Raw genomic sequence first — 71,939 nt, forward strand, 5'->3', positions numbered from 1 at the left:
GAAGACAAGAACCACCTGAGAGGTATGTGAAGCCCACACAAATGTTAACGAGAGGTCTGGGAGGCAATGAGACTGGTTTCACTAGATGCATTCAATTCCAGGAACACTAACCACAGCCAGGAATATTAATAAAAGATCATTTTAAAAAAAAGAGGACAGAAGAAAATTTTGTGTTCAGACACTTACAGAGGCATAAAAAGAGAAGGCTTATCTGTACCAGCCCACGTGTACCCACATGCACAGGCACTGCATTGCTTTTTTCAGTATTTAAAACCCAGGTCAGTCTGAACCAGACTTAAGAAGAAACTCTGCGAATCTGAATTGATTTCTAAAGATTTAGGAAGATAAGGAAAAGGTCTGACTAAGAAGCCAAATTTCCAATTGTATACATCTGACAGAGACTTAGACTGGAGTTTTTATTAATCAGAACGAGATTCCAACAAAATTCACTCCTAGAAGTAGTGGCAGGTGGTGGGAGAAAGGAAAAAAGAAGAATAAGAAAAGAAAAATAACAAAACCAAAGCCATCCAAACCTAAAAAACCCTACAGGACAAGACAGAGCCTATGGATAAATGCCTGCCACCACAATAGGATACACATGGCCTGTTCAAAAACACCTTTGCAGGAAGCCAGGCCACAAATAAAACAAGACACGTGATGTGGGGTTGAATTGGCTACTTTTTTATTAAATAAACAACTGATCTGCATCAAGTAACTCTAAATCATTTGGAGGTCTTTGTTGATCCTGACCAGAACTAATTTGTGCAGATAACCTGCACTTGGCATTATGCTTCTCATTCCCTGCACATCTACCACCCATCAGAAATCCCAATTCTGTGTATCTCAGAGGGGCAGGAGAGCAGAGGAGAGAGAAGGTAGGGAGGGACACAAAAAGAGGGAACAATCTCTTTTAATCATCCAAACATCTTCAGGACTGTCCAAGCCTGAAGAATTGCAAACCACAGAGGGGGACATATCAGTGTCATGGCATCCCCATTCCACACCCAACACTGTGTGCTTTGCCCAGCATCTTGTGCAAGGCTAAAATACCATGACTGCTCCTGGCATAATTCTTGGCAAAGCAAACAGAAGGTTAGAAAAATGTGAAGGGCTAAATTCATCCTGCCATCTCCTCATGGAAAGATTAAAAGCCAGATCTTTACCACAACTTAAGGACTTTAACGATGCAACAGAAATTGTAACACAACATAGAAAAATAGAAAGCACTTCATCACAGCATTGTCATAATCAACAAATACCACACTGACAAGACAGAAAGAATATTTTGGCCAAATGCCATGCAAAGATCTTGTGTTTGAGGAGGTTGAGATTCAGATTTAGCTGCTGTGAATACTCCAGGTACATTCCTGTGATTAATGTGTCTTCAGATAAATTGTCTTACTCCAATGTCCTTGTATGACTTTTATAAGTCAGAGATATTTTGAATGACATTTTTCCAAGCTGCTGTCAGCTGCTTGCTCCTCATTCTTTTTCAGGACCCAATATTTTAACCACCATTTGTTTAGAAGCCATGTTGTGTCACCACTCCATAGTCATCGCTCTCATGCATCCTTACAGAAATTGAAGCATTTTGGAAAATCCAATTTGACCCTGATGTAACTGAGATAACATCTGTGAGCTTCTACCATACTTTAGGCAAGGTTAGAGCCAAGGGGCAAAGATCAGGGTTCAGAAGAGTGAGAAGGTTTATGGTGACAATAAGGATTACAATTCAATAATTTTCTAGGAACAAGGAAAAAAATCGCTGTCACTCTCTAGGAGGTGTATTCTGCTTTTCAGCTGATGATCAATCACTGTCTATTTTGATTTTTCATCAAAATATGAAAAATTACTTCAGAGTAGTATTTTTCTGGAGGCTTGATCCTCAAAGACTAGATCCAGCCCTGAGGGCCCATGGGGATCTCAGCAGAGTTTCTGTGGCACCATTGGCATTCCAGTGCTCAGTCAACTTTCTGTTGAGAGGGCTTTTGTGTATTTACGCCCAAAATTATCCATGTCTGATATTTGTAGTGGGCTCATTTCCTATGGAGTAAAGGAAAGGAGAAAAATCATGCAGCACAACATATGCCATTATTAAAACAAAAATGATGATCAGGATAGAGCAGAGGGAGCAACTTTGCAATAAAAATAGATCCCAATCCAAATTTTGGGTTCACACCTCTCAAACAGCTTGTGGGAAAATAGTAATAGCGGCAACAATAAACACAGGAGCAACAAAAATGTGGAATCCCAATGCCTGTGCCCACAGTGAGAATAAAAAATGCAAAGCCTGGGCCACCTCGCCTTTAATTTCCTAACTGCTGTTTTGTAAGGCTGTGTCATGCTTCTCAGTTCAAACACGCTTTGGCTCTTTATTATTCATGGGCCTTTTTCTCAGTCAGTGGTGTTGAATAATAAAACAGCCCAGGATCAAATGGGCCAATTCTCCACGCCTGACACCAACTGCTACTGTTCGCTGGGCTCTGCCAAGCGTTGCCTCTGATAATGAGTGGGATTTGGTTAAACAGTAAATTAATGAATAATGAAATATCCAGGTTGATCAGTTAGAGAGCACGCTTGCTTTGCCCCCGGCCAAGCGCTCGGGGCAGAAATTACTCTCAAACGGCACTTGCCTGTGTGCTGGGCTGGATAACTATTTTACAGCCTATTGCTTGACAGGATGTTGGGAAGGGGGCGAGGGGAAGGGGGGAAATCGGGGAAGCAGAGCGGGCAGGGCAATCTCCTTATCACCCTGCGTGGAGGGGAGAAGGGGCCGCTTGGGGGTTGGGCAGACCCCCCTAGAAAGGGGAGAGGGTTGCAGGGTTGAAGGAGGTGGTGATGAGGTTGGGAAAAGGATCAGCTCCCTCTTAGTTCTTCCTCTTCTTCTGGCTTTTTTTATTATCTGTTGTAGCATTATTATTACTATTACTATTACTATTACTATTACTATTACTATTACTATTACTATTAATTACTATTACTATTACTATTTCCCAGTCTACCCATATCACTACCCATATCACTGAGGTTAACCCAAATTTCCCCCCTTCCCCATCACCGTTAATTCCCGCTTTCTACCAGCCCTGTTCGAGTGTGTTTCAGAGCGGGGCCATCCCTCCTGGCAGGGCTTGGAGCCCAGACTGCAGAAAGAGCCTCCCGGAGCCGTGTGTCAGTAGTTTTGGGCAAATAAAGGAGCCTGTGAAAGGTTCTGCCTGCACGGGATGGAGCACAGAAACAAAAAACATGGAAAAAGCAAGTGCGAAAGAAGAAAACAACCCTGAACCCTTCATTGTAATATCCCCGTACCCTTCATTTTCTGCATCGGGAGAAATAAGTATCTGTGGAATATTTCCCGCAGGTCAGTAACACAAGCACATGTATGTGCACAAACACACAGGCACAATTTTTACCCCTGGAGAAAGGGAAAAAGCCCTACTTGAGTTTGCACACTCAGGACTGTACCCCAGCCCAGGGTGTTTATTTGGGGTGCTGGTGTTAGTCCACATCAGAGAGAAAACCACTACAGTTGTCACCTTTTTTTCCAGACGGGAAACTCTCTGTAACCAACTTACTACATATATATATATATTTAAATTTTTTTAAATTGTTATTCTTTCTAAACTTTCCAAACAAGCCCAAACTTCTAAGCCGGAGCAAGGAAGGTGAGGAAAACCAATGCATACATATTAAAAATAAAAGAAGGGAGTAGAAAACCCATCTCTTTCCAAAAATGCGAGTTTTCAGGTCGGGGCTCAGCCAGTTTCCCTCGTCGCAAGTCACTCCTAAGTTAAAGTTTAGAGAAATCTGTGAAGCGTAAGGGGAAGGAGGTCCCTGCTCTGCCCCGGCCATCGCTCCCGTCCTCCCCCGGCAGCTGCCGGGCGCAAGGAAAAACCTCCAGGCTGCGGCTACCATGGCAAGGTCCCGGGAAATGAGGGCTGGAGGGGTTTAACCAGAGCCTCCTGCACTCTCTCAGTCCTCACTCATCCGGCTGCACGGCGTTGTGTGAGTGTGGCGATGACCAGGCGGCTCCGGGCCAGCTTGGAGCCAGCGTTTACTTCGTTTCTCGAGCAGAACCACCTCTCACATTCACCCTCGCATCTTAACGTCAAAATCCAGAACTTTTCGTTTTCAAGTATTTCGCTTCGTTCCTTCCTGCTCCGCAATTTAAAATGGATTTTTTTTTTTGCTCCAGACTATTTTCGTGAAAACCATTTACCCCCCCAAAAAATGTGTTCTAGCCCCGTTTGCAGCTCTTCCACCACCGTCCCCCACCCTCTTCCCATCATTACCGGTTATTATATTGTGATTTTCTACACAGAACTGGAATCAGGTTCCCTTTTTTCCCCAGACAAAACAGGTTCCACTCTGCACCGGAATAAAACGGAGTTTAGGGGTGACCGGGACTAATCTCACCCCAATCGTTGGTCACAGCTTTTTGAGAAAACTGCAGCTTTCTGTTAATTTACTGGGAGTTTCACACGAGCAAAAAAAAAAAAAAAAACCTGCCAGGTGATGCGTTGTGCACGAAGATAAGCTACTGTTAGTGCTGATTTCATGAGGCAAAAGAATCTTCCCTGGTACTTTGACGGATTTTTACAAGGAAAATAAATGTCCAAACTCATTTCATTCACATCGGTGTTTTAAACGAGTAAAAACTACTGATACAATTGCAATTGCAGAGAATGCTCTTAGTAAATTTCAATGTGCACTGATTTAACACCTGGAAGGACCCAAAGGTTTTTGTTTTAAAGGAAGTGTTCCTCTGGACCTGAGGAAAGCATCCTCCTCTCGCGCTGTCAGGAGATGCAGACGATTTCCCTGTGCACTTAACAGGACTAATAATGACTGCACGTCCCCACGCTGGGGAATCGTGCCGGTCCAGTAATTGCCTTTGTATTAAAAACACCTTGCAAATGTTAGATTTGGGTAGTTTGGAGGTTGTTTTGGTTGGGGAATTTTTTATACGTTTGCCCCATTCGTGGCCGGAGGGGTTGAAAGGATTCCAAAAATTCGGGTGAGAAATACATGTGCAAATACACAAACACACGCACTTCTACTTTTTTTTTTTTTTTTAATGTTGTTTGAGGAAGCTCCAAAGTAATTGCGGTTATTTCAGAATTGCGCGAGATTCTGGGATTTTTTTCTTCTTCATATGAAGCAGAGTATAGAGACACTCTTAAATCGTAAACCCACAGAGATTTATCCCTCCCTGCCCCAGGAAACGTCGTAGGTAGAGGGGGGATTTTGCTGGAAGGGTAATCGGGGCAGCCCTTCCTCTGCTGGGACACCGGGATGTGCGGGAAGCAGCAGAGCCCAGCCCTGAGGGGACAGCTCCGGGAAGGACCGGCCCCTTGCAGCGGCTGGACTCTCCTGCAAGGGTTAAATTCAGAAGGCAAATACAAGGCGCATTTTTGTTTTTCCCTTAACTCCTAAAAGCCAGTAGTAGAACCGACTCTGGAGCTACACGCAGTTGTGACACGAAATATAATACAAAGTCCTGGTCCAGCTGTGCACAGACACAGACACACTTCCAGCTACAGGGGGAAAATATGCGTGGATGCCTGTTTACGAGACAGACAGAGAAAAAGAAAGAATTCAGTGAATATGTTGGTCCTGGGGATTATTTAAGACATTTGACTAGATCCATCATAGGGACACCAGATGTTATTTATGAGGTCTCGGGTAAATGTGAGCCACACCATGCAGGTAGGGAGGAAAAAAGCAGGGGGAAAAAGAAAATAACAAAGGAAGGAAAGAAAGTTCACCCAAATGGATGAAAGACAAAACTGATGTTTATAGCTATATAAATCACGCTGAAGTTTTGTAATGGAAACTGGAACTACCTGAAGTTTAAAGAAAGAGAATGGAGCAAGGCAGGAGAGGCAGAGGGAGGGAAAGTCCCTGCTGGTCATGGCTGGGAAAGCAGATGGGGAAGGGAGTGGGGCTGAGCTGGGGTACGGCTGGGCTTGCTGGGGTTACTGCGGCTACTCCTGGGCTTATCCTCAGCTGGGGAAGATACGAGGAGGAAGATCAGGACATCGGTAGATAGGTAGGAAGCGAAAGAAAGAGAAAGAAAGCGAGAGAAAAAAAGAAAGAAAGAAAAAGAGAGAGAGGAGAGAGAAAAGAGAGAGAGAGAAAAGAGAGAGAGAGAAAGAAAGCGAGAGAAAAAAGAAAGAAAGAGAAAGAGAGAGAGGAGAGAGAAAAGAGAGAGAGGAGAGAAAAGAGAGAGAAAGAAAGAGAGAAAGAGAGAGAGAAAGAGAGAAAGAAAGAAAGAAAGAAAGAAAGAAAGAAAGAAAGAAAGAAAGAAAGAAAGAGAGAAAGAAAGAGAGAAAGAAAGAAAGAAAGAAAGAGAGAGAGAGAAAGAGAGAGAGAAAGAGAGAGAGAAAGAAAGAAAGAGAGAAAGAAAGAGAGAAAGAGAGAAAGAAAGAAAGAAAGAGAGAAAGAAAGAGAGAAAGAAAGAGAGAAAGAAAGGAAGAGAGAAAGAGAGAAAGAGAAAGAGAGAAAGAGAGAAAGAGCGAAAGAAAGAGCGAAAGAAAGAGCGAAAGAAAGAAAGAAAGAAAGAAAGAAAGAAAGAAAGAAAGAAAGAAAGAAAGAAAGAAAGAAAGAAAGAAAGAAAGAAAGAAAGAAAGAAAGAAAGAAAGAAAGAAAGAAAGACAATCTGATCTTGTCTTGTTGAAGATCTCTGGGAAAATGTAGTGGAGAAGAGATCAGCAGGAATATTCCTGCTCTCCTGGCACACCAGAGCCCGGTGTTCCAGTGTCCGAGCCGGCTGCACGGCCCGGGGGGGAGGCAGGACACACCACTGCCTCCCGAAGCAGCGAACTTCACTTTATTATAAACAGATTCATAGATGTGCTTTGAATCTGACACATTCGCCGAGAGCCTGGGAAACTCAGGGTGAGCCTTTCCTCGCTCCGTCGGGTCCCGTTTTAAAGGGGACTCGATTTCCCCAAGCGGGTGCTTCTACTGAGTTACAAGAGACTTTTCCCGGTGCATTTGTTTTTGTTTTGGTTTGGGATTTTGGTTTTTGTTGAGTTTTTTCGGGGGGGGGGGGGTGGTTTCTTTTTTTTTCTTTTTTTTCTTTTTTTTTTTTTAATCCCCTTTTTACATAACTGTTGCACAGTTCTTGAAAAACGGAAAAACTTCCTGACCCACCCCCTTCCAAACAACCTCCCCCAGACTCCGCTGGGAATGGCGAGCGCTGTTTTGGAAGGTTTCATGCAAAACATGTGCTCTACTAAAAATAATACCATCGGTGCTATTAAAACCAAAGCCAACAAAACAAACTCAAAAAGCGTGGCATGCAGCCTGGCTTTAGGGAATCAGCTCCAGTGCCGCAGGTACTCCCGACCCACAGGCATCCTTCCCCCCACACCTGCCCACAGCTGGGTCTGAGGACGGGAGGTTTGGAGGTCCCCGCTCCCTGCCCTAAAAAGTCCCGGTAAAAATTAGGAGAGGGAAAGCGGTGGGGATTCCCTTGGCTCTTTCTCCCCACCTCGTTTTCCCCGAGCTCGGACCCCGGGCTCTGTTCTCCCCGTCCCCCCCATCCGCCCACCCACCCGCCTCCTCCATCCCGGGCCCCACGAACTTGCTCCGGGCGTTTTTGCCATCACACCACGGAGACAAAGTAGGTCACGGCTGAGTCCAAGCCTGGCTGAAGCCGAGGCAGCCGAGCCTCGAAAGCTTTCCCATAGAACACACTTTGGGGTCGTCGTTTGCAATGTTGTTTGGTTTTGGTTTTTGTTTTTTTTTTTATTATTATGATGAAGATGATGATTTATTTTGGACACCGTGGGCGATCAGCTGAGCCGGATCCTGTAGTCCAAGCTGGAAGGAGAGGGAGAAGGGAGGTAGTTTGGGAGAGGGAGGTGGGGATGGATTTATTTTTTTGTTATTCCCCCATCCCCTCCGAGAGAAATATTAAGTTGCAAAAACCGATCCACCGCCTGTCAGGGCTGCTGCCCCTCTCCGTCTGCCCTCTCCAAACACCAACCGCTCTCTCTAAAAACCAACAGATCAACCCCAACCCAGACGAGCCTTCAGACCGGGTATTTAACTGGAATAGTTCACCGCAGTAAAAGAGAGGCTTTAAACCGGTTTTCCACCCTCAGGGCTCCGTTGGAGCACACGTGTGTGTTTGTTTTCAGGGTGACTGTGCGGAGGGTTAAATTGACAGTCCTTTCCAGGAAAAGCAAAAAAAAAAAAAAAAAAAAAAAAAAAAAAAAAAAAAAAAAAAGAGAAAGAAAGAAAGAAAGAAAGAAAGAAAAAGGTGTTTTCTATAATATCAGTAAAAAACAATTAATTTAAAAAATCCTGAGGCCCTAATGTGCTCGCCCTCCTCCTTTCCCCAGCCGCAGGGTGAACCCCGAGTCACTCCGGAGTGGCTCCGGCTTCGCCCCGGGGATCCGGATCTGCCCTCAGCTCTGCGATTACAAACCCAAATAAAGCCGGATTGGGAACGGAGGGGAACCGAAGGGGGAGGGGGGAGAAAGAAGGTTTGGTTCGAATATTTCCTTTTGCTAACTGCTGGTGATGCAAGTGTAGACCCAAAGGTAGAAAATAAACCCGCCCTGTGAATACGAACATCACTCCTGATCTCTACATGAGCATATATAAATACACATCTAGTTACAGACATCCAGGTATGCATAAGCGAAATGTACAGTCACAATAACATAGCGGGGGAGGGGAAAAGAGTTTGCTGAGTTGCAGGCTTGCATAAAATTTTCTTTTAACGGCTCATACTTTAGAAATAAAAATATTTACTCCTAATTCATCTGGTTAAAGCAAAATGAAACAAAAGCTCACATTAACATGACATGAGGTTTATTATAGGTCTGCTTAGAATGAAGAGGTAAGAGTGGGAAAAAAAATATGGACACTTTTGAGTCAGACAGAAATAAAATACCAACATTTCTGAGAAGCAATATTTATTGTCTTTTTTTTTTTTTTTGTCTTTTTTTTCTTAATGTAGAGACATGTCCTAAATTTCCCCAAAGCCTAGATTGGGAAAATAAAGACTTCTTGGCATTATAAGTAAATCCGTCTGCAGAATCGAAGCAGCACCAACATTCAAAAAAACTGAAGAGGAAAATACAACAAAACACAACAATCTCTTTTTTTTTTATTCTTATTCTTATTATTTATGTAAATCAGGTCATCACTGGACAAGAAACCGATTTCTACCCATTACCATAACAGCTTGTCTATAAAGAACAGAAAAGATTCAGATAGGATACTATCTAGTCAAGCGGGATTTTTTTTTTTGTTCGTTTTGTTTTTTCTTTCTTTTTTGTTTGTTTTTTTTTTTATACTTTACGTTTTTAAATTCCCCCACCCATTCACAGAGGTATAGAGTCACAGATAAATAACCCAAAAACTACTTGTTCGCCATATTTACACATTCCTGTTAAATTAAGCATAAATAAATATATACAAACTCAATACTGAATGCCTCTCTGCATTTCTTCTCAGGAAGAGTCGATAAACTGATATTTCTCACTGCATGGTCAGATTTTTCAAGAAGAGGAGGTGAAAGGGATCGTTTGGTGCACAAAATGAGAATTTTCTGTTATTTTTTTCTTTAATTTTTCCAGTTTCACAAACGCTTTTTCAGAGCTTTGCGTTTGTTTGGGTCTATATATATATATTATTTTTTGCCTTTATTTCTCGCTGGCACACAGTGTTTCGTCTCTCTCTCAATGTTCAGGCATTTGCCAGTGTGTTTGGGGATGTTTTGGGGTTTTTTTTTTTTTTTGGTTTTTTTTTCCCTTTGTATAAGAAAATATAGTATTTGTAAAAAGCCTACGGTGTCTCTCACACAGGGAAGCCGGAGAGGAGGGGGAGGTTGTCTGGGTCGGTCTGGTAAATGCTCACGGCAGCTGAAACAAGCACCAAATTCTCCAAGAAATGTGTGATAAACCGGTCAGAAAGAGAGGAGCAGGGGAAGGGAATAAGCCCTTTGGGCACAGCTAAAGGTCTTAAAACCATCCTTTCCCCGCTGCCTCCCAGCCCCAAATGCAAATCTGGGGGTTTGGGCAGAGATTGGTCTGGGATGCAAAGGGACTTTAAACAGCTTCTCACAGAGAATTTCTATTAGGTGGGACAAGACACAACCCGATTTTAAAGAAACCATCGGGTTGTAAAAGGATTCCCATAAAACTGGCTTCTTGTTTCCATCACATCTCGTGTGAATAACAACCAGGAAAAAAAAAAGAAAAAAAAAAAAGGCAGGGAGAATACAAAAATAAAAATCTTTCCTACGGCAAATAAAGAATTGTTATTAAAAAAAAAAAAAAAGTGAGACTAAGAATGAAATAAAATTTACAGCAACCCACCTGTTTGGTTTGAAAACAAACTTTTCATGGTCTCTCCTCAAACTTTTCCCTTGAGTTACAAAGAAAAGCTGCCGTGTTAATCCTCCTGTTTATTGATTTATGATCCCGAGGAAACCAAATCTTTTAATAACTCAATTATCAGATAAACGTCTGACGTGTCCCGCCAACAGAAGTAGTCAGGGTGGGAAAGTGGATGGGAGCAGGAAAATAGCTTCCAGAAGGAGGCTGAGTTTAGTTTTGGGGGAACCTCTGTTTGGGGGAACACTCAGCACTGATAGGAGCCACCAAACAATGGATAATTCCCTCTGGGACCAGCACTAGGGGACAAGGGCAGAGAGATGTGCTCCTCTCCTGTTTTCTGCCTGATTACATTAAATCATAAACCTCATGAATTTTTTCTGTACATTTTGGGGAGCAGATGGGGGGAGGGCATCCCACGGCAACCAAAGGGAATTTGGCTTCATTTTGCCTGAGCACTGCACAGTCTGGCATTTGCAGTTTGTGTCCTCCAGGCATGAGGGACAGACTGAAGTTCTTCCCTCAGCCTGCTCAAGGCTTAGGTCGTGGTCCAAGTGACCAAACCTGAGTCTAGCAGAGATTTCAGCAGCAGAAGGATCATGCCCTCACACCCGTAAGTCTTTCCCTGAGAAGTTCCAAGGGTTCCCTCTCCCCATTAACCCACAGTGGTGGTGGGATACTGTCCTCTGCAGTTAAAAGGAGAATCCCCTACATTTCCCCAAAGACAAGGAAAGGCCATTCCCAACATGGCCCCAGAACCTCCAGCTGGAAGCTCTGGGATGGCAGGGAGCAGGTTCCCACGGCCCTGCACATGCAGCTCGGGATGTGGAAGACTCAGAGATAATTTGGGCTCTCCTCACACCCAAAAGCTCCACTGGGCTGGCTGATGCTGAAGGGCTGGACCCACAGGCTCCTCACAAATCCTATTTGCAAGGGGAAGGCAAGGCAACATACAACACTTGGTGCTCTGCTCCAGTAAACAGGATAATCCCATCAGGCAAAGAAGGGAACTGTGCTTCCAGGTGGGGCCATTTGTTCCTTCCCAGATCCCTTCTTTCCCTTTTCCTTGCATCACTGCTAGGCCACTACACTGGAGCCTGGATTTTCTTTCCCCAGAAATCTGGTGAACTTTGGGGTGGTTGACGAGGGATAAGATTTGGAGGTCTGGGGGCTGCCTGGATGTTGTTTCTCAATCTGAGGGTCCCCAGCCTGAAGGTGGGGGATTCATGGTTTGATCACCACGCCTCCTCTGGTGGCAACCACAGGGATGTGACGATCCCTGCCACAACCAAACCCACTGGCAGGTACATGCCAGGGTCTAAGACTGCCTCCAATTCATCCCAGCAGCCCATGGAGAAGGCTGCCTGCCTCAATTCCTCCCTTTTCTCACAGGAGAGCCCCCACAGCACACTGCCCCAGAACCAGGGGTGCGTGAGCAAGGAGCAACTCAGGAGGGGCTGGTGCTCCCTGGGGCTGGATGATCCCTGGACTTGTATTGCCACGTGTTCCCAAATCACAGGAGAGAACAAGAGCTGAGACCTGGCTGCATGAGGGTTTGAGAAGCAGAGCATGCCCTCAGCTGTAACCATGTCTCAGAGAGCCAAGGGCACTAAGGGGGACAAGGGGATCGTGAGAGGGAATGAGATCCTGGGATCAAGGGATGTTGAGAGTATTGCTGAATTACTTCTCCCTCACTATCCACTTGGGAAGGTATCTCACAATTAACACAAGGCTAAGATTCCCCTCCCTCTCTTGTTTTGAGTTCAGGTGTGCCTGCCTGGGATGGTGGGACTGAGTCCTGCAGCTTTTGCAGGGATCCTAGAGGGAGACCTGACTGCACTGGAATTTTGCCAGTGACTCCATGAGATTTACCCACACCCAGTTCTGACATAAGCAAAAAGATGTGTCAGTGCACAAGCCCTACCTCACTGAGAAACACATGTAATTACCCAACATGGCAGAATCCAAACAGAAAGTCATATCCTTACACTTCAACATTATTTTTTACCCGAGAAGACAGAGAAATGTATGTTGAGGGGAAAAAAAAATAAAGAGAGAGGAAAGAAATGAGACTTCCTTCACCCCCACCACCCTAAATCATATATTTAAGACATCCTGTCAGACACCAAACCACCAAGAAAAACATTGGAGTTAAGAAGATTTTGCCCCCCTTATCACACCGACTTGTTCTAAAGCAAGAGTCACAAGACTTTTTTTTTTTTCTTTCTTAAAAAAAAAGATTTCTAAGAGAAACAGATTTCCTCAGACTGAGCTCAGAAATCAGGATATTCCCTGGCAAACCCTCCCCACTCCCATCACGAGGAGCCAGCTCACATGGCAACTCTTTCCTCTCTGGGTACAAAACCCTAGTGCCAAGCGAGTGCCGTAACATTCAACACAGCTTCTTATTCTCTTTGCAACAGTACACCTCGATTTCAACTTATATTTTTATCTTGTTCAAATTATTCCCTTTGAGCTTCTTTAAAGAAGTGCACCTACAGAATTCAGTAACAACTGGCTTTGATTTGAAAAAGCAAAAAAAGCAAAAAATAAAAAGTATCAGAATATCAGAATTGTGGATTTTTTTCTCTGTACCTGATATATTGTGTAGGGATCTCTAGTCCTCTTTGAAGAAGCTCATAAGCCAAGCGGGCAAAGCTTTAGGAAACAGAAAAAATAAAATAGTGCATACTCCTGAGAAAGAATTACATACTCATATCACTCATTTTTTGTTGTTGTTAACAGTTCTTTAAAAATGGGGGAAGAGCTCTCTCACACACACTAGTCAAGGAAATTAAGGACTGAAACATTGGCATAGTTAGGAATATAAAAATCCCTAGAGAAAAAGAGGATACCTCAGAAAATTAAGAAATCAGATAGTGCTGACATTGTACCAGACCTTACTTCCAAAATATTGCAACCCATTATAGACAAGGCATTTTACCATCAAAGACAAAATTACTAAATTACAAAGGTATGTTTGCATGCATTAATATGCGTGGGTATACACACATATTTTATATATATATATATATGTATATATATATATATATATGTATATATCCACATATATACATATATATCCACAAACATACAGAGGATACCCGCACCCCCCTGGGGAGTCAGGTGTGCACATACACAGATGCACACGCAGAGGCACACACGCACCCAGACACACCTGTAAACGCTGCCAATCTAAACAGAGAGTCTGTCTAGACCAGGAAAAAACACAAAAGAGTTCTTAAAAAATAGAGCTGGCAGATTCGGCTGAGCCACGGTGACCCCGAACGTCCCTTGTGGTGACACCTAAAGTTAAGATGCTGCTGTGAATGCAGCTGGTGTTGATGGCTTGGTGAGGGGTCTGGGAGCTCCCCTCCTTTCCTAGTCTAGACAGAACCAGGGTGGTGAGATGAGGTGGGAAGAGCTGAGGGGAATGAGGCCATGGGGTTGCTCAGAAAGGAACGCTCTGGAAGAATGTTTTAGTCTAGGTGGAGACAGGACGTTGCTCAAAACAGAAAGAAAAGGAATAAAATAATAATAATAAAAAAAAATGATAGCAAGACAGACCGTGCAGCTCAAGAAATCAAAGCACTGACACCAAAAATGTTTCTCCGATTTCTTCCAATAAGTTATTCATTTCTTTCTTTTATTATTATTATTATTATTAATTATTATTATATTCCCCTCCCCCCCCCCAATCATTATTTAAAAAATGTGAAAGAACAGAAGTGGGGAAAAAAATCCTGGTGGTTGTCTTCACATGTTCCTGGCAAGAGACTCTGAACCACTGGTCTTGCGCCATTGTGCTCCTCTAATCTTAAATTATTGTCTTTCTTTTATTATTTTTTAATTTATTATTATTATTATTTTGTCCTACTTAATAGAATTCTTCCAAAGCCCAATCCAGTATTTTTAAAGCTAAAATTAAGACGATTTTGTTTTAAAAGGTTATCTCTCTCTCTTCTCCTTTTATTTATTTAACTTTTTTTTTTCCTTTCTTTCATTCTAATGTTTTTTCCTCTCTCTCTCTCTCTCTCTCTCTCTCTCTCTCATTTTCTGTGTTTCTCTTCCTTGTCTCCAGTTTTACTACCTGGTCCTTCGCCAGATGTGTGCCTGTTAGCAGTGTTGTTGTTCAAGAACATCTTGTCCATGCCTTTGAGAGCTTCAGTCAGGTAGTTTTGGAGGGCTGTAAGGGCAGCGCAGATAGCGGGGGCCCCAAAGCCGTGAGTGATGAGGCTGAAGTGAGTCAAGCAGCTCTGAATGCCCGGTTCCAAAATTGGGGTAGGCCGGCTGTTTCCAATGGGCGTCCTGTCCTGGGCCAAGAGATCTGTAAATTCTTTACAAAGTTGCCTGCAGGGAAGAGAGAAAGGCAAAGAGAGGGAGAGAAGAGTGGGTGTTAGGCTCATCCAACAGTTCTCTGTGACAACCAAAGGGCCGGTTCAGGCCAAAAGAGATCCCAAGACATGGGATGGGACCTTTTTGCCTCTATCATTTCCCCCAGCATTTCCTGGGAACCAGCCATGGCGAGCCAGCAGCTCCCTGCTCAGAATGATGTTCTTCAGGAGATAACACCGGTTCTGGAGATTCAAATCTCTCCAGCAGCCACAGGGATGTTTCTGAAGCACTGTGAAAAACCAGCCCTGCCTAGTGCCTTCAGGAACAACCAGGCTGAAAAGGAAACATGCCCTGGATCTGCCAAGCACCCATCCTCCTGGAGGCCTGACCCTGGCTCAAAGCAGCTCCCAGAAATACTCTCCCTGAAGGAAAACACAGCCATACACTGAGAGCTATTGGGTGGCACAGGGACCTGGTGCAGGGAAGGGTTAAACACAGCCTCTCTGAGATTGTTCAGGCTGGGCCACCTCATTGAGAAAAATTATGATTTGGGGACTCCATGCTGGCTTATTCAGGGCATGAGAAGCCAAGTGAGCACTTGCCATTTTATTCTGGGGGCATGGCACCCCAATTAACACATCAGAGTTAACATCTGGCTCTTGGTTGTTTGTCTGCACTTTTGAAAAATCAGATATGATTTTCCTAATGAATTCACACACAAACATTTTCTTTTGAATTACTCTGGTCCAAAAGACCTGCAAGTCAACAGGTGCCTGGGCAACACAGAAACCCTGGAGGCTGGTGGAGTTCCCACAGGAATAGTTTATTTAAGGCACCCAAAGGAATCAGTTTTTTAAGACAGGTGCCTACCAAGGGACTGGAGATAAAAAAGACCAGAATTAAAAAAAAAAAAAAAAAAAAAGGAAAAAGAAACCCTTAAAAAAGACATTCAGCTCTCTTCCTCTGAAATTCTCTGAAATTCCCAGTGGGTTAAAGGTTTCAGAGGTGGGGAAAGATAAAGGTCTACTTCTATGTGTATTATCCATTAAGAAAGTGCAAGAGAGGAAACTTTGAATTTGGAGAACAAACAGTAATGAGTCCAACATTTTACATCTTCAAAGAGCGAAGTAGGGTCTGCGAGCAATTAAAGTTCTGGGACATTAATATGTTCTGACCCTGCGGAAAAGGGCAATCAAATTCCAATCACGTCTAAGAAACATCTGGACAAATTTGAGCAAATGATTTTTCAACCCTCCATATATTTCTTTAAATTACACTGTCATCGGAGGCAACCCACGTCCGAGAGCATGAAATAAATGAGAGCTGTTTGGGATGGGATTCTTCTTTATTTTCTTTCCCTCCCCCCTTTTTTTTCTTTTTCCCTGGCAGACGAAGATGTGTGAACACTCAGCACCCACTGCCGAGTACCCGAGCAGACCATGAAGCATCCAGTGAGTAGCCTGGGAGGCACAGCCTGGTGTAAATCATCACATACAGCACACCCACCGAAAAAGTCCCGAGGGAGAGAGATGGGTTGTGGGGGGTGGGGGGGGGGGGGGCAAGTCGAGAATCATGAGCAGTGCATGATGGTGGGCTTTTTTTTTTCTTCTTTATTTCCTTTTTTTTAATAGATATTTTTAATTAAATCATATGGGAAAGCCATTGTAATTTAGTAGCAGACAGACAGGTGTGTGTGAGCAGCAGGAGGGACAAACACACTGTGGAAACAAATTATAAATTTTTGGTCCTCTTTACATAAAAATTATTTAACTGGGGATAGCTTTAGCTTGGAAGTGATGTACAACATCTAGGGGAGCATCGCCTACATCCCCTGTCGGGCCAGGGTCTGTTAGCAGGAACCCCACTGCAAAGGTGTGTGGAGGTCCTTTGGGCAATTCGAGCATCCTTCCTCCCCGCGGGGCTGCTGGAATTTGGAGCCTGGAAATTCCCTCTGCTTTCCAAACGGGCTCAGTGGAGGAGTTTGATGACAGGGAGGAATTTCTCCGAGAAGGGCAGAAGGGGATGAGTTAACTTGGCACTCACTTTGTAGCAAGCAGCATGTTTTTCCTGGAGTGGAGGTCGCTGGGGTCCGTGTGCTGTCTGTTCAGGTACTCAGAAACAGCTTTGGCTGGGAACTCCGTTTCACAGATGTACCCAAAATCCCGAGCTAAATGAACGGCCTCACCTGGAGGGAACGAGACGGGAATTAACACTCCGGGCACCGCCGGCCCCGGGCTGGGTTGGCTCCGACCCACCGGGACACTGGGCAGAGCCCTGGGGGACTCCGGCTCCTTTGGGCCATGTTTGAAAACCTGTCATCATCCCTTCCACCTCAGGGACAGGCTCCAGTTTTGTGTTTTCCCCCCACCCGCCCTATTTTGGGGACAAGAGTCGATGGGACAGATTTTGGGTGATGAGATTTGTCATTGCTGCGCTGCACTCGTGTCGGTCAGTGCCCCTCAGCTGCTTGTGCAGAACGGAGGGAAGAGTTCACACACACACCTGCCACGCATACACACACACACACAGCTTTAAAATTAACTGGACCAAAGGAAAATGCGAGAGGAAACTGGTCAAATCCTGAAAAACAAAGGACCCAAACTTCTCTGAAGAGCAGAGAAACCATTCTTGTTTCAATACCTCAGATTATTGTCCAAAATTTTACAGATGTGGATATATTATTAATATCAATGTTAATTCATCGTGGTACGTTATAGACACACTTTATCCACACACAGGCCGCTCGCATTATTATCACAGTTACCACCACATCTGTAAAATTATGGAGATATTTGCATTTAGCCCGATGGCAATTGAACTACCCTCATTTTTAACTGACCATCATGAAACAAGAATTCCGGGTGGAAAGATAACAACTAATGACAACTCTTTCTGTGAACAAAATAATTATTATTCTAACTCTAATTCTAATTCACTTTTCCTGCCTGCCTGGTTTCAGGTTTCTTGCCTACAGAGGTTTGTGTCATCCAACTCCTACTGATGTACTTCATGCCACAAGAAGACAGTAGCTGCAGAAAGGGGGAAAAGAGGAGTTGGGAAAAAACCCTCAGACTCTAGAGGGATTCCACCAGATTACAGCTCAGCCCCTCTAGAATAAAGCGTTAAAGCCTTTAAAGCATCGCCCGAGGGACGAGGGGGAAGATTTCCAGAAGCAGGTATGTCTAATAACTCCAGGACCGCGTTATTTTTAACTATCAGGAGTTGCTTTCCAACGTCATCTCCTGCTCTGCAATGCTTCTCGCTAATCACCAAACCGGTTAATGAAGGCGAGGGCCCCCGGCAGAGCCTGGAGCGGGGGTTCCCGAGCCGGGCAGGGTCATCCCAGGCAGCGTTCGGGCAACGGGGGCCGGGACCGGCCGGAGCGTTCCTGTTCCTGCGATACAGGAGCAGCTGTGCTAAACCTGGCTGCTGGCAGGAAGGAGGAAAAAAAACCAAACAAACAAAAAAAAAAAAAAAAAAAAAAAAAAAAGAGGAGATAAAACTCCATCAGGTGCAGCTCTTCCAAAAGGAGGGAACTCTCTGGAGGCAAACTGTTGATTTGTACGGGAATCAGGGGAGAGGAGGGGAGTGTACACCTTACTGCACACTTGACATAGATCTTGGCATCACTACACAACCCCACCGGCTTTTGAGCCCCACACCAGGCTCGGGGAGGGGCTGGTGCTGCTGCGAGCAGAGTGAGCGGTGTTCCGCACACACCGCGGGGTCAAGCTGCACTAACAGGGCTCTCAAGGGCAACTGTGCCCCCCGAAATGTTTCTCACCTTCTCTAGCGAGACACTATGCCCCTAACCCACACTGAGCCTTGGCTCTCGGCATCACCCACTTGCGGGTACCAGCAGCAGCTCTCTCCCCCCAGCTCTTTTCGCGAGCCTTCCTGCAGCTCTGTAAGCGGCAGGGTCTTGTCGCTCACATAACTCAATCAAGAGTCGAAAAGTTAATATCTAGAGCAAATATTTGTGCTTGCTTTATACGCAGAAGAGATAAGTGGATTATTTATATACGCCTCTCGGTGTGTATGTGTAATGCAGATACATATAATTCATAATTGCATCCATATTATTCCTGTTAGGTTTTTTTTGGAGGAAGTCCAACTTCTCTTAGCATAAACGCGCGCATAACCCTAAACTTATTAGTGGCGCTAAACTTTTCCTTGTCGATACAGTAACCACAAATCAAAGAAACACGCTGGCCACCAAAATGACATTAGTTGACTTGAAATGACTTGAAACCTTCAGCCTGTCCTTCCCTCTCTCCTTCCTTAGGAGTACCTGGTCTCTTTGTTCAGCTCCAGCCACCTAAGGGAAACCGAGCTCTGCTACTTTTCTTAACTGTTCAATTGCTCTGCTTGCTTCCACAAAAAAAAAGAAAAAAGAAAAAAAAAAAAAAGTAATTTCGTATTATTTTTCCTCACTGAGCATCTTGTAGTGACCATAAATCAGTTCAGGAGGAGCGAATTAACGAGAGGATGGAGGAGTAGACCTGGCGTCGGAGATCACAGGGTGGAAATTAATAGCACGAGGAATGGGACTGCCCTGCAGAGTTACACATGCACACAAATGTACGCGCATATATCCACATGTACACACACAGACACACTCCCTCACTCTTGCCAACAAGAGGGATCAGTGATCGTCGAGCCAATGTCTTCATTTTTGGGAATGGCTTCCTTAACTGTGACGGTGCTCCTCTTAACCCACCCCCGATTTTTACCTCTACAGGATTTTCGCAGCTGAACTCGAAAGTTTTGGGTATTTTTTTTGTTTGGTTGGTTTTTTTATTTGTTGTTTTTTTGTTTGTTTGGGGGTTTTTTGAATGTTCTTTTTACTTGCATGTTTGAGGGCTTTTTGGTTTTGTTTGTGGGGTTTTTTTTTTGATGTGTGAATGTCAGACAGGAGCTCAGAGCAGGCAGGGGTGTGAAAGGAGCTGCGACTCTCGGCTTACCTTCCACCAGGGAGGTGAGTAAAGTGACATTTGCGGCCTTACGCCTGCCGGCTGGTAAATTCAAACCGATTTTTTCTAGCCTTTCTCGCAAAGATCTCCCCCCGTTTTTCGATTTGGCTCTAGAATTGCAAAGAAATTAACATCGTGATTAACCCCGCAGTGTTCCTGGAAGAAACGTTTAGTCTGCGCAGTCAGCGAAGCCTGGGAGGATTTCCACTCGATGTTAAGGACTCTGGGGGTGTTGATTTCTGCTCTGGTTTGCTAAGATTTTCTTAATTTCTCCCAGGGGTAGAAGTGGGGATGAACCCACTTTTCTCCCGCTTTTATCCAGGGAAATCAAATAACGCCAAACAGCGATAATTAATGGAAAGATTCTGATCTAGAGAGCAAGTGGGTATGATACCAACTTGGATTAAGATGTAGTAAAGGGATGGGCAGGAAGCTAGAGGAGGATTAAACCCTCTGTTATTCCAGGAAAGAGCCAGAACAAGACGAAGGGTTAAAAAAAAAAAAAAAAATCTGAAAAGTTCGAAGGAAATGTGTGTGCGCCTGTGGATAAATTGAAAAGGAGGGGAATATTTATTAAACTGTTTCCCGCCTGTGAGCGTGTTTTGGTGCGAGGAGGCGATGCTGAGGGGAACAGCTCACCTGAGGCAGGGTGCGTTATAGAGAGGGAATGGATTTCCTGGGGGAAGATTGGAATATCTGTCGGAGGTTACTGATAAGGGCAATAAAAGGATGAGTGAGCTATACATGGGAAATTCAGAGCTATTGTTCGAACACCCATACATATGTAAACCCCCGGCGATGAAATCTTGCCACCTGCGAAGTCAGGGAGAGTTTTGGCACCTAAAAACAAAGTCTACACCAACTCTCTCTTAATTCTTATTTAAAATTTGTTTAAGAATTAGAAGTCACACTTAGAGAAAGGAAACCAGAAGCTACAGAGAAGCCAGACTGGCTTCCCACTATTTTATATCGAAGTAAATAGGGCTGGATGGCAGAACTGCAAGAGAGCAGCTTTCTATATTTCGTCTGCTCTGAACTAAAATCTTGTTTAAAATTTAGATTCAAGATAGGAACTGAAGTCAGCAGCAGCCAATAATTATGGCTTGGGCCACGTCCAGAAATCTGCTGAAGTTCAATAATAATGCTTCTTTACCTTGGTAATTATATTTTCTACAGAACATCTCTCAGATGTTCTCCCTGCTCCATTTGCAGTTGTACAGAAGGAGCAGGCAGGTTAGCATCTGTAAGTAAAAATCTCTGCTGCTCTCCCTGGCAGCTGAACAACGATTACAGACGTTCACATGGAACAGCAGCTATTTTAGGAGTCCCTAAGTCTCACGTGTATATTTGGGTGACTGACCACATGTAGCAGAACTTTCCCCCCTCATCTCCAGATACGGAGCCAGAGCCCCTGACATCATCACGGAATTTTTTGAGAGGGCGAGGGGGGAACCCCAAACATCAACTTCATTTTAAAGCACCTTAGAGCCAAAGTATCCCAGCTGCTGCTAGACGAGATTTCAAGATATTTCCTCCTATAAGATTAGTAACTTTTAAACACGATCTGAAGTTTATACATTGTCAATTTGCATGCATCTGTCCCTGTCCAAAAGTTATGATTTTTATTCCAGCCTGGTGTCTACCTCACACACAGAAAATGAAATCTTGTACCTTCCCAGCCTGAGTGTGTGAACAGGTGCCACGCATTGTTACCTCATGGCTTCTCCCCTGTTGTGACTGGAGGTAGAGCCTGAGCTCACCTTTCCTACAGACAAGCCGTGCTGACATTTCACAGTCCCTCAGGCACTTGCCAAGAAGAAAAAGTCCTTTCTCCCTGGTAGCCTTTCCGGCTAATGGCCTTAGAACTTAAATTCTGATTGCTTCTACTTAAAAGCACAGTCTGCCTCTTTGTTATGATGGAGTGGCAACCGGACCTCAAGGTTAGTCCTTGCTCCCCACTTTCTTCAGTACCAACAATGTCAACTATTTTGAGGTCTTCAGCAAAAATCCACCAGGACATTAGCGGGTGATTTGCACAAATATTAAGCAACAAAGGCCTCTTTGAGACCAGCTGTGAGCTGTAGCAACTTTCTCTGTGTGAAGCACCAAGTTTCTGACTTTCAGAGCTATCTGTTGGTGGCATTTCTTTAGTCAGGTACTTGCCTACCTTGCAGTTTGCCTATCAAATCCACGCCTCATAATTGACATAACTGCCTGATCGTTATTGTCATATAGAGCAGGCCTCATGGGTTTATCTGGGAAATCCCTAGAAATACATTAGGTCCTGAAATTCTAGTATTCAGCCCGAAACATGCTCATCATGGCATTTGATTTTGTCCACTTTCTAAGAGTGAAGTGTGAGGAGGAGCAGAGATAGAAAGTGTGTGCATGGACGAGGAGAAAATCTTTCTGTCTCAGTTCCTCCATTTGCGGCTAAACAAGGCCAAACCTTTCCCTACTCTCCATACATTCATCCCAATGTTTGAACACGGCACATTTTTTTGCCTTACCACCAGCATCACACAGAGAGGCTCTGGCGGCAGCATCAGTGCGTATCTGAAAACATCTCTACTGTTGACCAAGGATTTCTGGTGCATGCATGGGGACCCAGACACATGCACACGTTTGCCCCCAGCCTCTTACCTTCTAAGTACTCCTCCTAGGAGGGATGCGTTCAGACACTCTGGAGGGGAAAGGCGTCTTTGAACTTCTCCCACAGTTACTTTATACTTTGAAGTTGAGCTAAGCAAAGACAAGCGGCCAGGTACAGAGCAAAACACCTCTCCGGTATTGACTGAAATTCCACCCAGGAAGCCATCTTTATTCATCATCAAAGAAGTAACAGATTTTGGAGGAACCGGAACTGGAGAAAGAAAAGGGGAGGAGGGGAGAGAGAAACCATCACGCCACGAAGGAGCACAGGATAAACCACAGTCTCTCTGACATGCACAGAACAGCAAAATGAAAGGGAGTTTGAATCTCTGGCTACCTCCAGCAACCTAAAGGGTGCTGCTCCCCCAACCTCTAGGAAAGTGCTCCATGAATGATGGATGGAGAGAAGGGTGGTACAGTACAGCCTCTATGCAGGGTTTGATCATTGGGAAATAAAATACATATTGGCAAGCACCTGGCAACTTTCGGGTTTGAGCCTGTGTCTCACCCAGAGCCCCCCGATGCCTTTTGTACAACGGACAGCGCCTTTCTGGAGGGGAAAAAAAGAGGAAAATTTACTTTTTTTTGGCTAATGTTTCCATTACTGCTAAGCTGAGCCAGGAATAAATTCACTGCACGAAGGGAGTTGCTGTCTTAAATAAGTATCAAGGCTGGAGGATACAGCAATGAGAAGACAGCTCTGTTATTGCTTTGTGTTTTTATTAAGTCTGGTTTATGAAATAAAATGAGTCTTTTCCTTGAGAAAAATGAACACCAGGAAAAAAAAAAAATCTGGTCTAACCATGGTGCTCTCCACTCTGATCATATTGTGCTGTCCGTGAAGTAATAGGAACTCTCCTGCCCATGAATAAAACTGATTTAGTTACTGCAACACGTATTTATAGGTAGTTATAGGGAAAAGTAAAAGAGGAATGATATAGGGAAACTAAACAAAATAAAATCACGTTGTTGTCTCCAAGATAAAAGGTATTTCTTTTCTCTGAGAAACGAGTGAGGTTATTTTAAGAGTGACCAAGGGATTATAACGAACAAATTCCTATAATAGCAACCAGACACACTCAGAAATAAACAAAACAAAAAAAATGACTAAACTAAAACTGAGAGCAATTCCCCCGTGACATGAATTTTGTTTACAAATGAACTTAAATAGCTCCCTTATAATTGTGTGTAACTGTTATGATTTACAGCAGGTGCTCTAATCAATCACCCAATCACTTTAATTTATAGGGAGCCTCGTTGCATTTTCCCAGTTGTTTCGTTTCTGCAAGTAATTGATAACAAACCATACTTAAGGTATGTTTTATGCAGGAGTTAACAAGAGCTGACAGCTGCTACTGCAGCTTCCTCTCGCATCCACGGCAATACACGTTTCCTTACAGAGAATATATGCTGAAATTGGGGGTTTTGCTAGTGGGAGAGCCCTGGCTGTCCAGCGGGCATGTTTCAGAGGAGAAGACTAATTGATTACACACCCTCTTCAAGCAGATACTGCTCCACAATCTCCCGTTTCCACTCAATCAATTGCAAACCCAGTTCGGCAAATAATAAGGTTCTATTATGCACATATGCCAGCTATTTAGGTAGTTATAATACATGTCAGTTAAGTCATAAAAGCCCTGTTTATTTGCAACATATCTGGAGAATCAAACCATTAGGGTTGAGCGGATATTTAAGTCGTCTGGAGCTGCTAAACAATAAGATCGGGTATCCTAATATATTACCAAGTGCTAACTACTGGGCAATTGCCAATTTTATAACCTCAGTGCATGGAATAGACACAACCGTGTTTCACTGTTTTTATTGCAGATCATTTCCTACTGCCAGACCAGACCCCCACAATAAAAGCTCTATAACAGCTAAAAACCAAAAGGCATGTCGATTTTAGATATACATATTGCTGCGTATGCCTTGTATATAGTCTCCAGTATAAACAAATTATTTTGAGTGGCTTGACTTCAGGGAATCAGAAAGTGAAATGGATTCCTATTTCTCTATTATTTTTAGTTAGACACTTCGTGTAGCTCATAAAGGCAGTTTCAAATAGTTTGAGAATGGCTCAGAAACAGTTATAAAAGAGTTAGAGGCCCGCTCCTGCTTCCATTGATATTATTAGGAATTTTTTTTTTTGCCAATGATTTATAGGAAAAGATTCGTTTGTATATCAGAGGCAGTACCAGCGGAACAAAAAATGCTATTTGTATTTCCCCCCTCATTACACATAAATATATCTCTTATTTCATGCACAATTATCTGTTTGAGTGAAGCATCAAGTAGAAAAAAAAAGAAATTAAAGGGGAAAAAAGTTGGATTAAAGCACTGCCAGACAGATTTTCACGACTGGCATTTTTTTTTTTTCTTGGGACAAACACACGGGCTCTGCGGTTCGAGTACACCTTTACCGTGGCTATATTTAGTGACCAGTTTATCAGGTCACTGTCCAGTGAACTGAGAAATTAAACAAGAGGCAGCAATTCCAAGAACATCTGATCTTAGTCCAAACTCACTAAAGAGAGAAGGACCCGTGCAATGCTTAAATGTACCTCACCCCGCTCGCTTTGGCCTTTTAGAGCACTCATTACATTAGTTAACCTTTGAATTATGGGTTTTCACGTGCTCGGGTTGGTTTTGTTTTCCCCCTTGCAAATTGCTTTTGGGAAGCAGGCTGGCTCCCTTCCTTGCTGGAAGAGCTCCTCAGCTGCTTTTCCTCGCAGTGTTTCCCTGAAAAGGACGGTATGAACAAACCCATGAGAGCTCTGAACCCGTTTGAGAGGCTTGCCAGGCGGTGTAAGCATATCTATTGCAATTTCATAGCTTCAGAGAGATCTATTCTATCTAGGCTCTATATCTTCTGTAAATTACCTAACGCTGCCTGCAAAAAGTGTTTGCCATGGAATGAATTATCTCTATCTATATCATATCTATATGTTTATCATGGCTGGAGCTTTTCAGACAAAGCCCAGACATCAGCAGAGATAACAGAACGTGGAGCTTTTGTGGGTGAGGAGATCTCCACGTCCGTGCGTGCAGCTGCATGTGTCAAATCCCTGCGCCTACGTAAATAAATCCGAATGCAATAGAGGATATTTTTAGCCAATGTCAACTTCCCCAGTTGGTCAGGGACTGCCACAACTGCTGAAATGACACAGAATAACACACACGTACCCACACAGCATCCCCACCACTCCTGCTTTCACTTTATCCCATTTAGTTCTTGTCATCCCCAGCAGAAACTGTTCGATTTTCTTTCACACCCAAACTCTACTTGCTCCGTGGGTGTGAGCACTCACAAATACATAATTCCCCCTTCCAAAATCTTTGCCTTCCCCATTCTGCCTTCATTTATACTTCTCTACCTCCTTTGTCTCTCGTTTTCATCCCTATATCTCTTTTTCCTCACTCTTTCCCCCCCCCCCCCCCTTTCTTTCCTCCTGTGGTTACTTCCATCCTCTTTGTCATATCTCCCCCTTCCATTTCTCTTCAGCTTATCAATAAACCGGGAGAGCAACAGTAGCCGCTTGATTTGTTAGTAATTATAAGCATACTGTTCCTGCAAACGGGATCTCTAGATGAGTGAGATCGCTTTAGAACGACAGCAGGAAATGGTGGGGAAATGGAGCATGGCGAAACTCAGCGTGAAGCTTTCAGTTCTTTACATGTTTACAATTTTCTGTGCATACATTAAGTCTTAGGCTTTTTTTTTTTTTTTTTTTTTGTGGTTTTCGGTTGGGCTGCTCGCCACAAACGTGTGAAAATGCGCACAAATGTGAATGCACAAATGGAAAATGAGTGGAAAAAAAAGCTGTTTTGACGACAGTAAAACTAAAGAAATAATATATTTATGTCCTGAAAACAGCTGTTTAATAAGGGTTTAAGCTATGGATGTCATTGCAATAACCCAGCTGAATAATATGGCAGTCGAACAGTCAGTCAAATAATCAATCAGAAGAAATATTTCTTATTAAAAACGTCGTGGACAACTTAATTAGTTATAAACTATCAAACTACTTTCAATTTTTCTTTTTTTTTTTTTTTTTTTTAACTCTTCCTGCTGGAGTTTAAATGAGTAAAAAGTTCTTTGTCCGTGTTAACATCAGGACTTTGCTGCAAGTGGTGACTAGGTCTGACTCAGCAACCAAGCCTAAAACGTCCGGGAAGCCTAAAGCGTCTTAGAAGCTGAAACTAAAGAGACCCGGATCTCATCTTAATTTTAAGGAACAAGTACAAAAAGTGCGTGTTCATCTCGCATTTCCTTCTGTCCCCCTGGTGCCCTCCTCTCCCGCCCGTCTCCACCACCGCAGTCCCCGTCCCCTGAAAGCCGGGACTAAATTCCAAGGTGGAATATATTCCCTCGAAACCGTTTTGCATTTAATTAAAGGGGATCCTCAGGGTCAGTGGGTAACCCAGGAATGAGCACGAAACTGAGTGGAGTTGAAGCAGCATCTCTTGAGCCCCAGATCTATCACCTGAAAAGCTGAGGCCAGAGTGGCTCTCAGTAAATCATTTATCCGCTGCTCCAAGGGGTGGGGTGGAAACTCGTGCTGGATTATTAACAGCTAAAAACAAAAGGTTAAGACACTTTCTTTCATGTGTTTCCTTAAAATAAGAACAACGGAGCGTGTTTGCAAGACCATGAATTAAGATCTTCAAGTTAAAATGGCCTTTCATGCTAAATCAGATGTGCGTGTGCAGGCGATCGTCAGAAACGGCTGAAAGTAAATAAATAGATCAGAATAATTTTAAGGTCACTGACTGTGCCCCAGAGTCACAAAAAATTAACTTGGAACTCAGGCCATGTAAGGTTTTGCAGAAGGACAACTTCTTTCACCATAGAGAGTGCCAAGGAAATTTCAGATGAACATTTGACAAGGGGACCAGGTCTTTTATTCCTGACACATGGCAAACCTTCCCTTCATTTCAGCACAATTCAAGGGAAAGGCCTCCAAACGTGCAGCCGGTAAGCTCTGAAAGCTGAATTAAATCTGATATTAATGTTCTTGGTGATTATTATCGTCTTGATGATTTATCTGGCTCCCTCCCTCCTACTTCCACCACCCAAATCTTAATGGAAGTGGGAGTTAAAGATGATTTTTTAATGTCTCGTTGGATTTTTAGACTGTTAATGTACCGCATCCTTCTCATTATTAGTTTATTGATTGTTCATTGACCAGCCCCCTTCAAATCGTATTAACCACCCTCTGCCAGTTTAGATTAGGGGAGTTTAAAAAGCACCTTTCATTATTTCAGCGCCACCACCACGGTGGAGTTCAGGCTTGGTAGCTTAATGCTCTCTCTAATGGGGCAGCTAAGAGACAAGGGGCCACGGTCCCTGCCTATTGCATTAATAGCTCAAAGGGGGCTAATACAGAAAATTAGCCTTAAACGAGCTCTGGAGATCTCCAAATGAAAGAGCCATTTATCACGCTGGCTACCTTCACTCCACTCGTTTGCTCTCTCTACTGGGAACAACTCATTTCCTCTTAACTAAATTACTTCAGAAATGTCAAGTAAGCTCAGATAGCAAACGTAACAAGAGCCTGGGTATATGTAATCTGTTGTGTGGGATCGATACGTGAGATAAATCAATAGCCGTGTATGAATCCTATATCATTTCCTTAATATTTTGGCAAACCTTTTGCATAGAGAGATAATTCCCTCTGCAGGCCTCAGAGGCCATAAAGGAGCAGACACAGCCTGGGTGATATAATTAAGTTTAGGCTTCAGGTCCCCATCATGCTATTCCCACTACTTTGCAATTAAAGAATTTTAGGCACTGAACTGGGATTGGGTGGCGCAGACCCTCTGTGACCCTTGTCAGCCAAATATGAGTCACGAGAGTGTTCCACTGCACAAAAATCTGTCAATACCTGTGTGCCTGTCTGTCTGTCTGTGCCATCTGCCTGCAAGAAGGACGCTCAGAGTTTAAATAACTTGTTCTTGTTTCAAAGTACACCCTCACAGCTACAAACTGCAGGGAACAAAGCGAAATTGATACCAAACGCTTTCTGTGTTGCTCCTTCCCTTGTCCTGATTAAATATTGACTGCCACAAATGTGACCTGCTATTTATTACCCTTTCCTCTTCCTCTGCACCCAGGAAACTCACTGTGCAAAAAAAATTTAAAAAAATAATACAATATTCATTTATGCTCCAAAGTTTCTTGGATCTCAGCCTTACTTCTAAGGAACGAAATGCTGCTACAGTGACTTTTAAACAGTAGCAAATACATCTCAGGCTCTTTTTAAGTAACTTTATTTCCAAAGAGCATGTGTCTCCTGTTCATCATGTGTAGACTCAGAGTATCCCTTCTGGCTGCAAATAGGCACAAGTAATCCCACCTCGATGGGGCTGGGTCTCTTTAGGCAGCAGCTGCTCCATCTGGGGCCTTTGCAATGCCCTCACACATGAAGCACACCTAAATAGATGCCTAATACATATAAAAAACTATACCTAATATGCAATAATTGCAGGCATTCACATTCTAGTGCTGGTCGCTGTCTAATTGCACCTCCCAGCACGCACACGGATGTCTCTGCTGTCCTCGTCAGATGAAGGATGGAGAGACACAGGCGTGCGTGTGTGTTAAAAAAATAATAATAAATAAATTTTTAAAAGTATTTTTGATTGTGTATTCTGCAAAAGATCATCACGGAACAACCTTAGAAAGGAATCTCTCCACCACAAATCAAGTACCAATTAATCAAATACACCCAAGAGGGAGTGCATGAGGTGTCAAATGGGGGTGGGGAAGAGGGAGGAGAGTGAGAAAAAGAAAAAATACAACCAGAAACCATCAGGTTACAGACCTTGAGTATAACCCCCACCAAACATTCAAACCGAACCAAAACAACAGAAATATACAACCTTTTTTTTTTTCCTTTTAAAAGTTAAATAACTTTCTACTTCTTAAAAAAGAAAACCCCAAAACCCTTCGACCTTTCAACCGATAGTCATAATTGGTGCTGTCAAATGGTCTTCAAGTTTTCATTTGTCCTCGCTCAAATAACCAGACCTTGATCTAGTGTGTGAAAGAGAGACCGTACACGGAGATTCAAATTAAAAAAAAAAAAAACAAAAAAAACCCAACAACAACAACAAAACAAAACAAACAAAAAAAACCACAAAAAAAAACCCCTCAGCAAAACAAACAGCCAACAACAAAATAAACAATAAATACACGGAAGGACCTCATGCTGCCTTCAACACATTTTAGATAAACACCCTCCCTGTTATTTTTCTTTACATCCTAGAAAATCGTCGCTGTTAAACTATTTGTGCTCATTTAACAAATAACAAGGTCCTGGAGATAAGTGCCGTTGAGAGTAAGCATAAGGGACAGCGTTTTTAAACCTCGTCTCTGGTACTTAAAATTGAATCTAGAAATAGAAGCTCCTTAGATAATTAAAGATAGCTTTCCCTCCATTTGCAGCGTGTGATCTGTTTAATGTCTATCAGCATAACACAACACTAATCGCCAAGCATCTTCGAGTGACTGTCAGAGAAATGTAAAAAAATTAAGCAGCTGCAATACGCCCAAAATGAGTTATTGTAATTACATTTAATTAGTTTAATTAGTTAATTATTTTGCTTACAGCTGTACAAGAGACTGCAAACATTTGTTAATATCACATTCGCTTTAACAGTATGGGGTGGCTCTGCAGTTACACTAAATCATGGGCGCATATGTAGAAAGAAGTAAAAAATGGACATGGGGAAGGGGGGAATCTTGGGGGAAGGGGGGAATCTTGGAGGGAGAGGGGAAGGGGGCTGAGTCTGCCTTTCCATGGGCATCTCTTGCTCTCCTCTCCGCCTCTGATTCGCCTGGGAAATGCATTTACGGCCCAAAGGGAATCAACCCCTTCCCCCATTAAAAGCCAAGGGGTCCCCACCGAAGGCTATCGGGGGGAGAAGAGGAGGGAAGGGGGGGCGGAGGGAACCGCACTGGAGCACGGGGTGCCCCATTAGAGAGCATTCGTGTAATTAAACCCTTTGAAGGGCGGGGGGAGGCGGGGATAGAAACTTTTCCTTTCCGTGTCTTATCCCTTCACTCTATCTGCTGATCCAATCAACTATTCATCTTGCTGCCATGGGTGCCTGCTTCCCGGAGAAACTCATTGCCCCAAAGTCAAAATATATCATGAAGATATCGCTACACAGTAAAAGTTTGTCTAGCTTGTTGGAATAATCCATACCTTTTTTAATGACAGACTGGTCCAATAAGTTCATACCGCTGTTATTGGCATCTTCAACTGACTGTGGATATAAAAACATCACTATTCAAATTGACTGGATATTAAAGAATCGCGTACATAAATCATGTCATTCCAAACTGGAGTCCCTGTTATTTTCATTTATATTCATTCACTAGGGGAGGAGGGAATTTTTTTTTATTGTTGTTATTATTATTATTATTATTATTATTGTTATTATTATTATTTCCCCCAACCGACAAGGAAATTAAATTCTTCCAAATTATATAGTCTTCTAATAAAACAAAAGGAGGTGTGAAGCATATGGGGTGCAATACTGGTTTTGTTATCTTATAAAACACTGATATAACATAGACTTCTTTGCATTCCATAAAGCTTTATATTTCTTCCTTTGAAAATGTGGCAATTTGGCAACATCTGCAAGATCTATTGCATGACATAAATGAACACGATTAAGGACAACTTAAATGCTCCCTCCTCTTTCCTCCCCCTCCTCCTTTTTATTTTTTTTTTGTTTGTTTGTTTAACCCTGCTACATCTTAATAATTCAAGGACCATTGACTTTTTATATATCATAGTTTATATTATGAACTTTTAATTAAAACCTAAGCCTTTCGGAGTGCAGTGCAACTCCCCCATCGTACAGGGGATGAGCAAAAAGAGATTTACAGCTCCTGAGGTTGCTTCCGTGTCTTGAATTAGTGGGGATGGGGAGGGAGGAGAGGGAATATACATTATCAAAAGTATGAACCATCAAATTGATTGCCTAGGAAAAAAAAGTCTCCGAATTTCAAAGCCTTCCCCTCTCCCCCCCTCTATTTTTCCCCTTTCTTTCCAGCCCGCCGAGGAGCACACCTGTTATTATGGCATTAACTTCTTTAGCAGGGAAGAGAACAAAGACGGGCACAGAGGACACACCAAATGTTTGGTTTCATTTCTCAAAACGAAAGTGGAATATACAAAAAAAAAAAAAAAAAAAAAACAAAAACCAAAACAAAGCAAACAAAAAAACCCCAAACAAACCAGAATTAATCTCGTTCGGCACAGTAAAGCTATCTCCGAAAAAGAAGAGGTGTCGTAAGAACTATTTATTGCAGGATTCTGAAAGGTTCCGGTTTAGGGTAAATTTTGAGGAAAAGGTGGATCTTTGAGTTTCGTGGCCTTATTATTTTGTTTTTCCCATTACTATTACTAAAGGGTTTGCTTTTTTCAGTGTTATTGCATATTTGGGGAGTTTTCACTCTTTTCCTTGATAAGCAAAACACCTTTATAGCAAAGCAGCTATTTACTTCACCATTATTTTAACTTTATCTTTGCTACGCAGAGAAGCTGAGCTTATTCGGATCTGGCCCTTATCTCTGTCTCTGTGCTCAGTGGAGACATTCCAGATGGAATGCGGTTTAGGAGAAAATTACATCTCTCCAAAATGCGATGGAACAATATTTTCTACGAAAGCTTTCCTTTCATTTTCCTTGAATCCACCCTCAAACGAGCGCACACACAGAGCGGTGCCTTGTGTGCTGTGTTTGGGCATGGCTGTGTCTCTCTCTCATAATCAATAGGCTACATACCTAAAGGGCACAAAATAAAATTACAAAGTCTTCCCTCCTTTCCCTGAGCAGCTCCCAACGAGGGACGATGAGCAAATCCTGCAGCCTGCTGGAGTGCAGCGTGGTGGCAGAGAAACGGAGGTAAACGTGAAACATCACCTTCCCTTTCCTTTTTTTTTTTTTTTTTCCCCCATCTTTCCTCCTTATCTCACCTTATCTCTGGAGTCGATGGTTGCGCGCACTCTTTATGCGTGTGCGTGCACTCCACTCGCTCCATCAGCAACGTGGGTTAGTTGTTGTAGTTAATGAGAAGACTCCTGTCTGATTTTCTATCTAATTACGCCCTCCTGCTGGGTTTTTGTACAGGATATTCGCTCAGCATGCTGGCAGTTAATAGTCACAGAGAGGATCGTAAAGATTTAATTAGGACTGCATGCGGAAACGTGGAAAAACAACTCAGACTTTTAATTACTAGACTTCTTTAGTTAAAAGTGATACCAGGGGTTACTTTATAAGAGACTTGGGCGTTTTGGTGCAACTTAACTTTCCGTGTCTCTAGCTAGCACGTAGTAGCAGCGTGAGTGAGGAGGAGGAGCGGAGGTGTGTGTGCAGGGAGGGGAAAGGTGATGAGTTTCCAGATACACTTGGAAAATCTGGAAAGGAAGATTCCCCTCCCTTCCCTCCTCCAATAATCTGACAGCATGAAGCTTCCTAAGTACTATCTATAACCACCTTATTCAACTTCTGTGGATCCATCTGAGTGAAAGCCCTAAAAACTGAGCTCTGTATTTTCTTTCAAAGAGTCTACAGAATCTGAATTTACCCCTCCATTTTTCCTTCATCGAACCCTTTATTACCGTAACCCTACTTTTACCCAGCAGGCGGGGGAAAAAAAATATCTGGGCTTGCAATGGTGGGTTTTTTTCAGAGTCTCTATTAGATGATGCAAATTTGTGTTTAATAAGTAGGTCTTGGCTTCTCCGTTCTCTGTCTGAAGGTTGTAAATGGCAGATTGAAAATTCCTCTCGAGAGGGGCAGCAATAGCAATACAGCGTGTCCTGTTTACAATAACAGAGCGCTATCGTGTTACAATCTCTTAATTCTAGCCCTGGACAATGGCTCACACATGGGCTGGATTTGGTGTTTATAAAATAACCACTGTTTCTTTCTGTCACGCACTCTCGTTCTCTGTCTCCTTCTCCTCAGCCCAGCCCATCCTCATGGCACATATTTGATCACACATGCGTAGGATAAACGAAGAGAAACATCTTTATCCAACTATGCATCTAGATATCCGTTCAACTTTTTGGGCTATTGAAATGTGAAAATAACCCAACCAGTATTTGAAACCCTTCCTGGAACTGATATCTAGTGATGGTGGATAATGAATATACATTGCCTAAATAAAAATTCCTGATTCTAGAAAAGGTTCCTCGAATTTAGAATAAATCCATATTAAATATCAAGGTGGAAGCCTGCCCAGCTTCAGCTGTCGCTGCTGGGGGGACAAGAATAGAAAATGCTGAGCGGCAGCGACGAGCTCTGGGTTGCTTTCCCTCCTGCCTTCATTAACTTGCAGTTGGACACCTCTTCCTTCACGTGTTTCTCCTTGGGATACCCCTCCTCTCCCTCTTCCCCTCCTCCCCCAACCTGGGAACAAACTTTCAGAAATAAAGGCCCTGTTTCTTTTCCTGCTGTCTCAGTAACCCACACCAAGCACCCCAGCCCTGCTGGTCCACAGCCCCGCCTGTCCCATCCTATCCCCATCCCACCGCACCCACCCTGGCCCCGCCAGCCCTGGCGAGCCGGTCGCGGGTGGCACCGCTGCTCTGGGAGCCCTGGGGGAGTCACTTTCCGCCAGTGCAGTGCCCTTCCCGCAGAAGGGATGTTTTATTGCGAAACGGATGGACAACCTCTTAATTTGAGCTCCTTCTTTCCTATTATTTCTCCTCTCCTTCTTTATGTCTTTCTCTTTTTCCCTACCTTTCCCCCTTCTTTCCTTCTCCTCTCTGTCTTCTCTTCTTTTCCTCTCTCCTTCCGTCCTTTCTGAATTTTATCTTTCTTTTCTCCTTTCCTAAAATCTCTTTCCTTTATTTTTGTCTCCTCTGTTTTACCTCTATTTCTCACAAAACACAACAATTACCGGCTATTCTTTGGGGAAAGTGTAAATATCCAGGCAGAAACAGTGCTCAAAGCCTATCGGCTGGAGAGAGAAAGGAGGGGAGAGATCTCCTTTCTGCATTCACAGAGGTAAAACTCGCCTTGACTTGCAAACCACTTTGTCTGAGCCAGGAATGCGAGACGAGACCTGCGCATCGCACCCGTGGCGGCCAGGGGCTGCCCCAGGTCTCAAAGCCACCTCGGAAACCCGCAGAAACCAGCGACCCGGCGGTCACTGAGCTCGGAGGCAGGAGCGAATCCAAACAGCAAAAACCTGCCTTTTTCTAAAACATCTCTCCCCAGCAAAGCTCGGGGATTTTCCCGTGCAGCCCTAAAAGACAAGCCTCGAGCCAAAGCAATGCATCCCCTCCCCTTCCCCGCCGCTGATTCCTCTCATGTTCAGCAGCATCATTTTCACGGCTATTTTATATCTTCCCAGCTCCTATTTCTCCTTTCGTCTTCCCTTTCTGTAACTTTGAAGTCGCTATTTCGTTCAGTGGTCTATAGCTTTATTTATCCCAAGACTAAATACATATACAGATATGATATATGATAAAGAAATCTTGGGAAAATAAAAATATAAAATCGCATGGAGGGGGACTTTAAATTCGCGATTAGGAGAGCCTGAGGCAGAGCTGGGAGCCTGGAGGCTGCAGCCCCCTCCTCGGGGGTCCCCACGGGCTGGCCATGCCCTGCTCCAGCAAGGTGCAAACCACCCCAGCAGCGAAGATGTTAAGGGTCCTTCTGCTTTTAGGAAATAACACGTGATGATGAGTTTCGCGTGGGATGGAAGAAAGATGGGAAATACTGCGCTTTGAGCCCGGCGAAACTCCTTTGTTATCCAAAAGAGGGAATGAAACTATTTAAAATCCGTGCTACCTTACAAAGCACACTTAACAAATAAGGGGGGTGGGGACACGCGACTTGTTCCTGATCACCAGTTATTGCTTTTGGTTTGGGTTTTGTTTATAGTTTCCCTCCCTCCCGGATGAAAAATGTAGTAATTCGACAGTTTCATCAAAATCTCTGAACGGCAGGAAATTGGTTGGGGGGAGGAGGGAGGGGGGGGGGGGTGGAGGGGAGTGGAAGCTGAGATTGCATGGGAAATAACTGGAATTTGAAAAGCCAAGCTTGAACTCTGCCAGCTTTTGAAACACGTGGAATATTTAGAGCAGCATGTCTGCCTTCCCCCCGCACTTTGCTGCTTTTCCATGTAGGGGAGGGTTTATAATGCAAAGCCTGTGCGTGACGACCAGGAAATAAATTCTCTCAATAATAATAATAATAATAATAATAATAATAATAATAATAATAGAAAAATAGAGGGAGACGGAGTGGGGAGTAGCACAGTTACAAACCCGGCGTGGAAAAACAATGGGAACCCACAGCAATATTGCTGGAAACCCGCCAGTGACCATTCCTAGCCCAGGGACGGGGGCTCCAGCCGCATTGCCCGGGAGAAAGAAACGCGGTGCCTTACCTGGACCTCCTCCATCCCTGGGTGTCCGATGCCATGCAGAGAAAGGCTGTCCCCCATGCCGGAGTCAAGGCCATGGTGAGCTGAGTGCAGGAGGACATCTGGCCTCCGTACTGAGTGGTAGTCCCGCCTGGGGTCCAGTCCCGAGAGCTGGGGCAGGGCGGCCCGAGGCTGTGGCAGCAGTGACCCGGTTTCTGATCCCACCTCTTGCCTCTGCCTCTGTCCCCAGGGGTGCTGCTGGGGCTGATGCAAGGGGTTTAGGGAGTAGGGGTCATTGACATGGGAGTAAGGGTCCTGGCTTTGGTGGTAAGGAAGAGGCTGGTAGGGGGGTGGGAAATAAGGCGGCTGGAAATCCGAGGATGGGGTGTGAGAGAGCGGAGGAGCGCTGGAGTAGGGTCCCTGCGAGACGGATCCCAGCTGGGACAGCCTGGAACTGTGGCTGGGCACTCCATCATGCCGGTCCTACAAGCGGAATGACATACAAACAACAACAAAAAAAAATAGGACTTGTTTTAGGAGAAAAAAAAAATAGTGGGGAAAAATAAAAATAAAAAGTAAAAGGAGCACAATCCCAACCCGAAGCGAAATAAAGTAAATAATAGGACATACACAGCTGGAAAGTAGGTTTCAGATGTGCCCCCTTCCCCCGTCACTTATTAGACATCCCAATGTTTTGCACTCACATCGTGTCTATTCCCAGGAACTAGCAAGGAGGGGGTAGGGGCGGGGGGTGTGAGGGAGAATTGCTAAATGTCATAATTAAAAATGTAGGACTAGTGCTCCAAATACATATACTATCTGCAATTTCAGACCGGTACTATAATTCCCAATTCTCAGCCCCCTCAAATCAAACCAAAGGGAAAAACCCTCAAAACATTAAAAACTTAAGAGCACCAAACCACCCATCTCTCCAGACAACCCACCCCTTCTCCTGCCTGAAGTTTCCCAGCATCTGTTTATTCCCTCTGCTCAAGTCCTGTAACTCAAAATCACTAACCCATTTTCACGTGGAAAAGCCCAAAAAGAAAGTGGCACTTCTCGGAAGTCTCCGAGGACAGAAGTTTTTAAAAAAAGGACTTGGGGAAAAAAGATTTGCGGGGGGGGAGAGGGGGGGTGAGGGGGGAAAGAGAAAGAAGAAGAAGAAGAAGAAGGAAAAAAAAAAAGCTAAAATAAAAATTATAGGGAATCTTAGCTTAAAGGGAGTCTACCTGATATTTTTTTTTTAATCAAAACAAATAAAAATTAAACATCGGTATTGATCAAATCCAGGCGTTGTGATTTCTCCAGGAACTTCTAGTGTCTTTTGTTTCCTTTTCCAATATTATATTCCGGAGAATGGGGTGGGGGTTAATTGTAATGAAAAGTCTTTGGGGTGTGGGGGGGGGATAGGGGGTGGGGGGAGTGTATAGAGGCTTCAGAGAAAAGGTGGGAGAGGAGTTTTGTCCAACTCCAACGCACCGAAGCTGCGAGATTAAAGTAAACAAGAAAAATACCTATTCCACAAAGTGTAGCTCAAACCCCCACAAGCAATGGCACACATGGTAAAAAAAAAAAAAAAAAAAAAAAAGAAAGAAAAAGAAAAACAACAAGGAAAAAAAGTTCTTTTTCCCCCTTTTCTGCCCCCCAGACTCCCCTAGCTCAAATCGGGAACACACAATGCAAAAAGGGAGAAGCAGCTGCAAGCCTCCTCCAATTATTGTGCTAAATTACCAAGCCAAAGGCGTTTAAAAAGACAGAGAGAGGGAGAGAGAGACACAACAGATCGAGAGAGAGAGAGAACATGCAATTCTAGTACAACATGGATCCAAACTCACCATGGCGGAATAGGTGTGGACTAACATCTGGAAATAAAAAAAGTCTTGTAATAGCTAAAAAAAAAATGATGGTGATAATACTAATAATTGGAGGGAAAAATATCAAGGAGATCTGCAAAGGGACGTGTTGGATACAGGAGAACAGCTTGAGATATTTCGAAGTCTATCCATCAAAAAAAAAAAAAAAAAAAAAAAAAAAAGAGAGACCAGTGCCCCCAAAACCGAGCCTGGAAACCTCTATCTACATATATGATTTACCCCTCCCTCTCGGGGTTTTTTTTTCCTCCTTTTTTTTTTTTCTTTTTTTTTTTTTTTGTTTTTGTTGTTTTCTTTTTTTGGTTTTTGTTTTTTTGGGTTTTTTTTTTTTTTTTTTGCCTTTGAGCTCCCAAATACAATCCTCTTCAACCCAAGGCTAGGCTCAGACTGCTCCGCTACCCCTTCCTCCCTTTCCTTCTCTACACCGCCTCATAATAATTGATATTCATGACTATTAATATTACACGACTACTTTAAAGGGAGAATGCAGGACCAAATGGAGCGTGAAGCTGGCAGCCAGCTCGAGAGCTCCCCTACTATTGTAAATGACGTTCATTCAGTGGAGAATTACTAGATGTAATCAGACGAGGGGGGCTGGCAGAGGCAGAGTTTGGGGAGAGGGAGAGGGGGGAAAAAGTTTAGCGAGGAAGAGGCAGAACTTCAATTAACTCGAGAGGAGGAAGATGCAGAAAGGAGACACTGCTGAGCTGGAGCAAGGGAGTGAGATGAAGCAATGCTTGAGGCGAAGAAGAAGCAGCAGCAGCAGCAGCAGCAGCAGCAGCAGAAGAAGAAGAAGAAGAAGAAGAAGAAGAAGAAGAAGAAGAAGAAGAAAGAGTATTCTCCTTTTGTTTTAATATCTATTTAATTATACATTCCTAATACGAGGAATTTATTGCTTTTGGTGCTTTTGTTCTTGCAGTTTGTTTTTAAGCAAATAATGAAGAAAAAAGTTTGTTTGTTTTTTTTTTTAGTAATTTTTAAAGGAATGAAAGAAGAAACGTGCAGTCACTGTAATATATCTCTATTTACAGCGAAGATTAAGTCCTTCTGGTGCTTGTTACAGATCTTGTTTATTCGCAACAACCAAATAAATACTTGAATCGGCATTGTTGGGCTCCACTTTTTTTTTTTTTTTTTTTGGTCTGAATCCCCTTTCTATCTCCCGATATGAAAAAAAAAAAAAATCAAAAACAAAACCATAAAACCATACATAGATCTCTCGATTTCCACCCAAATGTGAAATGCATAGAGTGAATTTTAAAGGATAGTAAATTTATAGTTTTGAGGCAAAGCCAGGGGCGATATAAAACCTTTTTGATGTTGCAGGAACCCGTTCAACTGGACTGTCTGCCATTTCTGTTAAAGTTCAACTTGCGTTCCTTCCTAAATAGACTCACACTTCCCAGAGCTGCCCCCCCGCACGCACACGCACACACACACACACACACACACACACACTTTTGTTTTAAGAACAGATTCAGTTTAAGTGGCTGAGACGCCTCTACCATCGTGTTGTTCATTATAAACCTGAAAGAAGAGAGAGAAATATTTTTCGACGTAAAACTAGGGGGTTTCAGCTCTTAAAAAAACAAAACAAAACAAAACAAGAAAAAAACAGAAAAAAAACATAGAAAAAGAAAAAAAATACAATTGCCCTTTTTTTTTTTTTTTTTTTTTTTTTTTTTTTTTTTTTTTTTTTTTTTTTTTGCCAAGCTACACGTTACAAAATGCCCTGCAGCGCATCCCCAAGTTAGGATACACCCTGCCCGCAGCCAAATCCCACCCAACCGCTCCCCCAGCTCTTCTTTCCCCCGGCAATCTGCAAAACGCGGGTGTCCGTAGATCCACAGAGCCTTAAACCCCCCATCAAAAGAGCGGTGGGAAAAAAAAAAAAAATCTCTCATCCCCGACCTCGAAAGCCAGGGAGGGGACATGTTTTGTCGCCTGCTGCTGCGGGCAGAGACAATGGTCGGGCTGTGTCGGGAGATGGGGAGGGAAAAGCAGCGAGGGCTTAGCGGGCTGGGGACACGGGGGGACACGGGGACACACACACACACACACACACACACACACACACACACACACACACACGTGTGTGTGTGCTCATTCTCTGCTCCTTCTGAAGATGCTGGCTTGTGCCCACGATAATTAGCTTTTGGGAGTGAAGACATTTCTCCCGTGCGGCCGGCGGGTCCCCTCCCCGCTTCCCTCCATCCCGTTCTTTCTCCGGCCGGGAGCAGCCGGAGCTGTGCCTTCCCCCGGTCTCTTTCTGCGCTTTTCCCGGGAGTTTTCCCCTCTGTAAGTGCCAAGGCGCTCCCGGAGGGGAGGGCTGCTTGCGGGGCTGGGGATGGGGCGGCCCCGACGGCGCTTCCCTGGGGGGCTCCGGTCGCTTCCCGATCCCCAGCCCTGCCCGGCTCCTGCCCGTGCTCTTCCCTGCCCGTCCGCTGCCCCATCCCCGGTCCCTGCCCAGTAGCCAGCTCCTCGCTCGGTGTCCCCTCTCTCCTTGGTACCCAGCCACTGCCCAGCCCCTGCTCGGTCCTTGCCCGGTCCCACCCCTGTTACACCCCGGCTCCTGTCCGGTTCCCATTCCCAGCTCCTGTCAGGTTCCCAATCCCGGCTCCTGTCCGGTTCCCATTCCCAGCTCCTGTCAGGTTCCCAATCCCGGCTCCTGTCCGGTTCCCATTCCCGGTTCCTGTCCGGTTCCCAATCCCGTCTCCTGTCCGGTTCCCATTCCCATCTCCTGTCCGGTTCCCAATCCCGTCTCCTGTCCGGTTCCCAATCCCGGCTCCTGTCCGGTTCCCAGTCTCGGTTCCTGTCCGGTTCCCAGTCTCGGTTCCTGTCCGGTTCCCAATCCCGGCTCCTGTCCGGTTCCCATTCCCGTCTCCTGTCCGGTTCCCAGTCTCGGTTCCTGTCCGGTTCCCAATCCCGTCTCCTGTCCGGTTCCCAATCCCGGCTCCTGTCCGGTTCCCATTCCCGGCTCCTGTCCGGTTCCCAGTCTCGGTTCCTGTCCAGTTCCCAATCCCGGCTCCTGTCCGGTTCCCAGTCTCGGTTCCTGTCCGGTTCCCAATCCCGTCTCCTGTCCGCTTCCCAATCCCGGTCCTGTCTGCGCTCCCTGCTCGGTGCCCAGTCCTTTCCCGGCCTCTGTTCAGTCCCCGGTCCCTGCCCTGTCGCTGGTCCCTGCTCGATCCCCATCCCCTTCCCAGTCCCTGCCAGGTCCCTGACCAGCTCCTGCTCTGTTCCCGGTCGCTGCTCAGCGCTCAGTCCATCCCCGACCCTTGTCCTGTCCCCGGTCCCCTCCTTGTCCCCGGCCCCTTCCCGGTCCCGGTCCCTGCCCGGCCGCCTCCCCACGGAGCAGCTCCGGAGCTGGAGGTGGTGGATTGCGCCCTTCTCAAAATCTCCCCCATGATCGCCGTGCAAACGCCTCCCACTCAATTAAAAATAAAAACAGCAGAAAAAATTAAAACATTGTTTTGTGGAGCGCCATTCCTCACTCATCTTTTCTGTTTCTTTCTTTCTTTTCTTTTCTTTAATATTTTTCCCCCCCCCGCTCGTTTCTGAGGAAATCCCGCACGTTGGTTTAACTTACAAGGAATACATTCGCGAAACCCGTTAGGGAAAAATCCGGCTCAGGAAACCGTGCAAAATTAAGAAAGGTTTCGCAGTGTTTGAGCAGTGATTTTTTTTTTCTCCCCCCTTGGTTTGCTTTTTGACCTCGCAAATAAGGTCTGGATAAAGCTCACAACTTTTCCCGTCCGCACACTATGTAGAGCTGCCTTTGACTGTGTCGGTCCGGGTGTGTGAACTCACACACGGACAAGAATGTATGTGCCGCTTAATTAATGCCACTATATGTACACATGCACATCTTATCTGTTGGTGTAGAGGTATTAAAAAGTCGTAAAAAACATATCCGATTGTGAAAACAAGAAAAAAAATTCCATATTCATGTTGAGCTGAGCTTGGAATTGTAAAATTAAAAATAAGAGAAAGAAATGCATCCACTCCCTGAATACCGGATCGTGTTTATTTTCTATTTTTTTTCCTCTCTTTTTAAAAATGTCCTCAACATTTGTCCATATTTAATCTAATTATTTATAATTGAAGGTCTAAATAATCAAACTCTTGCCTTTAAGTTGCCTCATTTCAATCCCCAGATCATTTCTTTGATGTCTTAAATCACATCAAACAGCTTTTCCACGAAAATAAAAATAAATTAAAAAGAAGTTTAGGACCGGTCATGCTGAATACAAATACGCAAATAAATAAGCATTTAAGCATTTACTCTCGGTTTCCCATCTCTATGTTCGTGTGTGCTGGTGTATGTCTATATTTATGCCTGGATGTATATGTACAGCTATATATGTATTATATAGCCATGCCTGTTTCTATATGCTAGATGTATATTTAAATATACATATACTCTCTTACTCATATGCATATAATACACTCACCTCATAGATATCTTCATACTTGACATTTTCAACCAGTTTCCAGAGCATGATGGCAGGCTGTTCTCTAGGAGGTGAGTGCATTCATGTGAAGAGCAGATGTCTGGATTCTCAGTACTTCTCTGTCTGTAATGATCCATCTATAATTGGAAATGGGGGACAGACACCAAATCCGACGTTCCTCTTCCATCGCAACTTATATCTGTTGTCTGAAACAATAGGCTGCAGAAGCCTACCTCAATGGGATAGTAAAAAACATTATCTGTTACATAGTTACATATAGCTACAGACATATATGTGACTAGATATTGACATATACACACATACAGACATTTATACACAGTCGTGTAAAATATACACATACACACAGCTGCACGTTCACAGATTTACATGTACAGGCACCTATACACACATCTATCTCTGAACAGGCAACTTTTTCTCATGTATAGACAGATTAGTCGCCACATTTAGATATGTAAATTATATCTAGTCTTCCACATGGAGACTTCATGTTACATGTGCATGCAAACGTGGTCAGTTTATGTAGGAGTGTATTTAAATGCATATTTGTGGATCTAGTTATACATTTACACATATATGTAGGTTTGTATAGAGGGATTAAATACACGTATGATGCAGTGCATATATCTGCTCTTTTAGTCGGTGGTTGGGTGGATGTATGGATAGATAGATAGATAGAAAAATAGATAGATAGATAGATAGATAGATAGATAGATAGATAGATAGATAGATAGATGAAATTAAATTAATATTTTTTTTCGATGCTCCCTATGGTAAAATAAAGGATAAGTTGCCTCCGCACTGAGTGATGCATCATTTAAAGCAAGATATGATGCTTTTCCCCACATGAAATATGCTTTTATTTACATGTCCAGAAATTATTCTCTCATATGCATTTAAACACCAAAACAGTGTCTCATCAAAGCACATTCAAGCAAATCTAAAAGGAGCAAATTTAGATCAATGATTTCCCCTGGAAAACCTTAGACTTCAGGCTTAGACTGTATATTTTATAACTTAGAAATACTTTATATAGGGAAAAAATAAAGAGGAAAAAAGGAGTTCAGCAAAACCTCCTGTGCACACATCTGAATAGTGTTTAGTACTTTCAGAAAACGATTAAAAATAGAGTTGGATTTGTGCATTTCCTGGGTAGCCCTCGGTTTGGAAGGGGAGAGGAGGAGTTAGACCAGTTTTAACCTTTATTTTTTTTTTTTTTTTTTTCCCCAGGCAAACCTTCCTTCGCATTGTCCGATTTTTTTTAACACGTTGCACGGCAAAGAGCCGACACAGGCAGCAGAGCCCATCTCTGCCTTTGAAAGGAAACAATTGAGCTTTGCAGTGGGCTGGTGCATAAGAAGGGGAAAAAAATGGGGGGGTGGAAAACCGAGGCACAGAGGCAGAGAGACAGAGAGAAAGAAGGTGTTTCTAAATTCAAGGTCCTGTCTCTGGAAATTTCAAGCTCTGCCTATAAGGTTCCTACAAATCTTTGTTATTCTGCACGGGATCCTATGGGAAAGTGCACAGTGTCCTTTGTACTTTCAAACGTCCTACAGGTAAAGATGCTTTTATATATATATACATATATATATATATATATATGTATGTATATATGTACACAATCTCGGAAACGAGGAGAACTTCATCAGGAGACACATTTGCTGGTGTGTGGTTGGCTGGTGGGAGGGGTGGGCTTTGCTTTTTCTGTTCTCTTTGGCCTCAAATTAAGGCAGAAAATATAAATTCATCCCTTTCCCCCTCAGACTCTGCACCACCCTGCCACCCCTCCCAATTTCACAGCGTGCATCTTCTAAAACCTCTAAAACCCACAAAAGGCAAGAGACAAATAGTGGCCAGATATTACAGCAGGAGCTGGACAACGGTCTTGCCAGAAGTTATTAAAGCAGATAGGAGGGTTTTTTTTTCTCAGCACAGCCAGAAAAAACCTCTTCTGTTGCACTGAGGAGCAGCAGAAAGAGGGCACATCTTTGAGTGGGTTGGACTGATCATTTCGACTGAGTAAATAGGGTAAAAAACGCTGAAAAAAGGAGAAGGGATGTCATGTGTTTGCATGGGGATGTGGGGAAATATGCATGCAGCCACCCTTTCGCACCTACGGATCTGAATGACCCTCTTAGAAAAATACCAAGCTCATAAAGGGACAGTTTGCCATCACTTTTGTGCAAGTCTTTGAGTCATGAAGACTGGCACAGGGCAGGGTGAATGAGCTTCGCGAAGGCTAATGCTTCACAATTCCGTGGCACCCTGAATTAAATACGCTCTGCGAGCTGGGGGAGGGGAGAGGAGGGGAGTGAAAAAAGACCCTAAAATAGACTTGATGTTCACTGGCTCCTTGCTAACATATTGGTATAGACAGTAAATTCTGGCTTTTAAACCCCACTCTTACTGCATTTCTCTTGCATTTGCAAAACATGACAAACGAACAAGTGTTCATTTTGAAAAGTAAGGTCCTTCGCATTTTATTTTTGCGCCTGTTTTGCACCCCCACCCCCGCGGCTGCCTCCAGTCTAATTCATCAATTCAACGCAGCAATACTTGCACCGATTTATCCCTCAAACGTCCAATGAACCCTGCGTCCAGAAGGCGACACACGCACCCCAAACTGACCACTACAACTCATACTTTCAAAAGAAAAAACAACAACCAAAAAAAAACCCAAAAACCGAAACAAACAAACAAACAAACTAACTAACTAACTAACTAACTAACTAACTAACTAACTAACAAAACAGAAAAATCCCCAAACCAAAACACCAAAACCAGTCGTTTCCCCGCAGTTTGGCTCGCTCTTTTCCAGTCTCTTCCAAAGAAAACACCGGATCCGTTTCTGCTTTTTTCCAGCAGTGAGCTGGGCACGGGCACTGCAGCCTCAGCCTGGCAGCTGCGATGGCAAAGCAATGTGTTGCAATTCATTCATTCATTCACTCATTTATTTATCTATTTATTTTGAGGATACCTTTCTGCTTAGCCCTGCCCAGGGCGGAGGAAGACCCTCTCCCCTCTCTCCCCTCTCCCCTTTCCCCTCTCCCCACCACTCCCCTCTTCCCTTTCCCCCCTCTCCCCTCTCCCCACCACTCCCCTCTCCCCTTTCCCCCCCTCTTTCCCATCTCCCCTCTCCCCTTCTCCCCCGTCTTTCCCCTCTCCCCTTTTTTTCCCCCCTCTTTCCCCTCTCCCCTTTTTTCCCCCTCTTTCCCCTCTCCCCTTTTTCCCCTCTTTCTCCCCTCTTTCCCCTCTCCCCTTTTCCCCCTCTTTACCCTCTCCCCTTTCCCCCCCCTCTTTCCCCTCTCCCCTTTTCCCCCCTTTCTCCCCTTTCCCCCCCTATCTTTCCCCTCTCCCCTTTTCCCCCCTTTCTCCCCTTTCCCCCCCTCTCTTTCCCCTCTCCCCTTTTCCCCCCTTTCTCCCCTTTCCCCCCCTCTTTCCCCTCTCCCCTTTTCCCCCCTTTCTCCCCTTCCCCCCCCCTCTTTCCCCTCTCCCCTTTTCTGCCCTCTTTCCCCTCTTTCCCCTCTCCCCTTTTCTCCCTCTTTCTCCCCTCTTTCCCCTCTCCCCCCCCTCTTTCCCCTCTCCCCCCCCTCTTTCCCCTCTCCCTTTCCCCCCCTTTCCCCCCTCTTTTCCCTCTCTCCTTTTCCCCCCTTTCCCCCCCCTCTTTTTCCTCTCCCCTTTCCCCCCTTTCCCCCCTCTTTCCCCTCTCCCCTTTTCTCCCTCTTTCTCTCCCCTTTCCCCTCTCCCCTTTCCCCCCTTTTCCCCCTCTTTCCCCTCTCCCCACCGCAGCTCTGGCTCAGCGGGCGATGCCCGCGGGACCCGGGCTCGGAGCGCGTTGAGCGGGGCAGCGGCGCCCTCTGATGGGGACTGGGATGGAAATTCGGCCCGACTTGGAGCGGAGCGGCAAGACCGGCTCGTTCCAACCCCCCCGCCATGACCAGGGGCGCTTTGCGCTCTCCCTAGCTGCTCCAAGCCCTGTCCAACACTGGGCGCTTCCAGGGATGGAGCAGCCACAGCTCCTCTGGGCACCCTGTGCCAGGCCCTCCTCACCCTCACAGGGAAGAATTTCTTCCTAATATGCATTTTGATTCTCTTCTTTTTCAGTTTAAAGCGATGCCCTTTATATTTTTTTTTCCCAGAATCTCCGCTGGTTAGTGTGTAACTCTGAAACTTCATTTTAGGTGTTAGTAAGTTCTTTTCACGGGTACTTAGACAAAACAATCCCTTCCCAGCTGAAGAACCAAGGACAGCAGGTACCCAAAAAGCAGAAACAACGGCAAAGGGAAGGGGGCTGAGACTTCATAGCCTGGGGCTGTGGCTGGACAACCGACCCCAATATGTAGATGAAACAAAACTTATAAAAGTGTAAAAACTCGTGACCGGGATCTGTCTTGGATTCAACCTGGGTGTAGCCCTGGCCAGACTCATGTGCTGCCCAAGGTGTAGCCTTTCAATAAATACCTATTTTATTCCTTTTAATTCTGTCTACCCTGTGTTCCAGATCAGCCTTTCTAGGCATCAAAAGCCATTCCCTGTGTCCTGTCCCTCCATCCCTTGTCCCCAGTCCCTCTCCAGCTCTCCTGGAGCCCCTTTAGGCACTGGAAGGGGCTTTAGGGTCTCCTGGATCCTTCTCTTCTCCAGGCTGAACAACCCCAATTCTCTCAGCCTGTCTGCTCCCATCCTCAGGGCATTTTCGTGTTCTACTCCGTACTTGCTCCAAGAGGTCCAGGTCCATATTTGGGAGTTGCAAACACCCAAACATTTCCTCTGCTAGAAATGATGCTGATATGAATTTTTCCCCCTTAGGGATAAAGCTGAAGGTTCTTATTTAAGCATTTACTTATTTAAGCATTTACTTATTTAAGCATTTACTTGCAAGTTCTTATTTAAGCATTTACATTGATTTTTGATTAACAGGCCATTCGGTGTTTGAACCTCTACCTTAAAATCAGAATAAATCTTTTACACTCCATGTTCAATACCATGAGTCTTACTCACTGCAGAATAGTGAGAATACAGACTAGGTTGAATACCCTAACCATCTCAATGAAATACCTGTCAATAGCCCTGGGAGGGAGAGAACCTACAATAACAGATGGCTACTTTGTTGAGGACTCAAAAGAAAAAAAAATTATAAGTTATACTACCTTTATTTAATATACATTTTCCTTTAAAAAAAATTTCCTGCCCCTAATCAAAGCCCTGTTTCAGAAATGACCTTTAAATCCTGCTCTGCCTTTTAAATCCAGCATGTATCTCTGTAAATAAAAGTCTGTCTCCCTCAGTATCCAACTCTCAGCAAATCCCTATTGTTGGCCGGAGTTTAAAGGAAATCCGTTTATCCCAGCGCCCTCTGCTGCTCGCTGAGCTCATGGAAAGGCATATTTCCGAGTTGTGGCAAAATCCAGGCTTTTTGAACGTGTTTGGTACCTTTTCCTCCAAACCAACTTTTTTTTTGTTTCTTTTTTTTTTCTTCTGATATTTTTATACTTCGTGTTCTCACATATATTTCAGAAATCAGCAGTTTTTAATTTAAAAGCTTATTTTTAATTATAAAGCTTTTGTTTTGCATTGCAGATACCGCAAAATGTCTTGGCAGCCTACTAATGGATTTACAAAATCATTGCTTAGGTGAGCACTTTATACCTTTTCTTTGTGAATAACACCAAGACTCCTCTCTTAAAAATCCAACTTTCCGTAATGTTTGCTAGTAAATCTGTGTTCCCTGCTACATCTCCAGACATAGACAGGGTTTTTCATAGACTCATAAAATTGTAGGATGCTAGAATAATTTGGATTGGAGAGGGACTTTAAAGGGCATCTAGTCCAACCCCTTGCCATGATCAGGGACATTTTCAACCATGTCACGTTGCTCCAAGCCCCATCCAACCTGGCCTTGAACATTTCCAGAAATGAGGCCTCCATCTCCCCTCTGGATAACCTGTGCCAGTGTTTCAACATCCTCATTGAAAAATTCCTTGATTAGATCTAATCAACATCTGTCCTTTTTTTTTTTCAATTTAAAACCCTTGCTCTGTCGTACAGAAATGCTAAAAATTCTATCCCCATTATTTTACATTTTCCTGAATCCACCAGGGCTTTCTTCAAGGAAAGGCATCACCAAACCCAGCAGCAAGAAAGATACCTAGAACAGCTTTTAACAAGGCAGGAAAGTTCAGCCACATGTGTTGAACCCTTATGGACAGGTCCAAACTGTTTTCCACATTTAACACCCCCAGGTCTCTCAGTCATTCCTCACAGGACAGGTTCTCTACATCCTTCACCAGCTCCATTTCCCTACTCTGGACCCATTCCAGCACCTTTATTTTAGTGAGGGGCCCAAAACTGAAGACTCTGGTTTTGTCTAATTGTGAGAAAAAATGAGCTCAGATGTCACTCACTTACCTCTGGTACCTGTTTAGTGACCATTTTTTTGATGTCAGGAACCCAGCTGGTGAACCCTCACACTGATGGGTCACGTCCAGTTTCTCCCAGACCAAGCCTCACACAGCCTGTGAGGGTCTTTGGGAAATGGAGCTCCTCCAAGAGTTTGCTGCATTACTGTACTGAGGAGAACTCTTGTATCCAAGATTAATTTTGTTTACAATCCATGTGTTTTATCCCTTTGCACTGCCTGGGTTTTTTTCCCCACAGGAAATCAAGGTACATGATGCCTGACCTTGAAGCAATGTGGGATGAGATGTAGCTTTGGCATTTCCTCTTCAGATCTGTTCTACAGACCCCAAACCCTCTGGAGCTGAAACACCAATCAGATCTCCCAGGTTAAGAACGAAAAACATTTCAGGCCTTTTTTTTTTTTCTTTTTTTTTTTTTTCCTCCCCTCATTCCGCTGTCCTTTAATCTTTCTTTTGGTCTGATGTGGGTACTCAGCTCAGGTTGAGTGAATTTCAGAAGTGCCTGGCTCCCTAGAACAGGGACCTCAAAGGCTTGCTCAAGTCGTATTGCCCCACCAGATGAGCTTGGATTGCCCAATGGTTGTCTTCTCTTTCCCTGTCTTAGGACCAAAAACCTCTTTGCACAGGAATTCTGAGTGCCAGCTTCACATCATTCCATGACTGACAGGAAAAGCAGGAGTTAGGTGATGCAGCATTAAACTAAGACTTTGTGCACAATCTACCACTGGAAGATTTATCCCTTGGAACATAAAGGGGAGGCTGGGAAGTCTCAGGAGCTGCTGTCACTGCTGCATGGTTATCCTTGGTCTCCACATCCACCTTTGGAAAGTGAATTGATCCTTTCTAAACCTTCTTCCTCCTATAAGTCAGACAAAACACACAGAAAATTTGCTGGACTTGTTTCCTTGAAAATTAGAAATCAGTCATACCAGGTTATATTTCATTTTTCTCAGCTGGGATACAGACCATCACTGAAATTATCTTGTGCATCTGAATAAAGCACACCCTTTTCATTTCTCTATTTTTTCCCATTCCCAAACAACCCTCCTATACCTAAATAGAGTCACAAAATCAAGAATGGGCAAACTGCACCCATAAAGGAAGACCTTAGTATTAGTGAATATTTAAAATGTCAGGAAGTTAGGAGATTCCATTTTTATTAGTTTAATTTAGTTCAGCTGTACTTATGTGGATACAAAGTGTTCGCATATGATTTAACCAAAAAACAATATTTAAATTATATTTATGTGAGGAAATACACCTTTTCCATTTTTGGATGTAAGCAGTAGAGCAAATTATATATTTAAATTTCACGGCAGGAGAGGGTTAATCAGTTTTAAGGGGAGAGAAGAAAAATTAAGACCTGGCCCATTATCTGTTTTGAGAATGTTACTTTTTTTCCTCCAGTGTCACTCCCAGCCTGCTTGCTTTTTAATTTCACCATTCTCTTAACTTTGTTTCTGTCAGTAGGCACTGAGAAAATATGACCACAGGCAATGCTTTAGGGAGAGAAAAAGTTCTGGGTACATGAAAGAAGACATAGCAAAGTCAGCAAACTGCATCTATAGGGGAAATGCATTTCAGGCTTCCAAAATTGCTCATAATGTATCTGGAGTTCCACCATTCCCTGGATTCTCCCTTCAGTTTGTTCATATACTGCGCTGTGGCTTTCAGGGACTTTAGCCCAAGTAATAGAGGAGGTTTAGGTCCCTTCCCCTTCCCCTTCCCCTTCCCCTTCCCCTTCCCCTTCCCCTTCCCCTTCCCCTTCCCCTTCCCCTTCCCCTTCCCCTTCCCCTTCCCCTTCCCCTTCCCCTTCCCCTTCCCCTTCCCCTTCCCCTTCCCCTTCCCCTTCCCCTTCCCCTTCCCCTTCCCCTTCCCCTTCCCCTTCCCCTTCCTTTTCTGAAATATTTGACAAGGAACATTTCTGGCTACTGAAATTTCCTGTTCCTCAGAAGTTCAGAGGATCCTGACATGGTTTTGGGTCATATCAAAAATTTCAGGCAACTTCCAGGCACAGTTTGGGAGGCAGGAAAGACCCAACACTATTCCCAGGAGTCTGAATCAATATGAACAGCTTGATTTAGAGTCCACTCAGTCACTTAAAGTTTATTAATATAGATATAAACTACTCTGTGTTAGTTAAGTCATGCCAAATAATTCAGATATAGCCTAAAAGATTAGGCACAAACGTGTTTGATTTAGGTTAACTGCGTCCTCAGTTTTCCATGCAACATTCATTCTAGTGATAGAACGTGATATTAATATAAACATGCAATTTAGGGTTGTAATCATAAGGTAATTTTATATAATTGCTTTCATATTATAAATGAAAAAAAACAATAAAAAACAATGTTTGCAGCCCAACAGGCATAAGAATGAGCAAGTGTAAATTAATAATTTTAACAGTTCTGAAATTAAACATTTTGCTCTCTATCAAAATGAGAAATTTTAAAATTCAAAGTTTAGCTTTTCTCCCACCCCTAATTTTGAAATGAACATCTAATGATTTGATTTAGCTACAAAAATAGAAGTGATAATGCAAAAAAATATGAAAATCTGTATTTTGATAAACAGATTTGCTTATGGAGTTTCAGAATATTTTCCTGAAGATGTAATGACAATGCTCCTTAAAAAAATGGCCCTCAGAATTGCTGCTCCATTTTGACAACATTAGTCTTTGTTATTAAGGTTCATAATGGTCAATTTTTTCTCCGGCAAGGTAATCACAGGGTTTTTTGGGACCCACTTTTTCTCCAGGGGCTTTAAACTGATTTTTCTCATATGTTGGAATCACAGGAGCAGTGTCAGAGTTCCCTGAACGACCAACCTTGTTTCAGTCTTTGGGTTTTTTTTGTTTTTTTTTTAATAAAGCCCCTCTTGTAACTAGTGTTGATTATAAGTTAATAATGGATCTGTAAAACTTCAGTGAAAATATAAACCAGAAACTCTTAAAAGCACATGGGTATAAATGAAGGGACCTTAATCAGTGTAGTGGAGGGGGGGGCTGGAATTCAAGAGAATGCTTCCCTTTCCCAACACTACTTGGATTGCTCCTGTGTGCATGACCTTGTCCACACCAATTTCTTTACTGAAACTCCATTTTGGCTTGCTTTGCTCATTGTTAATCGTCATTTATAGAATCATAGAATCCCAGAATAGTTTGGGTTTGGAAGGACCTTCAAAATCATTTAATTCCAGCCCCTGCCATGGGCAAGAACACCTTCCACCACTTCAGGTTGCTCCAGGCCCTGTCCAACCTGGCCTTGAACACAGTTAATCAAAAACAACTTGATCACATCCCAGAGACAGGAACATCAGGAAGATGTCTGTGTGACAAAAAATAAAAGGGATCAATGTTGCAGCACCAAGAACAACATCCAGCAAAGTTCCCTATAATGTCAAAATTCCTTATTCTGTGTAGGATGTCTTGTGCAAATTAAGGGTGCTGCTGTTTGGTCAGCTTCTCTCCTTCCCTAGGGGTTTCCATTTGTGCATCCTCTGAATATGGAATTAGTCTAAAGTAGAACAGCAAATCTATTTTGTGCAAGTAATTAAAATGAATGAAAATGAATGAAAACAAAATAGACCAGGAACCATGGAACAATCACAGCTTTGCGGAAACAAAAGCTGCCATTGCTCAGTTAATGTAACTCATGCAGAACAAGGGCCAGGAAATCTGCATGGAACAACTGTTGGATGAACCACTGTGTACCTGCAGAAGCACTAATAATAACACTGTCTTGGTTTTACTTTTTAAGGCCATGGACATAAAGTCTTTGCCTGTTTTAATAAATTGCTCTTTTTAGTCACTACATCTGATAAAAATATAAATCTGTTTTCCATTCAGGATTTTATTGGCACTGAGTCTTTGAACTGTAAAATCTTTTGATAAGGTGTATCTGTTAATTCCTGCAGGTCCCTGAATCACCTTGCTGTTAAGATGAATGAATTAAGCTTGTTTTGTCTTTCATTATATGGTAGAGTCTCTTGTATTTCACAGAATCACAGAATGGTTGAAGTCAGAAGGGACCTCTGGAGGCCACCTGGTTCATCTCCTCTGCTCAAGAAGGTCCACCCAGCCCTGGTGCCCAGGACCACATCTAGATGACTCCAGTAGCACCAGGGAGGGAAGTCCACCACCTTCCTGGGCAACCTGTGCTAGTGCTTGGCCACCTTGACAATAAAAATGTGTTTCCTGCTGTTCAGAGGAACCTCCTGTGTATCAGTGGGTGCACTTGACCTCTGCACCTTTCACTGGACTGGCTCTGTTTTCTTCACATTCTCCCTTCAGGAATTCAGGTACATGGATAAAATTCCCTTTGAGCCTTCTCAAGGCTGATCTGTCACAGCTTTCTCAGCCTTTCCCCATGAGACATGCTCCAGAACATAATCACCTCAGGGGTGCTTTGTTGGACTCTCTGCAGTCTGTCCATGCCCTTCTGGCTCTGAGAAGCCTTGAACTGGACACAGCTCTGAGCTCCTCAGTGCTGAGAACAGGGGAATGATTCCCTCCCAGCTGCTTCCAACGCCTCCAGTGCTCCCCAGGACACATTTGGCCCTTTATCACCTTGGTGTGGAGGACACACTGCAGGCTCACATCCAACTGGGTGTCCACCAGGAGCCCCGGTATCTTCTGTGAAGATTCAGACAATGCTTTGGTGGCACCAGGATGCCACACCACTTTATTCACTTCACCAGCAGCTTTATGAAAGGGATGTGTCAGAAATAAGCTTCACATTCCATGTGCTGTTGCTTCATACCTGTGACAGATGCAACATGACATTTATGAATGATATTCTTTTGTTTAGTCAGACACAAGACACTTGGGCTTCTGCCCTCAAGCTCAGGCTCATGCTTGGTGGATCATCTCCTGCAACCAAAAATTCCCTTTCAGAGCTGCTGCTTTCCAGAGCAGAGTCCACGACCTCATGGGGAAAAAGACCCATATTTTCTTCCAAGATATAGAAATTATTTTTTCATCTTTTAATAAGTTTATTACTGACATCCAGCTTCTTGAACAATCCAGACAATTTTTCCCCTTAACCAGTTTTTCTGCAATTTCTCAGTCAAATTACAAACATTATCATCAGTGATATAATTTATTCTCATCAAAAAGAATACAAGTTATTGTCAGGGCAGGAACTAAAAACAGAAACTCTTTTAGCAATTTACATGTTTAATCATTATTCTCTCTTTTTTAAATCAATTTCTGGATCAAATAGATTTATATCCATTTATGGCATTTAGCATTTTGATGGATTGTTATATTTGTAGTAAACATTCTTGTGGTTGTAAGTTTAATGTGCTCTAAAACTTGATCAAATTTGTCATCACATTAAAAGGAAGAAAAACAAGTTTATTTGACAGCATTTGTTTTCTGTAAACACATATTGATTAGTGTTAATTACATGATCCTCCTTTAATTTTTTTATTAATTGAGTCCTTAGTCAGATAATTCATTAGTGGGAACAGAACTGATGCCAGACTGTTAAGTATCTAATTATGAGGATTTTTCTGTTCATATTTTGAAAATTTTAGCAACAAATTAGCTTCTCTGCTTCACCAAGTTATAAAAAAAGAGAAATATTTATTTTCCAGACAGCTGATCATTTCTTTGAAAGCTCCCCAAGTTGTCATGTTGTAAGATATTGTGCCACCACAGAAGAAATTATTCCTTTGTTTTTATTTATAGCATTTGTTTTCTTCTTTCCAGGCACTAGTTAATAATTTCTGAGAAAGGTTACAGGACCTGCTGCTCTGATTTGATTATTTCACTAGAGTGATCCCTGCTATTAAAATCTTCTTTTTTTTCTCATTCTTGAAATTTCACAAACCTGGAAATAGTGGCTTTCCACGATTTCAGTCGAGTATAGAAAAAACCCCCCATGTGTTAGATGTAAGAAAACCAAAAATCACCTGAAAAAGCCCAAACCATTTCCACTCTTTGTGTCACATTGTCCCCTCAACATGGGCGTGAAATCAGGACAATTGCTTATAATGATCTGACAGATTTTCTGCAGAGCAGAAACTGAAATGCAGGGAACAGAATAAAACCCTTGTGTGGATAGCACAGACTTTTAAATATATACAGATAATACACATTGAAAGCAGTAGTTACACATGGGCTCCTGTGTGCTCCTCCCAGAAGCAGGCTGGGTGCTGTTCAGCTGCGAGGTGACATACACTGTGCTTGTGGAACAGGATTTTAGTGGGACAGGAGATGTTTGGGAACAGCCACGAGTTTCAGGGGCTAAAGAGGATACAGATGTGTTGTCATTGTCATTTTTTGAGAATGAGAATTTTGGGGAAGTCAAAAAGGAATAATAAAACAGTAAATAGCTTGAGCATTGCTCTGCCATCTGTACTGATTTCCCACACTCTTCTAATGCTAGAAAAACTCCTGGAATAGTTTTGGCTTGGATTAGCTAACAGTCTCCCAAACATGAAGGAAAGGGGTAGCACATATCAGAGATCTTCCTGATGTGCAGTCTGGATGCAGACACCTCTTCTGAAGGGGAAAAGTCATGCTGTATTGCTTTGGTGAGGAATATCAGAAGTCCCACAGAATAAGGGGAAAAAATATTGCTAATAAACAGAGCTGTCTGGAATTAATCCTGGCCCTATTGAAGTCCATGGGGATTTTGTTATTGTCTCAAGTAAAGGCTGAACAGGGTCATTAAGATAGCCCCAAGGTACTTGAGTACTAGAAATCGAGGATGTAGTGTGATATGAGAAAATAAAAGGAATTATCACTCTTTTGGGCTATTCTGTAACTAGGTGGAAGGAGGAAACTAGGAGATTCTCTTTGAATTGGTATTTGGAGGACATTGTTCTCCATGGTAAATAATAGACACACTTTATCTAATAATCTTTAAATATTATTCGTTGAATCAGACTATTGTTTGACATCTCAAGAATTATTAGAGTGACATTAACATTGGAAAAAAAGTTTTAGCATTTTGGGATATAAACAGACTGCCTATATTATTATTATTATTATTATTATTATTATCATCATCATCAATAATTTATTTTGCACAGATAATATTAGTTGGCACACATTATTATCATTTGAATGATATAGTTGTTTATTTTGTCTGCAAGGTGTGACTTTTATTTTGATTCTGGGGTCATTCAGCAGCTACAGTCAATGCAGCCTTTCACGTTGGAGGCTGGGAATGTTCTCCTCACTGAGGTTTCCTGTGATCCTGACAAGACTCCCTGAAATATGGGGCTGACAGATATGACACAGGAGCTGCAGGAGATTCACATCATAATTCTGTAACACTTATTTCAACATTACGAAATGAAAAATGTACCTTACTCCAAAAGCTGGTTTGTGATTGATTTCTTTTGTCTTTGGCTTCATCCTTGGCTCTCTCCCCACGTGGTCCTTGTCGATAGCTGCTGTGGCACGTTGGTCTGATCTGAATTATGTGCAGATATTTTATGGAATGTTTTTAATGACCTTCCTGGTGTTAGGCTGTCTTTACTGCACTTTGCACAAAGTTCAAGATGATCTGTGTGTCACAAGTGACTGATAGGAACATCTTGTATAGTGAAACATAATCAACTACTCAAAAGAAGTGGCAAGAAGCTGCTTATGAAAGCTGAGGTTACAGACTTCTGAGAAGGGCTACCCAGAAGTTACTAACAGCAATTGAGGCCGAAAAGTCAAAATCCATCTCCTATCATAATTGAATGAGTAACGAATGAGATGCAGCTTAAGTTTTGGCAGGCAATCAACAAAAAAAAAGTATGCAGAGCTGAAATGTACTAATAAATGAAGACTGAAATATATTCACTGCCCTAAATATTGGTTTTGCTGATTGAAATAGCTGGAAGAGCATATAGATCATCTAGCCCTTGTGCCTGTGTGTTTTTGCAGAACACATCACATGTCAAGGAACTTACTACATCCTTGGTGGTGGAAACACTTTTACAGCAGTCTAAGGATCTATTCCCTGTCTGGTTTCCAGCTGAACTTTAATTGTACAGGTGGAGACAAGTTGCTGGCCTCAGGACCAGAGATCAATCTGTTTAGAAACACTAATGAAAAAAACTGTCAGAACTGCAAAAATCCCAACCAGTTAATAAACCAAATTATTCAAAACTTCATCTGTGACTGCTTGTTTTCCCACTGGTGCAGTCTTTCTCTGAGCCTGTTGGTTTCCACGAGGAATATTCTTCCTATGCTCATTCTTGCTTGTCTATTCAGTGCCCACTTTTGAGGTGCTCTGAATGTTTTTTTTTTTTCCTCAAGACAACAACCTTGAATCAGCTCAGCAGGTTAACAGCAATGCAGGACCTGGAGCAGAGACTGTAACACCAACAAAGTGACTGTAACTGGAAACACTGTCCAGTCTGATGGATGAATTGAACCTGAAAAACTGGAGGACAGGATGGACAACAGGTAAGGTTGCTGCAACTCTTTCTTCAATGGCACCAGTTTCAGTCCTGAGCTGAATTAGTGATTAGAAATTCCTCCCATTTAATTTTAACTGAACGTAAGTTTAGTGTGGAGTTTTTATCTTTCTATTCAAAAGTTAGGTGTTTAATCAAATTAAGCTTCCTCCAGAGTCAATTGAGTTGCTCTAACCAACCTGTCTAAATTTATACTGGACTTCTATATCTAAAATTAGTGACCTATGCAAAGCTGTGTTTTTGTTTAGGGGTTCAGTGAAAGGCAGATTAAATGACATTGAAAAAACTAATTGTGTGGTAACAATGAAAAGTAAGCAAAGGTCAGCGGTACCTCTCAATTAATTTTGACAAAAAAGTAAAAGAGTGGGTCCCCAAAAGTTTCTTCTGCTGCCACAGTGTACCTAGATTGTTAATCAGGCATGAAAGATTTTTTTTGTTTTTAACTCAAAATAGGTGGTGCCACTGCAAGTATATTTCCCTGATACAGTTTTCAAAAGGGTTTTTGCCCCACTGGATTTCTGGTTTCTGTTTTAATTGATAGGAGTAAAGGGGGAGAAACATAAACTTTTAATTATGATTCAAAAATAATAATTTTAAAGCTATTTTCTTCATATACCTGTCCATAGCTCATTGTGCAAGATTTTAATATGTTTGCTCATCTTTCATTTTTATTTTCACATCATAGGCAATTTTCAAGGGAAAGTTTACCCATTTATTTCTCAGATCCAAATCTGACAAATAAGGAGAAAATATCTTGGCATACTTCCAGCAGTTTATTCACAGAGCATTCAGTTCCACTAAGATGCTCTCTACTGGCCACTCCTAATTTTCTGTGTAGTTTCATTACTGGCTTCACACTGCATGTTAATTGGCAAATGTTCAGTGCTTTGATAACACCTTAATTTATCTGACCATAATGATGGCCTAGAGTGGTTCATTAATATTTGTGTTAAATGCATTAATTAATTAAAAAACCCCTCACATGTGAAAACTAGATAGCTCTGGGTGGTAGCAGTAATGGGATCGTATTCCTGCCATCACATGCCCAGTCTAAGACCTTGGATCAAAGAACAGTTAAGGTTGGAAAAGACCTTTAAGATCATCAAGACCAACCAGCACTGCCATCTTCACCTCTAAAATATGTCCTCAGGTGACACTTCCACATACTATTTTCCCCATATCCCTGAGCAGCCTGTTCCAATGCTTTACAACACTTTCCATGATGAAAGTTTTCTAAATATCTAAGCTAAGCCTCCCCTGGTGCAACTGGAAGCCATTTCCTCTCTTCCTGTCACTTGTTACCTGGGAGAAGAGACTGACAGCCACCTGACTGCTTCCTTATTTCAGGTACTTGTAGAGACCAAAAAGGTCTTCCCTCAGCTTCCTTTTCTCCAGATTAAGACAGAGATTAAGGTGGGGGCCTCTGAACCAAAATACTGCTACTGTGCATGTGCACAGACAAATGCAGGGTACATTTATTCTTGCTGAGGAATGAAGCTCAGCACTGTTTCATGTTTCCTTGAGAATCCAAAGCATGCACAAGGGATTGGCAGATCCAGTGAAGAAGTAAGACCCTGACCCTTCTAGAGAAGCAGTGGGATCAGACAGGGTAGACAGGGCCAGCCCCCAAGTCCTGACATTTTGAGTTGCTTCAGGAGCTGCATTTATATATCACTAATTCAAATATCTTTCCATTAAAAAATTCCACAACATAAACTCTGCCCAGAGCAAAATGCTCTTTCTATTAAGGCTTGAATTTCCCATTAATTTCTTATTCCTGTTCTTTTATGGGAAGGTAAACCTGAACAGGAGTTAAGAGGTTAGATTTTGTGAGATTAAGTTTTTGGTCCCTGCCTAGAAATTAAACTGGATTTCTAGCAACATTTAAATACCCAGCCTTTATAACAAGTGGGAGCTCTGCTGTTGAAACAAAGGATAGTGTTACCATACATACTTGAACAACTCTGCTAATTCCTGAAGTTCAAGACACTTGGCATTTTACAGATTTGATCAATTTTTTGCCTGGTCACTTATTTTGAATGCAAATTTCCGCAAGCTGTCTGTATGTTATTTGCATATAAAATCTGACAGAGATTAATCTTTTTTCTATTACTTTTTTTTCCTTTTCATCTTCTTGTATGGTGTACTGTCTATAACTTAGAGGCTACTTTTGAGCATTGACTTGTACTTTGGCACTGCACCTCTGCAAATCTCAGTGGAATTATTTTCTTTTTGTTTTAATGGACTGTGTGGAAAAATTAACATACCAAAGTGAAGAGAGATAGGAAAGGCAGCTCTCATGTGACTATATTTAAAATACTGATGAATTTGTCACCATTGCATTTCCTCTGATTTTGGAGAAGAGCACATAGAGAATTGATTAGAGGTATCCACTGTAACACTGGGGGAATTGTATTTCCTGGATTACCAGGGTAATATTAATTATTGAGAGTTCATTTATTAGGGATCAGAGGTGATAGTTGAATAGAATAAGTTTAAATATGCGGGAACTTCCTCCCAATGCATTTCCTTTTCTACCTGAAACTCTTCTGTAGTTTCTGCCACTACAGTTTTGCCCTTGGTGTGTTTTCTAGAATTGCTCATAAAATCAGTTCTGAAAGAGGCGCTGCAACAACACAGAATGAACGATTGTCATTAGGTTCCCAAACAGTTTTGAATATGTATGTCTGTCATATTTCTTCTAAAACCACATAAAAATTGTGCCAATTTAAATTTAATTTTTAGGGCAGTTTTTTAAATCCATGTGTTTTTGGAAAGTTTGGCTAAATCTCTAAGCTAGAATTTCTTCAAGTCATACCTGAAAGAGGATATTGTTTACATCTAAAGGCTTTTTTTTTTTTTTTTCATTTTTGACTGATGTTTCTGTCTGGAAAGAGTCAAACTTTGTGCCACAATATTGGAATCAAAATCTTGAGTGGGAGCAGTGTCAGTTAGCCCAGACCCGTGGCTGAAGTAGGACTTGGAAATGAATTGCTGTTAATTTTTAGGGAGAAGATTACATAATTAGTTTGAGGCTGTGGGGATCAGGATTTGATTGCCAGCATTGTCACATCCTTTCCACTCAGCTATGGGAAAAACACATCTGAGGGCCTCTAAATATTAAATATTAAGGGTTAGCAAGTTTTCTAGGGTGCATCCATTATGAGTTAATAGACATGAGGACTCCTGCTACTTTTCTAATCTAATCTCCCACTTATATAAATCATCCCAACCAGTTTGGATTCCTGCTTTAAGACAATACAAATTGCCTTGCATTAGGTATTTCTCTTTACATAAAAACATTAACTTTGGTTAACAGATTCTAGATCAGATAATTATTTAACACAGTCACATTTAAGTGGGATAAATCCCAGCTTTTATCTCTGTATAAACTGATTTCCTTGTTGTAATTTCAGAATAATATTTTTATTGTTTCTCTGCTTTGTATGTCTTACCTGTTGGATGAAAATTCTAGGTCTTGTAATGTCATGGATCTGGTTCCTGGTCAAGTTTGATAATCCTTATTCAGAGATGGAAATTATTTTGAAACATCAGACAGATCAGGGTTAAATCAACATAGATTTTATTGCCGTGAAATGTTTGATCAAATGTGGTCATTATCTTCATAGACTCATGTAAAACAGGTAGCTTGTATAGGAAATAGAAATATAAAAGATTATGTTTTTCACCACTGAATTATAAATTAAATTAAATTGAAGGAAAAGAACCAAACCAAAACTCCAAAGCAATCAATAGGTCATTTTTTGTTGGTGACCAAGTGCGCACTCACGTTTAATACAATCACAACAGCTGCTGTACAGAACAGAACTCATTGTACAAAATAAAGAAAAGTAAAGAATAGCAATAAAAAAGATCAGACCTCTCCAAATGACCTTCACCTGGCAAAGGAAAATGACTTTATCTTCCTCCCTCATTCCCCACACAGCTGTATGTGAATTCTTGTTAAACCTGTAAAGAGGGCAGAGGAAAAGGATAATTTTATAAATACAATTCCTGCAGAATTTATTGATTCTTCCTTGTGTTGCAGGCATGTGCCTTCTATTAATGCTGTTTCTTCTTGTCCTTAGAAATAAAGGATCGGAGAAGCAGAACTATTTCACCAAAGGAAAAATGAAAGTCAAATGACGTTGGAATTCACCAGCAGCCCTTTTGGATACCTAAGACACCTAAGACCAAAATTGCTTGTTGGTATTAGGAAACAAACAAACAAAAAAATAGCAATTAGAGATTGTAAAGTTAAAACTGGCTCTTAAGACAATAAACAGCCCTTCTTGAGCCTGGCTGCAAAATTGTGAGCTGCGCCTGTGCCACTGAGTCACGTCCAAAGGAAGAGATGAACTGGGGAAATATTTACACAGAGGTCCGGGATTTGGAAGGACTATACATTGTGCCTGCTTTGTAGCAGACTTTTCTGGTTTTATGAAAAGCCAAAGAGAAGCTTCAAAGAGCAGATTCCATGTTGATTTGGAGAGCTGAAGTATTTCCCCAAAAATCGTTGGCGTTTATCTTTAAAAAGGAAGCAAATGAAAGGTCTAAATTCACCCCTTCTGCCAGTTCTCCAAGGCAACAGAATGACACCTAGAAGGAGTTAGGGTTAAAGGTGGCAGCATGAAGGACAAAGTTCTTGGCAGCCTTCAGTTGTAGGTGGTAGAGTCATCACTGCTCGTCTGTGCTTCCTTCCCCTTAGCAGGCCACGTGAACTCTGTTCCCGTTCTCATCATCTGATAAAACCCTCCCTGTACTACATGACATGTCTGTCATGTAATGGTGCTAAAGGAGAGCTGTGTGAACAGAGAACCAAATCTCAGGGCAGAGGTGAGAATGTTACTCCTGCTCTGCCAGACTCACCTTCTAAGCTTAGTCAACACAAGAGCTCTTTGTACTCCCAGTGAGTAACACCTTGCTCTAGAAAAATGAGTTTGTAATTAGTCAGTGTGTTTGCTCCAAGAGTCATTAACTAATAAATCCAAGAGTCAGAAGCTGCTCTTTGTGAGTCAAATGTGCCAGGACTTAGGATAAGGAGTAAGTTCAGGGACCTACTTAAAATGTTTTGAGATTGGTGGTGGGAAAGGTGTAACTCATGCTGAGCAATGGGCTGAAGCACAACAGGATCCAACTACTCAGACAGCACTTGGGTTATTAATCAATTTTGGGGTCCAACAATCATAATGAGTCATTGGCCTGGCCATGAAACTTTGGCTTTGGAGACTTTTCTCTACTCCTTTGATGGTTTTGACATTGAATAAACAGTTCCATAATCTATTAAAGGAAGACTTTGCCCCCCTCTTTTTCTGATCAGGCAAATTCCCAAGTCAAAGAGGTACAAGTATATTTCAATCTGACACCAGAGACCACCCACTAACTTCAAATCATGAACTTCCTTCAGGTTTATCTAGGTCATGAATGTGTTTTGAGATGGCAAAGTTTCCAAAGAGACAAGGACTAAGAAAATAATAAAACCTCCAAAACTATACCATGAGAACATGGACATGTTCCCATGGACAGAATGGGAATGCAAGTGAATGAGAACCTAGGCTGAGATTTTAACAGGAAAATCAGGGAATTCATTGCTTAAAACCTCACTGGAAGTTCCAATGTTAAAAACTAAAGGCATTTTGACACCAAACTGCTCAGATAGCTAGTTCAGCAGAAACGGCAGTGATAGTTATTGTTGTCCAATAGAACTATTAAGTGCAATTAAAAATAAAAAATAGAGAGCCTGTTAATGTCAGCAAACTCGCAGCCACATTTTAAAAAGAATCTTCCTTTTAAAATGTGCTAATGTACTAAAGGAAAAACCAGAACATTTGACATGGAAATAGAAACATCTTCTTAATGGTAAGAACATCTAGCAGTTCAGTCAGGTTGAATCAGATCTGTATGGACCCTTAACAAAAATATACAGGGGTCATTCAACCAAAAACTGTAAGTTCTGGGGCCTGAAGTGTGCTCAGATTTATTAATAGTAATAGATCAAAGGGTAATCCAGGCCAAAAATAATCTGTTGCCTGCAGAGTAGACACTCATAGTGATTATGCAGCAGTGAGAGTCACAAGTCTTGAAATAAATTACTGGTGGGACCTTGGACCATATCCTGAATAGGCAAATATTTCATATAAGGCTGTATACATAATATTTCCAATGTCAAGCATTTTAATTTGATGGTAATAAAAAGCTTTCCCAACAGTTTCACAGATTTATTTGTCCAACCTTTTATTTCTCCTTCTCCAAAAAGTTGATGTTTTAGTGGAAAAAACTGAAAGGGATTTAAAAAAAACTTTTCCTTATATTTTTTCCCAAATAAAATCTAATTTAGATTTATCTATATCTTGAAATAGAGGTTCAAATTAAATTGCTTTACAGCATGTATTTTACAGATGTGGCAAGTCTGCATATCTGACACCATCAAACTTTTAATTTTTCCCTTTCCTCTCCCTCAGTTTGGGCAATAGAGAAAGCAGAATGATTTTCCTTTTCACTTTTAGTCATGGTTACCTACTTCCACACCAAGTATTTAATGCTCTAGGACAGTTTCACATTTCTGCTGAAGACATCTCTTAGGATTGTTCATTTGATTTTAGTGTTTCTCCAGAAGTATAAATGCATTAAATTCATTAAATAAAGTTAAATTTTTGAGGCACTTATCTGATCTTGGTGTGTTAAGGAGATGGAGTCCCATGGATATACACCTGTTTCCCTCAACACAGGATGGTGACTAGACAGAGCTAAACCAGGTATCTGTGCTATACACCTACCCTGAGCTAGGACAAATCTGGACAAAAACATAGGGTTTTTTTTTTCCAGATTTCTTTAAACAACCAATCAGGGACTCCTTACTTTCTAGAGTGTTTTCTCATGGTGATGGCAGTGTCCTTACTGACCTTGAGAGGAACAGCATCGTGCCATCATCACTCTATGACCTTCCACAATTTGGAAGGTGAGATTGGTCTTGTTAATTCAGTTTGATTCCTTGCATCTGGCTCTAAACACCTCAGCTATTTGTTGCAGTCCCTAGGTTTAGTATGATCACCCTCATCATCCAAGGTGTAATACATGCTAACAACATCAAGAAAGTGAAAATGTGTGTGACAGCTTTTGTCACCCACAGTTACGTAGTGCTGTCACTAGGATCCTCCAGCTCCTCCTCCAGGTGAGTCCAGCTCTCCTAAAGATTTCATGTCATAGCTGTCAAAACTCTGTGGCTGTCTTAGATACCTAAAACATCTCAAATGACTCTAAACATTTACACATGGACAACTATATGTTTTCCTACCACAGAAAGAGTTGAACTGTCCCTTGGAAGAAAAGGTCTGGTTCTGATGATCTTAAACAGAATATAGATGGACAACTTCAAGCCCTCCCAGTAATACCATTCCTTCCTAACTTCCTCAATAAGGTGATGTCAGAGAAAAAAGAAAAAAATGGAATAAAGGTCTTGTTGAAGAAGGAGTTAGAATGTGACTGGGAAAAATCCCTAGACTCAGAGTCTTGAGCTCAAAGTATACATCCTATGTTTTCTGTGTGAGGATGTGTGGTAGGTGGTAAAATAGTATTTCAAAAGTACATTAGCAAGGTTATTACCACTCAGCTACGTGGACTAAGCCATTCTGTCTTATTTGTCATTTTGTTTTTATTTTATTTCCAGTGAGTGGATTCTGTTGGACCTCTGCACCTCATCTGGATTTATAAAGACAATAAAGCTGCAGAAAAAAGCTGTTGAAGAAAAGAAAGCATCATAAAATCAAGGCAACACAAAACGTGACTCCAATTGCCTGCATTGATTGTGTTGAACAGAGACCCAGGTATGGCAGAGTGCTGTGGGACCAGGGGCTGAGAAAATAGAGGACAGAAACCCATGCTGTCATTTAAACTGAAGTTCACAGAGGGATCGGGGCTCTTACTGAGACTATCAAGGTTTGTTTTCCTTTTAGTCTGCCATGCTCTTTTCACAAGGGACACCATGGCTGCTGCCTGAATGGTCAGGACAGATTCCCAACAGGTTCTGGCCTCATTCCAGTGCAGCTTCATTGTACATTCTCATGTACAGGACGGTTCATTTGTCCCACGACCCAAGAATTCCTCTTTGTCCAGATTTCCATATTGTTTTCCCAATGGTGAGTAGATCAGGCATTTCTGATGGACCAGAGGAAGCCCTTCTTTCAATCTATCCAGCATGCAAGCAAAGTCAGGATGCTGGAACTGCACGTCCCACAACAGATGCACTGACCCTAACCCTCCTGCTGGAGAAGAAAGTGCTCCAAATTTCAAGTGCCACCTCAGCCAAGTCCAGAAGTGCTTATAAAAAACAGTGTTAGTGTATCATTCAGAACAATCAAATACTACGTGCACAAAAAAGCAGTTTAGAGCAACATAAATTTTAAAAAAGTGACAATTTCATCACACAATTACTGTACACTGCTGTTCTTAGGGTTGAATACTTTCCTCTCGCACGCTCTCTCTTTCTCTCTGTTTTAATCTTTCTTTTTTATTTCCTTTTTATTTTCTTTTTACTATTTTTTTCTTCCCCCCCCCCCTTTTTTTTTTTTTTTTTTGATTTGGTCCACTGGAGATAAATTGCCCTCAATGATATATATATTTAAAAAAAATATCAGCAGCAAGACTCTCTCGAAATAGATTCTGTTTGATGTAGCTAGTCTGTCTTTTCTGTTTTGCCCTCTTTCACAGCAGCCTCTGAAGTTTTCCGCAGGGGGGCTTTCTCCGAGTTGGCGTGTCCTTGGCCGGATTCCGCCGTTCCTCCGTTTTTGTGCGATGTGTGCTTTTCCAAGTAGTTCAGCATTTCACTGAGAACAGTTTGGAAAGTGCTTAGGGCAGCACATATTGCAGGAGTTCCAAAACCATGAGTGATCAAACTAAAAATGAGAAGGAGACAGAAGAAAAAAAAAATGGGAAAGAAATACACACACACGCATAAATATCAATTTGTTCACAAACACTGAGGAGTTTACAGTATGCTCATTTTGCTATAGTGAAATTCAAGATATGCTCCCTAAACTATTTATTACCTGTGGGAGAAAGAGAAAAGAAAGGAATAGAGCCAAAGAGCAGACTGCATACAGATGCAAAGGTTGTTTTTGGTGGAGCCTCAGTTGTGAAACACCATGGGACACACTCTCAGCAAGTGCAGACTGACACAGGGCTGTTGACTTCAGAGAAGCCAAGACAGAATCCATGCCCTTGGCTCTGCAGCATTGCTAATTTTCCAGTGTCATAAAGTTTGGCTCACATTTCTTGGGTAAATAAAGGAAATTCTGTACACAGAATTTCTGTTTATTCACAGTTCTGGATCATACTTGGTTGACTTGATGGTCTTGGAAGTCTTTCCAACCTTAATGATTCTGCAATATTATAGCTCTTAAACATGACCTGGTTATTCTACATGAAGGTATGTCTGCATCTGTACTAGGAAATTCAGCAAAGACAAGGATAACATCTCCAGCCCTCAGCACAGTTGGCATGATTTGGCTATTTCCTTGCTGCTAAACTGCTGGACCATCCAACAGGGTGAGATCTGAAGTTCCTGTTGGGAATAGACCCTGGCCAGTACCCTTGGCCAATACCCATGCTCAAGCAATGAACAGAAAACATTTCACATAGGGCTGGTTTAGCTAGGCTGAATAAATGGCCAATCCTAACTAGCTATTGGCAAAAAATAACACAATTTTAATGATGTTTCCCTGGTAGTTAGTGTTGAATTTGCGGGTATAGATTTGCTCTGTTGCACCTTTCATGTAAACGTTTACCTAAAGTGTTTTTTTAAACACTGGATTTTAATTGTCATTGTTCCTGGCTGCAACCTGTAGATCGAGACATGTGCAAGTTTTCCACAAGTCCCATCTCCTGGATACCATCTCTGTGAAGATCACAGAATCCCAGAATGGTGTGGGTTGGAAGGGACCTTAAAGATCATCTCATTCCATCTCCCTGCCATGGGCAGGGACACCTTCCACTATCCCAGGCTGCTCCCAGCCCCTTCCAGCCTGGCCTTGGACCCTTCCAGGGGCCCAGGGGCAGCCACAGCTTCTCTAGGAAACCTCTTCCAGGGCCTCTCCCTCCTCACAGGGAAGAATTTACTCCCAATATCCCATCCAACTCTGCCCTCTCTCAGTGGGAAGCCACTCCTCCTTTTCCTGTCACTCTATGCCCTTATCCAAAGTCCTTCTCCAGCTACCATGGAGACTGTTTTGCTACTGGAAGGGGCTCTATGGCTTCCCCAGAGCCTTTTCTTCTCCAGGCTGAACAATCCCAATCCTCTCAGCCTTTCCCCGTAGCAGAACTGCTCCTGCCCTTTTACCATTTTCATGGAGTCCTCAGGACTTGCTCCAGCAGCTCCATGTCTTTCCTGTGCTGGGGACCCCAGAGCTGGATGCAAGACTGCAAGATATCCCAATTACCATAGAATATGGGATGTGCCACTAGAAAACAGTTTTTAGGCAATTGATTTTGGTGCCATTTGCCTAAATATTATGTGTGCAGTATAAGATGATCATGAAAGGGCCAAAAAACCTAAAGTTATTATGGTCAACCAAGTTGTTCTCCTTGTTATAATGATTTGTTTTGACAAGTGATATGTGAAAACAAAAAACTCTGCCCTAGTCCTCCAGATATTTAGTTTTCATTTATAAACATAAATCAAAAATTATTTCAAAGGTTGAAATGCCATTGGAATTTTTCAAAAGTGATTTCGGTTATTTTAAACCCACTCAGGAAAGAAAGAAGATTAAAGGAACAGAAGCTAATTTTTGAGTTTGTGGGCATTTTTGAGAAATCAATATTTTGTATTGGTTTGGGTGAGGGGAAAAGAAGACCCACATCACAGTGATTCTGACAAGGAAAAATAACTGTTTCTCATTCCCTGCTAGTTAAGATTTTGTCCCTACAGTGACTCTCTGGCTGTCTTGGGCACCACATCAGTAAATCCTGATCTGATGCAGAGACACAAGTGAGGGTCACAAATAGGAATATTTCACATCAGTGACCTGTCTCCTCTGCACTTTGGCTCCTCAGTCTTTCCAGGGCTTTTAGAAAAAAGTGAAGATGTAGGGACTAAGGGGAAAGAGGTTTTACAGGACATGGATTATTGCTAGGATGTTGTAAGTATTAAAAAAAAAAAAAACATATGGAAAAGGATTCAAGATTTTTTTTTTGGATCACCTTTCTGTCTGCTAGACATGGGAAACCTATTTGATAAGAAAGCTGGTATCTTAGGGAAGATACCAAAAATATGTGAATTCCAACCAAAATGAGTGCTCAGTATGGAAACATGTCTTCATTACAGATTGGGAGTGGCATAGCCTTTTATAAAAGGTCTCCAAAAAGCTATTTACAAATAACTAGCATTTAGAATGTTTATCTATCAGTCTCCAGGCACTTTTCAAAGCAGGAATTTATATTTCTCCCCAGTTAGTAATGTGAGGAAAATGATAATTAAATATTTACAAGCAATATTTTGCAGACATCAATTAATAATACCACATAAAGTTTGGATGCTTGAAGTTTGGACTTGTATTAATATCTGGATCTTTATAATTTAGCATTAAAAAGAAGCAAACAAACCTCAGTTTAATTTTATTTTCTTTTTAGGTATGCCTGGCATGGCAGAAATATAAAAATCACCCTCATTGTAAGTCATGTTCTAAATAGTTGTAAAAGCCAGACCAGCAGTAGCATATATATGAGTGTTTTAAGCCCTTTCAAGTCATCCTAGGAGTCACGTGATTTAATGATTTTGTGTTGCATTTTATCATAATTTCTGGTCTTCAAAGTCCAGAGAAATGAAAATAGATGGAGTTTGCAAAAAACAGTAAGCAAGAAAAAGGAAATGAAACATATTAATTATTAGTTATGTTACTGCATGATTTTTATACTGCTTGTGTGATCTTCTGGGTCCTGATTTGGGGAATTGACTATACCAAGATGTAAAAATCTTTATGATCTTTCAAGTAAAATAAACTAGTGTATGTATTATAAAAGCTGGCAATATCTGCATTCATTCATTCATTTCCAGTGGACACAAAACATATAATCATAGAATCATTTAGGTTGGAAAATACCACCAAGGCGGTCAAGTCCAACCATTAACCCAGCACTGGCAAGCCCACCACTAAACCATGTCCCCAAAAGCCACATCCGTGTGATTATTGAACACTCTCAGGGATGGTGAACCCACCATTTCCCTGGGCAGCCCGTTCCAATACCTGACCACCCTTCCAGTTAAGATTCCCTAATACCCAGCCTAAACCTCTCCTGGCTCAACTCGAGGTTGTTTCTTCATGTCCTATTACTTGTTACCTTGGAAGAAAGACCAACCCCCACCTGGTTACATTCTGCTTTCAGGGCATTGTAGAGACTGAGAAGGTCAAGTAAGTAGTAAGTTTAATACAGGATTAAATGGAAAATAAACTTTCTGGCCCACAGTTTTTGAAACTTTCAATTTGGAAACAAAAAAAATGAAACTGTGTTCATTTGACAGTTCTATTAGACAATCGACCCTGGGAAGTAAAGTGGGAATACTACCTTCAAAACTTAGAGGGATTGTCTCACAACCTCTAGGGGTAGGAACAAATTTTAATGTTCTGAAATGGTGAATAAGACTGTAGAGAACACCAGAACGGGACAAAATCTGATATTAAGGTACGTAAGTGTAGGTGCCAACCTCTAGGTTTAAACATAAACAGTGCCAAACTCCCGTTACCATCAAAGAGGACTTAATGTAGTTTCCTGCCTGTTAGAGTCTACAGTGTTTTTGATATGTTCTGTGACATCTGTAATATCGGTACAAATTTGATAGATACGATATAGGACTGAAGTCCAGCCTGCTTCTCGATGTTTTAACACTGGGCAGCATACCCTTGTGTATCTCAAATTGTTTACGTAAATGAATTGAGCCCTGGGGCTTTATTCAATACAGTCAGAGAAGCCTGGAGAATGAATTAGCACATTAAATGGATGTGTCTCCTTTATGGTGAGCTGCACCATTCTCCTGGCTACACTGTGGCTCCATCCTAAATAAAAATGTGATTTGGGTGCTATTTGAAATGTTCTGTGGTACCAGACATCTATGTCACGTGACCAGTTAATAATACAGAGGGATTAGAGGGGACCAGGACCTTTTTAAAGCAGCAGTGGACTGATGGAACACCTAATAGAACCTAAAAAAAGCTCAGCTATATCTTGCCCTTGATCTTCTTTGACTACATGAGAAGCTCAGAGATCCAGCTTACATAAAAGCACCAAGATACTGCTACTTTATCCAGAGCAGAATCTGAAACTTCTGGCTTAAAAACTAATACTCCTAGGAAAAGAGTGTTTTAGAGTGAGTAAGGGGTCTATTTCCTTTACAGTTTAGCCTTTTAGTTACCAGTAATCATTAAATATGGCAACTCACACCAATATAGCCTTGTGTTTCCTATTAAAAAGACAACTCTTTTTAGTGAAATGGTGCTGCAGAGTCGTATGGCTAATCTACTTTCAGTTCCTGATGAATATATTCTTCTCCACAAATAAGGATATACTGAGCCTTTTAATTTTCCCATGAAGCTTATTAAGAGAAATAATTTTATAGAAAATTTCTAACCAGCCCTTCTTGCCAAGCTCCTGTGAGGGCGTATTTTATTAGGCTCACTTTAGGTAATGAGCATGAAAAGGCCGAGAGATATTATCTTCTACTTTATCTTACATTTCTATCAGTAATTCCCCTTGCTCTAATTTTGGTGGTCTTTACTTCTCTGCAAGTTCAAGTCTTTGAAAAATCCAAGAAAGTTGGATGATTTCCCTTTGCTGATGAAAGTAAGTTTCAAGTTTGGGAGAAAATCTGATTTTACATTTAAATCAGACATAACAGACGGAAGATTAATGGTAAAGCATTCAAATGTGTTTCCTGAAAGTCAAATTTAGCTGCCTGATTTTCCAGGCTAATTGAGCTCACACTGAAATTGGTTCATTTTTGGTATGCTCCACACCTATGAAAGGAGTTGCTTTCATTATCATACTTTCATTTGGGTTTATAAACCTAAAATTAAACATGGTGGTTTCATAATGGAGTCTTCTGGGTATTCTCAGCTTTGTACTGCAATCCAGAGCAGCTCCTATAAACCAACTTTATTGTTCTAAGAGGCAAGGCTGAAATCTCTGATTCTGGTGTTGGAGAGCTGCAGAAAGAAGGCAATGAATATGAGGCCAACACATTACAAAGCCTGGTGCTTAAGGACATCCAGACCTGCCTGTAATTCTGCCCAATGCTATGATGCAGTTATGTCTGCTCATGTTTTAATGATGGCCTTACTTAAAAGTGAAAGGATCCAAGTGTGCCTGAAGGCTTGGAGTCTTGTTTGGCAACCACCTCAAGGACTCCTCCATACCCCAGGCTGGTGAAGCTCCAACATGAAGCAAAAGAAACAGCTTCCCTCTCAGTGGGGGGGGGGAGAGGCCATCTGCACTGAATGTTTACACCCTCATTTTAAATAAATAAACCCATTAAAACAATAATAATGAAGACAAAGCAACCTTGAACTTATTGGTCGGATTTTCTCAGAACTTTGACTGTGAAAACTCCATGATTATCCAAATTCAACAGCACACAGCTGATGACAGATGGTACAATATGATATGACGTTTAATGGCTGTAAAGAAAATGGTAAAATATTTGTATCTCTTCACTGACACAAGTAACATCTGAATATAGATGTGACAATATTGACTTTGAGGTGCTTCTGTTGATTTCAGGGTCTCTCTTGTGAAAGTTGCGTAGAAAGTTAAATGGTGATAACTTTACTTCAGAAGCTCAGAAGGTTTAACCATAACACAAGTTAGACTGATAGTCAAAAATCAGAGTGTGGGCAGTGTATATTACAGGGATAAGAAGTCTATAGGATCAGAGTAGCAAACAGTACAGAAGTTGCCTTCAAACTAGGCCCTCATTATTTCCTTCTGTTCATAGTGTGTTAAGGACATGTCCTCCTAAACAGATGGACCTCCTTCTACCATGTGTAAAAGCCATGGAAAAAGTAGGA

The 71,939-nt window shown here is 42.4% G+C and overlaps 2 protein-coding genes across 3 annotated transcripts in view; both read right to left on the bottom strand.

Annotated features, from left to right (window-relative positions):
• Positions 1 to 14,094: 14,094 nt before the first annotated feature.
• TFAP2B (transcription factor AP-2 beta) lies at positions 14,095 to 42,112 on the bottom strand. Of its 2 annotated transcripts, XM_062489611.1 has the most exons (8): positions 42,032 to 42,112; positions 37,545 to 37,571; positions 35,734 to 36,192; positions 30,526 to 30,586; positions 22,307 to 22,526; positions 19,655 to 19,773; positions 16,734 to 16,875; positions 14,095 to 14,705 (listed from the first exon to the last, which is right to left on the bottom strand). In XM_062489611.1, the coding sequence occupies exons 1-8, from the start codon at positions 42,110 to 42,112 to the stop codon at positions 14,405 to 14,407; spliced, it is 1,410 nt and encodes a 469-aa protein (XP_062345595.1). In that variant the 3' UTR covers positions 14,095 to 14,404. The 2 variants fall into 2 exon arrangements, with proteins under 2 accessions (XP_062345595.1, XP_062345596.1); XM_062489612.1 differs by lacking the exon at positions 37,545 to 37,571.
• Positions 42,113 to 65,431: 23,319 nt separating this feature from the next.
• The window catches only part of TFAP2D (transcription factor AP-2 delta), a 48,900-nt gene continuing 42,392 nt past the window's right edge, over positions 65,432 to 71,939 (bottom strand). Inside the window, exon 8 of the mRNA XM_062488411.1 lies at positions 65,432 to 65,780. Coding sequence (XP_062344395.1) covers positions 65,561 to 65,780 — 220 coding nt within the window. The 3' untranslated portion in view covers positions 65,432 to 65,560. The remainder of the gene's footprint in view (positions 65,781 to 71,939) is intronic.

This window comes from Cinclus cinclus, chromosome 3 (genome assembly GCF_963662255.1).
Source record: "Cinclus cinclus chromosome 3, bCinCin1.1, whole genome shotgun sequence".
Taxonomy (NCBI): Eukaryota; Metazoa; Chordata; class Aves; order Passeriformes; family Cinclidae; genus Cinclus; species Cinclus cinclus.

Bases quoted from the DNA above. Each gene is read 5' to 3' on its own strand.
- TFAP2B (XM_062489611.1), bottom strand. From the start codon at position 42,112: ATGCACTCACCTCCTAGAGAACAGCCTGCCATCATGCTCTGGAAACTG. The intron at 37,572-42,031 runs GTGAGTGTATTA...TTTTATTTCCAG, and splicing joins AGTATGAAGATATCTATGAG to ATGTTAGTCCACACCTATTC. The intron at 19,774-22,306 runs GTAAGAGGCTGG...TTGCAATTCTAG, and splicing joins CTAGGAGGAGTACTTAGAAG to AGCCAAATCGAAAAACGGGG.